The 72,089-nt window shown below is 36.5% G+C and overlaps 3 protein-coding genes and 1 pseudogene across 5 annotated transcripts in view; all 4 read right to left on the bottom strand.

Moving 5' to 3' along the window:
• The window catches only part of LOC139969063 (alpha-N-acetylneuraminide alpha-2,8-sialyltransferase-like), a 17,125-nt gene extending 1,074 nt beyond the window's left edge, over positions 1-16,051 (bottom strand). The window contains exons 1-9 of one of the 3 annotated variants that reach the window (XM_071973810.1): positions 15,312-16,051; positions 15,183-15,236; positions 14,102-14,215; positions 11,921-12,068; positions 11,686-11,769; positions 8,049-8,155; positions 7,642-7,731; positions 5,563-5,798; positions 1-4,239 (exon numbers count right to left, since the gene is read on the bottom strand). The exon at positions 1-4,239 is cut by the window's left edge and continues 1,074 nt beyond it. In XM_071973810.1, the coding sequence (XP_071829911.1) occupies positions 4,007-4,239; positions 5,563-5,798; positions 7,642-7,731; positions 8,049-8,155; positions 11,686-11,769; positions 11,921-12,068; positions 14,102-14,215; positions 15,183-15,236; positions 15,312-15,415 (1,170 nt within the window). In that variant the 5' untranslated portion in view covers positions 15,416-16,051 and the 3' untranslated portion in view covers positions 1-4,006. Of the gene's footprint in view, positions 4,240-5,562; positions 5,799-7,641; positions 7,732-8,048; positions 8,156-11,685; positions 11,770-11,920; positions 12,069-14,101; positions 14,216-15,182 lie in introns of all 3 variants that reach the window. The other 2 variants (XM_071973809.1, XM_071973811.1) reach the window with 2 other exon arrangements.
• Positions 16,052-29,390: 13,339 nt separating this feature from the next.
• LOC139969066 (alpha-N-acetylneuraminide alpha-2,8-sialyltransferase-like) lies at positions 29,391-58,556 on the bottom strand. The gene is made up of 7 exons (XM_071973818.1): positions 58,316-58,556; positions 56,132-56,245; positions 52,105-52,252; positions 50,388-50,494; positions 32,006-32,095; positions 30,806-31,041; positions 29,391-30,574 (listed from the first exon to the last, which is right to left on the bottom strand). The coding sequence occupies exons 1-7, from the start codon at positions 58,540-58,542 to the stop codon at positions 30,333-30,335; spliced, it is 1,164 nt and encodes a 387-aa protein (XP_071829919.1). The 5' UTR covers positions 58,543-58,556; the 3' UTR covers positions 29,391-30,332.
• A 6,303-nt stretch (positions 58,557-64,859) lies between these two features.
• Positions 64,860-67,191, bottom strand: LOC139969278 (uncharacterized; annotated as a pseudogene).
• A 33-nt stretch (positions 67,192-67,224) lies between these two features.
• On the bottom strand, positions 67,225-71,885 carry LOC139969069 (alpha-N-acetylneuraminate alpha-2,8-sialyltransferase ST8SIA3-like). Its single transcript, XM_071973826.1, has 5 exons — positions 71,597-71,885; positions 71,230-71,378; positions 70,453-70,600; positions 67,644-67,750; positions 67,225-67,314 (listed from the first exon to the last, which is right to left on the bottom strand). Exons 1-5 carry the CDS (start codon positions 71,747-71,749, stop codon positions 67,311-67,313), a joined length of 561 nt encoding a protein of 186 aa, XP_071829927.1. The 5' UTR covers positions 71,750-71,885; the 3' UTR covers positions 67,225-67,310.
• Between the last annotated feature and the right edge of the window lie 204 nt (positions 71,886-72,089).

Genomic DNA, 72,089 nt, shown 5'->3' with positions numbered 1-72,089 from the left:
CATCTTTCTTCCTTACTAACACAGTAGGAGCTGCCCATGGACTGTAGCTTTCTTGGATGACCCCCTTTTCTAGCATCTGTTTGATTTGATCTTTTACTTCCTGGTAAAGTTTGGGCGGAATCATTCTATATTTTTCCCTCACTGGTGGGCTGTCACCTGTTGGAATTTGATGTGTGATAGTATCTGTACACCCGTAGTCACCATCATCTTTAGCAAAAACTTCCTTATGGTCATTAAGAAATTTAGCAAGTATAGCCACCTCATCAGAACAAAGAGTTTCAGTGTTGACATTAACAGGTACTGGCAACTGGCTAGGTATTTGAGAGTTAGCACTTTCATTGACCACTGTAGCATGTTGCTCAGAGATAACAACTTCTACTGTTTGTTGATCAATATGCACTTAAGTTTACTTCTGGAGTCTGATTAGGTAATACCTCCACGTCATGTAATTGTGCCAAAACTGAACCTTTCCTGAGCAGGCTGTCACTGGTGCTGATGTTAAGAAGTCTAATGTGCACTTTATTGTTAGTAACTGTAGACAATGATTTGGCCACTAAAATATCCTTTGCTAAGTTGTTTTGGTCATCAGGTAGTGCTTCTATTATCCCCTGACCACAAGTTCTCCCTTTCCCTAAATCGCAGTAGCTCTCTATGATTATCTCATGTCTGGCAGGCAATAATACAGATTGGCCCCTGGGTATTGACACTTTACCTATAATTCTGGACAGATCCTCACTCTCCATTTCTTCCTCAGCCATCTGTATAAATTGCAGTAATTCTGCTGATTGTGTACAATGATCTCTGGATGGATTCAACTTCATGTCCTGACTATTGAAGAGCACCTCTTTGCAAAGCCTTATGGCATTCATTCCTAATAGTCAGGGAATGCCACTGGCAGCATTTTCAGGAACAAGGAGGACTATGATATTAATTTCAACATCGGAAATGACTGACGGAAATGACTTCCACACATCCTGAAAATGGGACAGGTAAATGGTTTGCACCTTTAAGTCTGAGCCAATGGAGAGAGCCAGATGGATGATGTCTGTCGACCAAGTGTTCTAGGAAGTATTTTTCTGATATGGTCGTCACTTGGGAGCCGGTGTCAATGATACATGGCATAGGGTGGCCCTCTTTAAGAAAGCTGGTTACCATGTGATCTCCAACGACCTTGTCTTTGATGTCCCTAATTGGTATAGATGAGCCTAACGAGGCAGAGCATTCCATAGTTTGGCCCACAACTGTGGATTGCTCTGCCTCGTTAGGGTGAATTGATGTTGTCTGGGGTTGGAAAGGGGTGGCATCTGCTGACAAGTGTGGTGGGGACCTTCGTGCCTTTCTACAGTTCCTGGCGACATGGCCTGGATGTTGCAGGTTCTGCAGATAGGTCGACCATCGTCTGTAAACTGGTCTGAAGCCGTTCTTCCACCGGTTGGTCGGTTTCTAGGTGTTGCCATGGCAACCATAGACTGCAAGTGCAGCATTTGTTGTTGCATATTGGAGAATGCTGCCTCCATTGTCTTCTGCCATTCTTTGAAGGCTGGGTCATTGTTGGGCGTTGTACTTTGGACCGGTGCAGTGGGGATCCCTACTTGATGATGTTCAGCTGTGATGACTTCAGCACTGTCCATCCTAGTGGCGCCTTCCAGCTCAAGGGCCTCATCTTTTATATCTTTGAAACTGATGTCACTATCCTTCCTGACTTCTCTCCGTAGCTCCATCTTGATGGAGTTGTCCGAAATTCCCTCAATGAACCTATCCCTTAGGGTTTTGTCCTTGTCAGGTATGGATGATGGGTACTTTATAATTCGCTGTAAAAGTTCTTCCAGGCAGAGGGAGTACTGCCTGATACTCTCGTGCCTATGCTGGTTTCTGGCGTAGAATCGACTCATCAGGGTTGTTAAGGGTGTATTGTCCCATAAATCTTTTCCAAGTGCCTAAGCACTGCATGAAGGGTTGGTCGCTGGTCATCCTCTAGAACAAGCACCTCCCTCCGTGCTACACCACCCAGATACCGAAGGGCCAACTCTACCTGTTGGTCCTGGGGGGTCCGCCATGCTCTGAATGCAGCTTTCATGCTAGACTTCCATTCCCCCCCCCCCCCCCAGCTAGGGTCGTTCTTACTAGTTGGCTTACCCACAAAGGTAGACATTTGATGATTTATGGGGATATAAATTGCAGGGAGAGGCTGGTTTCCCGAGCAGTCAGGTGTCACAGAATCAATGTTGTTATCATTCATAATTATTCTTAATGTTAAACAACTTGTGAGCAAAAATATATAGAAGTATTAAAGAAACCATTTAAGCAAAATACTGAAATGTTATTAAAATAAGTCTCCTATCAACCAGTCTTATTCAAGTACAACAACGTTTGAAATAAATACTATGTAATGACAATTGCCACTTGGGAAGCAATAATTGAATACCCCACTCGTACTAACAATGTAAGAGTTGCGGGATATGTGGTTCTTGTCAGCAGCTAGCTGTACAACAAGATTATTGGGAATCCCCCAAGTGGTCACGATGTGTGAAGACAGCTGACCACTGTATTACAAATACAACAGGCTAAAAAAAAGAATAAGACTGGCTGTTAGGTATACATAGAAAGTAGTTATATTTGCTCGGTCACACACATGAAACTATGCAACATAAGGTATCTTGGTAAAGTACTCTTTACTGTTACACAATTACACTTGTATCAACAATGAAAACTAGAGATATTGATATAAACAACTAGGGGTGTCAAGTGGCCACAAGACTAATACGTGTGCACATTAATAAAAAAAAAAAGAGATAGAGCTTATCTGGCGGGCGGGTCTGTATAGTCCAGCAGCACGGCACAGCAATGTAGTTGACTGGTAGGCACGGTAATGAAACGTTTTTAAGGATTGATGAATGTCCGATAACAGGAAATTACGAAAAGGACGGTGAGTGATGTGAGAGTTCCAGTAATACTCCAGTGTAAATAGATATGGGTGAGAGTTCCAGTAATACTCCAGTAAATAATATATGGGTGAGAGTTCCATGAATACTCCAGTGAAAATAGATATGGGTGAGAGTTCCAGGAATATATGCCAATAAATAATATATACTGTTTGTTCAAAGAAATGTTCTTCCCAAGGAGAGTAGGTATGAAGTCCAGGTACAAAATAGGTGAAAGAGTTGGTGAAGTCCAGGTATAAGATATGTAAATACAAAACGGCAACTAGCAGAACACAGCTCTCAGTTCCTTATAATCCATTAAATAAACGATGGAATAATGTTTACAAACGTACAGCAAATCAATAATTAACAATTAAATCCTCCAGTAAAGTTATATTTATGTGGATATATATGTATTCTTTAAGCACGAGATAGACAACTTCTCTAACTATTTTTTATATAAGTATACTGTAGTGTACAGACTACATGATGTCAAGGGTGGCTAATATACAAACATGCCCTGTTGACTGGCTGACAACTAAACTGCCTCTCTCTCCTAAAACACCTTGGAGGAAACACCTAAACCACAGGGTAACAACATGTGACCCTCTTAACACCTCTGATTGGCTATACACACCCTAGATACCAAGAGTAACACTCAGAACCAATCAGAGCTAATTACACAGACTAATCTGCATACAAATGTCTATCCTATAACTGAAACAAGTAAGACAAAGCATCCCTTATCTAAGAAAAGAAAGTAAGAAGAGAAGATGTTTACTGCAACCAGCAACTTTGGCAGAATAAAGAAAGTACTGTTGCCACTGGCTCACTACTAATTATACAAGGGAATATGAGCACAGGATGTGGAAGAGTATAGGCGTACCTATTACCTAACCACTAGGATGGGGGAGAAGAAGTAGAAGAAATAGAGCTATTTACATTTGTACATCGCTAAACTGCAGGGATACATGAGTTTTACTTAAACAGTAAACGTGAAGACCTAGCGACTCACGACTATACATTTGTAACTCAACTGGATGGACTTCTACACATTTCCCGTTGTGAATTTTTCTAGTCTTCCTTTATTCACATTTTCCAATGTGAATCTTTACAACACCAAGAAGATGAAGCTGCACGAGAATTGAAAACTCTATGTTCATCGCATGGGGTTCCTTCCATTCGTTTTCGAGCTTTTCAAAGTAATGATACGAAACATTGTAAGAAGAAATATCGTCAAATGCTCTTGGAAATGGCCAAAATCCATAAAGGTGCGTTTCATTACAGCGACTTAATGCATCACTGGTGTAGTAGAAACCTTTGAAAAAGGAAAATATGAATTTGATTAATTAAGAAAGATGTTTAAATTGCTACTGTGATTTAATTTCAAAACTAGTCGAGACAGTGATATGACTGTCTGAGCTGTGTAGATGGAATAAGCTACGATTACATGTTACCTAGTATGTATTTACATTTCAAAGAATGGAAAGAGCCCTTAGACTAGCCTATAGCCTATTTCTTCAATGTATTCCTACATTGCCTTTTCGTGTAATTGATCTAATGGTATAGTATTGTGATGTTAGAAGGCTACCAGATTATTAGTTGAGTTCTGCAACCAGTGGCTGTAAATAATACAAACAGTTAGCACGTTTCTACACATTTTTGATAAGTACCAGTTGGGATGGGGGTATCTGGGGAAAGTGTAATCGCTGGAAATCCTGTGCAATTCGAGATTAAGGGTAACGACGGGTGCAGCTACATACACGTCCCCGAAGAAATTCTCCACACTGGCAGACAAAATATTACAATAATTCCTAGTGTTAAGTACATAAATACACAACATGTCAAATATGTAGAACCTTAGTAGTCGAAAAATATTTTGCCGAACATAGCACTTTTTGCCTTTACTCCATTTCCCCCAAATTTCTTAAAGGGTAAGGATCATTCCTCCCTTTAGACCCCTCCCCTGTACTTTTTAACACCAAAGCCCCCCCCCCCCCCCACAGTACAATAGTGGTGGTCTAGATCGTTTATTATCGTTTGTTACTAAGGGAATCTTCCTCATCGCACGTAACTTGTTGATGCAAAGGTATATTTTACACGTTGGCTTTTCACAAACTTTGAAATAGCACATAACAGTAACAAGATTATATTATGCAAGTTATATGTCTAATGACATGGGCAATTAAGTACGTTCTCCATAGCTAAACTTTATCATTGCCACACACTAAACACATGATGACAAGTTCACTTTGGACAATCACATTTAATACTTTATATGCTTGTCAAATCATTTATAATTAAGGTGATGCGCCTAAATATCATTACATTAAATAATGGGTGCTTTATGTCTGCACACCTAAATGACTTTTTACATGATTTTTAACTTCATATATATACTGCTACTATTTACAATTCCACCTTAAACTCCGAGACGCTTAAAATTTGATCAAGGATCAAGTAGGTGTCTGGCAAATTAAAATAGAACAATCACTGTCTCAACATACAGAATATTAAAATTGTAAGCTTTCCTACTTTGAGAAAGGTCAATCTTAAATTGCTGATTTGCTAATACAAAAGTCAAGTGTTACGTTTTTAAGTTTTCAAAATTATTTAGTCTGTTCTTCTTGCGAAACCTTACCTGTGGAAAGGTAGTTATTCTTTCCACGTCGAATCCAATAGTCTTGAAAGTACTTAAAGTGTTTCGGATGAGCCAGCACAAATACGTTTTCTTTGATGTTATAGCCGCTGATTGCTTTCATACACATGTCTAAATGAGAACTGCGACTGAAACACGCTCCCCACAGATATCCGTGATACTGCTGCATATCCGACACAAACTTCTTCAGATAGGACTGTTTTGCAATTCCTTTGTATCTGAAAGAGATATAAAGCTAACGACTTAAAGCAAACGCAAATCTAACCAATATTATTATTAGTCTTTATTTTTTGTTTCATATATATATATATATATATATATATATATATATATATATATATATATATATATATATATATATATATATATATATATATATATATATAGGTCATTCCATATCAAATCACCAAATTTTGGAGTATGTTGTAGTTCGACATCTTTGAAAAATTCCCAAATTTATTTTATGGTTGGAACACCACAACATAACCATATTCTAAAAATTTCAGTTGATGAATTGTTCCTAAACCATTGCTTCAGTGTACTTGATTCTTTCAGAGAGTATTATGTCTAGTACAAACAATACAAAATAATGATTACAATACTTTCCTATATTATATTTGCAAGTTGTGCATTCAGCAGTACATACATGTACAGTGTGTACAGTATATACATTGTATTGGGTGTACATGTACAGTGTGTGTATTGGTGGGGATCCATTTGGATAAGGAAAATGAATGCCAGAAGACTATGTTTACACCTAACACTAATACACACTGTACATGTACACACAGCACATGTATGCGTGTACTGTTACACACTGTACATGTATGTACTGGTTGACAGTCATTTATATAGTTAAGTCTTTTAATTAAATGAATTAAACCAGAAACAGACAAGTACATGGCAAATAGTATTTGTTTATATGAAATTTAAAACTGCACAGTACTGAATTGAATGACCTTGAAGTACAATACCCAGGCTCAAAACATGTGGAACATCAAAACAGGCAAAAACGTTTTTTTGTAAAAATCCCAAACTTTGAGGATTTTTCAATTCAAAATAAGGCAAAACACCCTCCTGAAATTTGTTGTACAAACAGGGTGGTACTATCTCTTCCAGAAAAAATTATCAGAATTTTTCAACATGAAGCGTGTTGAGTTATTGGCTGTCAAAGACGACCCCTTTTGTATATCGGAGCAACTTTAATACTTCATAAATTAATATTGAGATAAGCTAGAACCCTGAAATTTGTTTAGGTGTAAGAACTTTATACTTATATTTAAAGTGGTTACTTTGGTAAAAAATTGGCATCAAAACCCCTACCTCATGTTGAATCGCAGCATGAAATAGCAACTTAAGAGTTGCACAACTTGCAAATATATTATAGGAAAGCATTGTAATCTTTATTTTTTTTTTGTACTAGACATAATAAATATAAAAAAAAATTAGTGAAAAGTACAAAAATCGAATATTTTGACACTTTTAAGATGACCCAACTCCACAAGACAATATTTTTGTAGCCTAATTTTGTATATTCCTGTTCTATGGAATAGACTCTATATACATCTGTAATAGAAAAAAGTCAAGAAAATGTCATGGTGGCGACAAATTGCGGATTTCAAAGTGTTATAAATGTACCAATTGTGAAGCAATGCAACTGGAATTTTCAGAATATGCTTATATTGTAGTGTGTCAATCATACTAAAAATTTGGGAATTTTTGGAGAGGGTGCAGCAACAGCCATCCGTGGTTTGACACGGAATGACCCATATATATATATATATATATATATATATATATATATATATATATATATATATATATATATTTATATGTATAAAATGATTATAATAAAGATCAACTACTTTACTATTTCAGTCTGCGCTCGTTGATCGATGATTCAACCCATTTTCCAACAGGATGTACACTGAGCATATTATCAGACATTATCTTGCTTCAACACATGCTCAACAATGTTGGCGTACCGTTAATGATGTACAAACCGGCATAATAACAGTGTTGTAACAGTGATAGATAACTGCACAACCAATGTGAACTAACCTTTTTCGAAAGATGCTTGGGTTAAAGGAGGTAAGGTTACTTTTAGTTCCTGCATCAGCTGCAAAAGGTTTCAAGGGTGCAGCGTTACACCTGCAGATTTTTAAAAAGAGAATATTTCAAATGCCGTTGAAATTCATGATGAGGCTATTATTTGACAATAAATTGGTGACAAAAGAAGAATTCGTAGTGATTACTGCTTTTGAATGTGAGATTCCACATATACATATTACTTAATCAATAAGCACAACGAGCGCAATTTCTAAATGTCCCTGCTTTCTATACCATGCATGCTCCGCCAAGAAAACAACACAGAGTAGCTGCTCCAATATGTCTCAAATTTATATTTTCCCCCTTTACTGCAGTACGATTTGTTATCCAAAAGATATATTACTTTCATGCCAACTGACCTATATACAAACTCAGCTTCGTCTATATGCTTTCCACAATTAGAGTGTAGGAGAGAACCACTGTTGCCCACCACACTGCACCGGTTTAGCCTATTAAACGTAGAGTTCTGAATGTAAAAAAAAAATAACAATAAGAAAATAATGTTGACGCATTAATTCTTAATAAGTGAATGTGAGTGGCACCGTCCCATTAATGTGTTGTGTCAATCTCAATGCCTAGTAAAATAGGTAATTGTTAAGAGAAGAACCGAGATTGAGACTGAACGTGATGAATGGAAGCAGTTCACTTCGCCCAACAACCATTTCGCCCAACTGCCATTTCGCCCAACCTTACCATTTCGCCCAAGCCGCCCTTATATCGCCCAACCAGCCTGGTCATTTCGCCCAACCAGCCTGGTCATTTCGCCCAACCAGCCTGGTCATTTCGCCCAACCTTGATTAAATATGATACTTCAAAAGGAAACGTTCGGGAATTGTTAACGTTACAGGATACGAACCGAATATTAAGGAAACTTGAAGATGGATCAGTGTACGTGTTAGGGGTTATGTTTGATAGGTTTGATAGTAAACGTTCGAATATTAAGGAATATTAAGGAAACTTGAAGTCCTTTACTTTGTATAACTTTAGTAAGAAAACATTCGGAATTGTTAACGTTACGGGATACGAACCGAACATTAAGGAAACTTGAGGATGGATCAGTGTGTTAGGGGTTAGGTTTGATAGGTTTGATAGTAAACGTTCGAATATTAAGGAATATTAAGGAAACTTGAAGTCCTTTACTTTGTATAACTTTAGAAAGGAAACGTTCGGGAATTGTTAACGTTACGGGATACGAACCGAATATTAAGGAAACTTGATGATGGATCAGTGTGTTAGGGGTTAGGTTTGATAGGTTTTTATGAAGACCGATTCCCCTTTGTTTGTATATTAATATAACTTCCATTGTACGCGTAACCGCCTAAAGTAGTGTAATCCTCCCATTATACCCGAAATAACTGCTCAGACTCCGATCGATATCGAGCGGACCTCACTTTATTTACTTACCACAATGTAACATAACCCAAAATAAATCAAATTGAACTAGTGAAATATAGAAAAAGTAATATTAATCTGACTGAATATTAGTAAAAAAAAGTTGGGCGAAATGACCATGCTGGTAAGGCGAAATGACCATGCTGGTTGGGCGAAATGACCAGGGTGGTTGGGAGAAATGGCAGTTGGGCGAAATGGTTGTTGGGCAAAGTGACCAGAAAGCTGATGAATTGTTAAATAAATATATAACATTTTTAATTGAATCATCAAACCAATACCGGCGGTCTATATATTGCGTGTTACACAACCTAGACCGTAAACATAGACAAGTGCAAAATATAACAACAGCTGCCCTTCATTTATTATGAAGTAAGAACTAATATCAAATTAAAATTGACGTGTATGGACGCTTGTTATATACATCAGTAAACTTATTTATCTATATTACTCGTAAAAATAGCGAAATGTCTATATGTATTTTACCGTTTCATCACGCCCACTCGGCTCCAGACGATTGAAGTTTGTATATGCCCGTAATATATCAACAAAGTATGTTTAAACTCTTCTCGAAAATCAGATTAATTGTATTAATTGCGTTAATATAGTGATTATAATAGTGCAATGTTGGGAGCTATAATGACGAGTTTGTATACATTGCTGGTTAGAAGTCTGAACAATCGATTTTACATTCCGTTAATATTGGTTTAGAGAAACACCTGGTAATGTTGGCTGCATTCCATTTACCTTTCTCAATCCCAGTAGACAAGTCTGATCTATTGTTTTTTCTTATCATGAGATATTCTCATCAATTGGTAGGCCTACGTATTTTAAACGTAGTATTAATCAATCCTGCAGTCTCAAAACAAGGCTTTCATTACATTACCAGTGGTTTTTGTGAGGGGGTGGGTGGGTGCTATGGCACCCATCTACAATCATCAGTCGAGGGAGAATGATTCGGTCACTGATAACTATGTAGTAAATAACACACATCAAGGGAAGGGGGAAAGTACAGACAAGAACTACTCAATTATGAGATATAAATGATGTTGGAAGGGAAGGTGGTCAAGTACGTTATACGATTTCCATATACGTCTTTTACGACGTGGAGGAGCATTTTGTCAAAGGAACTCAAAGAGTCATTCAACAACTGTCGGTTCAGCCGCTCGTGGCTGAGTCTTGCTAGATCCTCCAGATCTCTTTGCGGTTTCGCCTTTCTCTGATAAAAATTGATCTGACCGTGTAAGATTTGGATTTTACAATGAACGACTAGACTGACTACCAGTGATGTCTTCTTGAGATACAGAAGAACAGTACCACACTCAGAGTAGTGTACGTTGCCTGAAAAATTAAAGAACTACGGACACCTAGCCAATTTGTCCCATATTCGGTACATATGTTGTGTGTAATAATATCATTCAAAATCTGTTGAAAGTTTATGAAAAGCTCATTTCATTGACAGGATATACACTTTTGTGGTTTTTTATAAATCTGGGAAACTCATTAATTATGTGCAAACTATGATGTGGTGCTTTGCGCTCATTAAAATTTCATATTTTGGCCCTAATTAGCCTATAGTTAACCCCTCATTGCAAGCCCAAATATATCATTTGAATAATGTGGTGTTCCTCTTTTCAAAGAAGACAAATTACCACAAAACCGCCGAGGCCACGAAACTGTGTTCAGTGTCCTTGAAACGAAGGTTGTGAAAGCAATGTAATAACATAACAGATAATTAGGCAGTAATCCGATTTACATCATTAATGTGCACAATTAGCTAAATATTTAATTGTCAATAAAAATAAAAATTAAGAAAAGACTTGTAAAATGGTCAATCTTTGATGGATTTTGATGGGAGTTACAGCTTCTTTCAGGATTGCTAATGCCTGTTAGAGTGATTAGAACAATGTTGTTCATAGGTGTCCCTAGACCTTTACGCGTCCGGATTTAGTCCTAAACGGACCCACTGGAGGGAGTTTGTTAGCATGTTTTCAGTCACCATCAGTCTTTTTCATGTTTCAGGAAGAATTCGCATGGAGAGCTGGCAGATGGGTTGGGGTTGAATTGGGTTTTTCTGAGAATATCACACATATTCGTGAGCGTCTAGTGTCGTTTCATTATTTACCAATTCCAATACAGGCTGAGTCCACATTTGCCCATAAGATGTTAGTGAACTCTCTTTTTGTTCGTAACAACTGTATAGCAGAGGAGATTAGTTTCGGGAGATTTTATGTTTGTTCAAATAAGTATCCGACTCAAACACGAGCTCTCGTTTCCTTTTGTCAATTTGCTTTGGAACTAAACTTCGATCATAACTTTCTTGTTTCCTTTGCGTATCATCATTGGATTTGTTTCACATGGTATTTACATGCACGGAGCACAAGAGTCCATAGAGTATCTAGATCTATGTGCACATACAATCATACAAGTTGGTGACCCCAAGAGTCTTGCAGTGAATGATCCGCAAGTCTGGGCTGGTGAATGAGGTAAAACATAGGAAGTTGATGATTCCATGTTGTTTAATGAACCAAGGACAGCACTGACCAGGTACTGACAACCTTCCCTTAACAATTATGCCATATACTATAATGTTACAGTGGTAACTACCTGTAGATTCGACGTAACAGGCAAAACAAGAGCAAACCAAATATATTCCGCTTCAGCTGTGCCCAGATGTTTACAATTTTTTCTCTGAAAAATTGAAGAGGCGCGTGCTGTTTTTTAATTAGTTAGAAAACGAAAAATGCTAGGGTTGAAGAATTTTCGTTGTCCAGAAGAAAAAACCCATATCATCAGCACAATTATTTTTCGTTTCGTTTCGTTATGTTTATTGTTTTCCTACCTTTGGTAACGATTCATAAAATTTGGATGACACATTCCAGAAGCCTTTCTCACTGACAAAAGGTAATGTTGATCCGATCGGAGAATTTTCTTTAGTAACAAACAATAGATTAGTTATATTTGTTCCCAACTCCTGATGAATTTCTTCCCTATGCAAAAGGAAAAAAAATGCCTGTCGGTAAATCATTGTACTTTTCTTTCAATGGTGGTTAGTCAATATAAAGGACCACCCACAACAGCGTTGAATAATAACCTTGAGGCATATATAAGGTTAAGAGTTGAGGAGAATTATTCACGATCATGGTAAGGATCACGATCAGGTAACTGAATGAACACTATTCGAATATTCCAACTGGCAATATCACATAACCTACCTGCATTGAAAAAGGGTAATCCTCATCATTGATGTTGTTTAAATACACAAGCCACTAAACATGTCTTTGTCATATATTACACCATAACTGTGAGCCTCATTTTGACTGCATATGGCATGTCAGGGTTATACATATTCATTGAGAGAGTTGTGTGCTGGACAGTATTGCCAAGTTGAACACAGATAATTTCTAACACAGCAGATATACATCTTTGGTCTGCTCAATTATCTACCCAGAACGGTCATGTATGTGCATAGGTTGAAAAGGAATTTACATTTCGTGTGAATGTACAAGCTGTAACAAACAGATTGTAAACCTCAATCGTATTAAAACCATATCACAAAGGCACCCTACATTATATATTTGTTGTATTATGTATTCAGTTGTATCAATATACAGTGAACACCTTAATATTCTGCATAAAGTGGCAAAATACTAAACCTAGCCCAAAACATGTTGATATTTTTGTTAAAAAATACTGTTGCATCATATCCTGCAACTGTTTCGCTTTATTTTCAAGATGAATTTCTTTGGGAAATCTGAGACAAAGTAAAGACAAATCTCCCAAATAGAATAGTTGAATAATCACACCGAAATCCCAAATTGTGTTCAGTTAAGAGGTATCTTGACTTCTATGCATATAAAAAGATATCTAATGTATAACAAAAAAAAACTTGCTCTATGTCAGAATGAAGCAGTGTATCTAGTGCCGAGAATTCTATAATATTTTTTTTTTGCGTCTTACAAAGAGCTTACATCAGAAGATTATCTCAGGGAAATTTTCCTAACCAGAGTAAATAGTTATAAACGAACTATATTTACTCCAAGTATGATTCTATGCCTAGAAAAAAAGTGATATACATTTTCTTCATCTAGCACTTGTTCGTGAACTAAATGGGCGACAAAATTCAGTCACTTGGTTCGGGTGGAGGTAGGGGAGGGGTGTAGTTTATATAGCGAATCAAGTAGACAACCTGTGGTAACCACGGTGTGTTATATGACTATAATTGCACCATAAACGTAAATTACATGAAACGTGTGAATCACAGCAGCTTCCTATCAACCCTTGTTTAACAAATAACATTAGGGAAGATAATCAGTAAATGAAAAATATAATATGGGGAATATGCAGCAATAAATCTATAATATTGTTACACTCTTTACAAATCTTTAATCTATTTGCCAATCGGTCAAGTTGTTGAAATTTGTTACGCTTTGTACCCTGCGGAGCCCCGTTCCGGGTGGTGAAAGGCACATCCGCCCCTGTCTCAGCGCTACTATTCGCCGATTCACTCCTCTTCGCAGAGCGTAGCAGATCTACTGTTGTGATAGAATAGGTGAACTGAATGAAGAAAACCATCGGCAACTGTTCCACCACCATTGTCATCATTTACTTAGTGGGTCATTCCGCCTCAACCAATTTTCTGAAAAGTTCCCAGGTGACCCTCTGAGTGCAGATTCATAAATTTTGGCAAGAAGTAAGATAGAATACCAAATTTAAGCTCTCTACCTGGTACAAGGACTGAATTTTGAGCTTTCAAAGTTGGAAAATATCACAAAAGTCACTTTTCGCAAATCGCGCAAGCACAAAATGGCCGCCTCGGCCAAATTTCAACGGGCTATATCTTCAAAACGACATGGAGTATGATTTTAATTTTTTGTATGTGTTCATTTGGGACATACTCAATCATTCTGATGAAGTTTCATCAAAATCTGAGAGGGTCACCTGGGGACCACTGGTTGATTTGACACGGAATGACCCTAGTAACATATCATAGTTTGCACGCACATATATGTAGGTTACTTACCTCAGTCTTTCAATATTTATTCCGTTGAATTTGTGTTCACGTTGTAGCAATTTTCCGTACAGAAACAATTTCTCGTTCTGCTCATCAAAAATAGCAGTTTGGTTGGAGATATTACTGTGATGAAAATGATAGAAATGCTCAGTTTTGAGCTGCAACAGAAGGATTTTTGATATTGCGATCAAGATTTTGCGTATGCCTGCTAACTATTCAAAACTCTTCTTTGCAAGGTCTTAAGGCCTAGGCCTCTGCTCTAAACATGAACCCTCGACATGGTAGATTATACGATGTCGAAATACGGGCAAAACATGTTCAACAGTTATTCGAACGCTGGTCTTCGTATCAGGTAGCTAAAATAAAGACAAAAAGAAAAACCAACAAACTTCAGTTTCGTATGTTTGTTGGGCAAAACTAGACCGCCTTGATTGAGTAAATACATTGGGTATAAAGGGTGATTAGTAATATGAGTAACCATTATATGGTCAAAGATTACTCAATACTCTTACTCGAAGAAACTTGACCAACGAAATGGTTGCTCAACGTTTAGCAGTGTACGTATGTTCTACAGATGCGGTACATGATCCACTTTTCGTTGATTCAAGTCTGATTGTGTTCTGATAAGCAGTCTCCTTATATAACCTATAATGCTTGAAGGATGATCATGTGACCTTCATTACATATTTAACTGCCTTACGCAAACATACAGAGAACCAAACTTACAATATTTTAGATATTTTTAGATATTATTGCTCGACATCTTAGTATGGCACTAGCAATATAAAATAACATATCAACTACAACACACAGCCCAGTTTAGAAAAGACAAAGAGTCTTGCCACTTATAATGAAAACAGTTTTCCTATTTTGGCCGGCGACTTTCAAAAGCATTCCGTGTTATACCTAAAATGATGAGCTAACTTAGACACATCGTCATTCGAATATCACATTTTATGTCACTATTTTAAATATCAAGTATTTTTGGTGATGTAATTGTAGCATAATTATCATTAATGAATATATAACAGATTTCGTTCAAATCTAGCGTTTACACATAGACGGCGCTATCATATAATGATGGATTTACCTTATTGTAAAGATGTTCCTTTGGTATGTTGATGTTGCCTGTACACTCGTGTCCCTTGTGTTGACACTGTCTATTCGTTCTTTGCCTTGAATTGTCAATGTATATCTTCGCACATAGTACTCGGTATACCACCAACCAACGGTTACAGTACATACAAAGCACAGAATAATTCCTAGACGCTCAATGCGACAATGTCGTCCCATGTTGATGTAATTATGTTTAGAAATGGTCATACGAACTCAAACATGATCACGTTAAATGTGTGTGAATTTTTGTTGGTGCTCGATGACTCATAAAGTACGGAAGTTCGGAAGATCCACTGAAGAAAATTAATGTTCAGAATGCGAGGACTTGAGGTAATTGACACCAAAGTAATGTAGGCCTGTTGTTAAAAACAATACATTGATGATGTAGCTATATGATATGTGGTTCAATTGCATTCGACGACATAACAATACATGATTTAAGAATAAATATGCTAACAGTTTGGGATTTGACCTTGCGAAACTTGTTATGTTCAAGATCGGTATGGCTGTACGAAACGCAAACAGCACTTACAGTTGATTGAGTTACTGGTTGAAGTTACAAATGCACGATCGGGAGGAAAATACAAAGAATACAGATACATACGGTGAAATAGATTGTTAAAGAGAAACAGGCATGTACAGTATTATTCAGTCAACGAGAGTGTCGAAAAATGGCCAAAATCATAGTTCCATCCAGTGAACATGAAAAATAATTCCACAGAAGATTCTTGAATACCTAAAACACAATTCCAAGATGTTATTCTACGTTTTTCATACTCTAATACGGACACGTACAGATGTTTTCCGTTCGCATGAAATTGTGAGGGTATCAGGCAAGTGTATACCAAATGACGGCGATCAACTACATCGTAGAAAAATGTGCATATATGTCATCATATAAAATCATAATTAATTAATGAAATTTTGAGGGTATCAGGCAAGCGAACCAAATGGCGGCGATCAACTACGTCGTAGAAAAATATGCATATTCAACACATATGTCGTCATATAAGGCTATAATTAATAAATACGTATTACATAGAGATACTTGGCATCACTCATAGGTTCACGTTCTTGATCAGAGATGGGTTTTGCAGACTGCTTATATCATTATTTGGGCAATTAAGGCCTTGATGCAGGTTATATAAAGGCTTGGATACAGGTACATCTAAAGGATCTGCCTTCCTACAAATATGTAGACATGTTCAGGGACAGAGGCATGGGAGGTGAGGAGCGGTGGGTTGGGAGGGTTGGGGATAATGGGGATGAGACGTTGCACAAAACAGAAAACTTGTCTCTATCTATAGAGGAAATTGTCAATGATGATGGTTTTGGAAGTTTTGCAAGTTCCTTGATAAAGTGCTTGTCTAGCATTCAGTAGCCCCAATAAAGACTAAGCAGATCATTAAAGACAACAGAAATGCTTGAAAGTAATATTTCACTATACATTATCTATACATTATCTATTGAAACTGCTGCTAAGAAGAAAAACATAAAGATAATGATAGAAGCAATAACAATAATTTCATGAACATCAATATGATTTCATCTAATGAATGATAAATATGGTTACGTAAGAAAGCCCTAGTCAAAACACAGTAACATCAGGGCAAACAAACAACAATTTAAAACTATAATCATCTCAACAAGCAGACTGATGTGTTTTACTAAACACAGAGAGAAACATTTCAAGTGGAATAGCATCTTACCAATGGACCAAAATATCACTATTCAATCTTAATCAACAAAAGAAAACTATTGTCATATATTTTACAGAGAGAATTTGTAGGAATATGACTGTTTTGATTTTGTAACAAGAATATCAGCTGAAAGCAAGAGAATGATTAAATGAATGAATGCAAAATGATGTCATGCAGAAAGCATTTGCAGGTACGCCAAAATGAGATTTATAAGATATCAAAGCAACTCTAAAGAAACAATTGAAATTACAAAATAAATTTGTCTCGTGAAACTCCCTCTTAAGACTGGACCATATTCAGTGGCGAGTTAGATGGCAGCATGGTTTCTGAATATAAGATTTCACATAAACTAGTATGAAATTTACAGAACGACTTGAAGAACTGCATATCAGGAAATGGAAGGTGACATTGCTAGACGACTTGAAATGGTCCTGACAACATGGTTTCAATGAAAAGGAAGGACTAACTAAAAAGACAATTAGGAAATGAAAAACACATATAGAGAGTGGCAAGCTAAAATAACATATCAAACCTTATGTATCAGAAAAAAACAACATTTCAAGTAAGCAATGCACGCCAGAAAAAAATAGTATAAACTGCCAATAACAGCAACCCGTAGTGTCACATAATTCATTTAGTTTTTCATAATTCTGACTTTGTTTTTGTTTGTCTGACATTTTTGGGGGGACATTATTTTTTTGGAATCATTTCATTTTCTCTATTTTTTCTGACTCTCTTACCTATTTTCGATTTTTGTTTTTGTTTCTCCGACATTTGTGTATCGTGTTTTTGACTCTTTTTCGTTTTCCGACATTTTTGTATCGTGATTTTGACTCTTTTTCGATTTTCTGACCTTTTCTTTTCGTTTTTCTATAAAGTGTCACCTTCGTCCTTGCGTTCCACTCTAGTGACAGGAACTCCGTCTACTTTCGATCCCATGATTTACCCCACGATACAACTTTCAATCTCTATCTCACACTACACTAATTTAATAAATAGATAAATAAACAAACAAACAATGAATTTGACCAACACAGATATACAGACGAGAACACAACATAATTTACAAAATTTACCATAAATTAAAACCTTGTTCTATATAGTAAGCACCTGGCTCTCAACTTGCACATGAAAATCACTTTACATAGTAATTCATTACAACGATGAGTTTTCTTGCCAGGGATAAAATATTGATAAATTCCATAGCAATATTTTAAGGCTATTGATAAACTTTGTATGTAAAAATAACATTAACTGCCTAAATTTTGCATATACGGTTACTGTGCTTGAACTTTGCATTTAGAAAATTCATTCCCTCATTGGTTTGGAAAGTAAATTAAAAATATCAATAGTTTCATTATGCACAATTTGCAAGGTTAGAGCTGGACGTTAATGCCAAAGTTAGTTCAAAACAATCCGTAGAAACAAAATAACAAAGAGTTAGAAACATCTTAATGTCTTCAAAGTTGTTATTGGCATGCTTTACCTCTTGCATATTCATATGCTACATTTACTGATGACGTCATCTCTACGTCAGCGCCATCGTACCCCTCCACTCAAGTACTGCGTCCTGATACCAGTCCTGATACCAGAGGTTAATGCACCGTTGTTGGGGAACCATCGCCTCCCACCCGGTTCAAATAACATGGTTATTTATTGTTTTGCCGTAACATTGCGTAACCTGTTGTATTCCTATTGTTACTACGTTCTGTGTATCCATTCAAGTTTTGACTGAAATTGTTTAAGTCTTTAGTGACTTTCTTTTCATCTAATTATCTCATCACTTCTACTCCGGAATGGACTCACCTTTTTCCATACCATATCTGACATCCATCCAGTGAATTGAAGTGAAACCGAAGAGAAGAAGTTAGTGTTATTACAATATCCATAATCCGTCTCAAACTGATATGGCCTTTTCCAGTCTCCAATCCCGATTTAAGAAAGTTGTAAGGTCTTCCATCACTTCCCCTCCATGCTCCACAAACGAAACGAAGTTTGGTTCCAGCCAGAAACAAATCTTGAACCTGCTGACTCAATTTTCTTTTTTTCTTTTAAGACTGTTTTTGTCAGGTGATCCACGATATAGTACTCCTTGTTGGCGAGAGTTCTTCTTGCCTTCCTCAAAATATTAATTTTGTCTTGGTAAGAAGACACTTTTAGAAATATATCTTTTCTCTACCTTCCACGAGTCTGAAGTCTCTATGGACTCTCTCTATCTTACAAGCCTGGATTCCGGTCTCCTTGAAAACGTTTTGCGCAATTTAAATGCAATTCTCACCTTCTGCTGATTTAACGTTGACAATTGTTTTTCGGCGAGAAAATATTTCTTGCTGATTTAGCATCGTATCGTGGAGCGTTTTTTCTTCTTCTAGTTTAGCGACTTTTTTTTTTGTTGAGTTTAGTAGCTCTCTTTGAGAAATTTGTTCTCACTTCTCAATTCTCCAATAGATTTCGTCAGGCGGTCTATTGCTTCTCCAAACTCGTTTTTTATCTTCTAAAATTCCTTAGATATTTTCAACATAACTTAATCCATCATCCTTGTGAAGCTTTCGGACATGGTTCTAGTGTCGTAGTTCGTTTCAGAATCTGATACCAGGTCTAGATTGCGTTGTGTCGAGGAGGTTCCTGTTAGGCTGGAGGATAGGTTCGATTGGGATGCAAGCGTGATCCATTTTTCTTTCCAAAACTGCCAAGTGTCTGCCTCTTTTCTTCATGTTATTCGCAATAATGTTAGCAAGTATAATTGCTTTCTTTTGTAATTCTTTTTGTAACTTTGGTGGAAGATTTGTATCTTTAAAGCCGATATCTAGAGCCCCACGAGAAAAGACGTTCTTACTCCGTCATGTCAGGCTCGTCCAAAATATATAGAATAAATAAAATTAATGCCGGTCTTAAATACAATGAATACCGACATTAAATAGAATTAATACCGGGATTAAATAGATAGACCATCTTTGTTTAGTCCGCTATAGTGTAATATGCAATGTTATTGACAAGCTTCCTTGCGTTTTTCCAGCTCTTGTGCGAGGCGTGAAACTTCACCCCGTTATTTCATCCAGAGACACACTGATGCGACATTATAATCGTCTTCATTAAGGAGGTTTCCAAGTTTTGAATAATGTAATGCTCTTCAAAGATTAACAAAACGGTTCAAAGCATTACCAACTGGTAAAACTTGGGATTGGGAGTCAACATTTTTCAATAACCTACAAAGTATCGTTCGCTTCTCGACGAAAATCATGCAGAAATTGGTCTTTGTCTGTCATGCGTGCCATTGCGTTGCAGAAATATATGTTGCAAGAGGGGTTAAAGGAATTGTCTGGTGGAAGATTTTGATTGTAGTTGATCCTTGTAGTTCTTATTTTTTCTTTCTAACCATGTGAAAATTGTCCCCATTCGACGTTTTCTTCTTGTAGAAATCTGGTTTTCAAATTCACCAGTTTCTCATTAAAAGCACTGTTTGCTCGAACGCATCAATTTTATGATTGACGTAGTGAAGCAAATAGGCAAAACGAGCGACTTGAAGTTAGCACTCCTATTTCCGCACTCTCGTGTGTACATGCACAGGTGATTGCCTATTATATATTACGTACATATCGCGAACGTATACAGCCTAGCATACCCAGTTAGGATACGTTGCACATAATACACTCTCACACTCAAACCACCGTTCATAAACTGTTCTTCGAAATCGCTGAAACAAAATTCACGGAACAACTTTACAGTAAAATGAAACTTAAAAAGTATTCGGAACAACAAAAGATGAAAGTTGGCGGAATCGATGTCAGAGCAGAATGTAGTACCGAGAAGCGTAGGCTTCGCAGAACTGTCCGATTGTGTAGCCTACATGCAAACATTCTTCGCATTGGAGCTGAACATCGCAATGTAAACATGTCTGCTTTTCAAACTTATCTTGTGTTACACAAAGACCACGAAACCACCGATATACTACATATATTTATAAGAAATTTCACCGAAAATCAAGGAAGAAATTAATCTGTATACAAACGCGGTTTTTGTTATGATTACTGCAGGTACTGTGGGTTATGTCGCAATCTGCATTTGCGAAGATGACGTCACGTTCGTTACTGTTCAAATCATATTTGAAATGTCTATCCTTAACGATTAAAAAATCGTTTCTATGTCAAACGCAACATTAGCGTTCTCATACTTTGACAACATGTTTGGAAAGTTACAGTATTTATCGTTTTTGAAGGTAACTTCTTAGGGCTATCAGACAATCCTTTTAACACTTGCTCAGAGCATGACAACAGCTTCAAAATTCGCTAATGTCATTTGTCTATTTAATGCCGGTATTAATTCTATTTAATGCCGGTTTGTTAATTCTATATAATATAGGCATATAAAGCTACATGGTGATTGGCTGAGAAGTCATGCCGGTATTAAATTTTTAATTCGTACGGACATTAAATCAGCAATTATTTCCCATATGGACTAACATAGTCGTGCGAGAGAGAAACGTCAAAAGTTGGCTAAGTTTAAGGAAACTTGGGTTACCAGGAACAGGGTTCAAATTGATCGTATTTTAAAAGAGTAAAGCAGAGGTGCCATACTCCGGGCTAGAGCTAGGTTCGTTTTATAAACGAGAACACGCACGTGCAATGTACACAGCAATTGTAAGCACGGGAATCAAGGGGTAGAGTTTTCTATAATGAGGATATTTTAGCAGTTTTTCATGCGTTTTATAGCAACCTTTATAAAGAGGAGGTTAACGTAGACGGACAATGCCCAGATGAGTTCTTGGACTGCGTCAAAAACGCTTTATGAAAAGAAGAGGGTGAAAGGTTAGAAAGGCCCCTTAGGCTAACTAAGATTAAGAAAGTCCTAGTCTCTATGACCCATGGCAAGTCGATATCCCCAAGAAGCAATGGGCTCCCCGTGAATTTCATGTACTCTCTTTGACTTAGTTGGAAGCATTTGTTTGCAGTGATGTGTTCAAGAGGGGGTATCTCACTGGGTCGCAGAGATCTGCTGTTATAACTTTGTTTTAAAAACAGTGGTGATCCTTTAGTCCCATGGACCAATTAGTCTATTGAATACTGATTATAAGCTTTTAGCGAAGATTTTCTAAGCAAGAATGTCAACCGTTATGTCTAAAATTGTTAATGATTATTAAACGTGTTCTGTGCCTAGCCGTAGCATTCATACTAATTTGGCCACTGTTCGTTATCCATGTGCTCTAATATTGGTGGATCAACACAGGGCGTTTGAAAAAGTCAATTGGGAATGTTTGTTAAATTTTTATTTAAAATGAAATTTGGAAGTACTTTTCGTAAATGCGTCAAACTTATGTACACAATATCAAAAGTCTTGTCAATGTAACGGTCGTGTCACGGATGATATCATCATTCATCAGGGAGTTCGTCAAGGCTGCCCTTTGTCCCCAGCATTGTATGTTTCATGTGGTGAACCGTTAGCCAGATACATTGAGAAGCTAAGTGGTATCCGAGGTCTTTATCTACCCAGATGAAAAGGAAAGTCTGTACAAAAAAATTGCAGTACGCAGACGATGTGACGTGTATCGCAATAAGTCAGACTGATATAATTGAGAATTTTCGGGCGTTTTAGAGGTTCAAGAAGTCTACTGGAGCCTCATTAAATCTAAGTAAGACTGAATGGTTGAGAGGAGGGTGTTTGTAGTATTTGGGAGAAGCAGCTAGATAAACTGAAGTCTAAGATTGAAGCGTGGGACAAACGGTATCTTACTTTGCTTAGAAAGGTGGCGGTCATGAATACTTGTTAATTTCCTCTATTACATTGTTCCGGTTTTATATCCAAGTAGGGACATTGTTGCGAAGGTTAATCAATTATGCTTTAAGTTTTTATCGGGAGGAAGGACCGAATTAGTGGCACGGAAGGTCGTTTCGTTAAACTATAGTTCTGGAGGTTTGGGTTTTGGACCATTTCGAGTTTAAGATGAAAGCCCATGTGAAACCTTGGCTTCCGTTTCTCTGTCACATAGATTTCGACTGGTGTAATCATCTCTTTGCTAAGTACTTGTTGTCTGTTAAGCTTCGACGTTTGCACCCCCATCTGTGGTCCAATTCTGTTCCCAATAGTCATAACACAAAAACATCGTACAGTAGAGCGATTTCAATTGTCCAGTTCCATCACACGATAGACCCTTTGTTTACAGAGCTTTCTAGGAGCAATAAATTGGTTAGTATTGTGGACACTGGCCCGGTTATACCTAGGGTTCAAAGCAATGATCCATCTTGCGACTAGGCTAGTATTTGGAAAATGGTGTTTCTCCCGATTTTATGTAATAATTTAAAAGTTCTAAATTGGAGAATTACCCACGGGGCAATGTTCACGCAGGGAGTTCGACAGAGAAGCTGCACAGGTGGGGAATTGGAGATGGTCTCTCTTCCTATTGCAAGAACCCAGATAATATTCGGCACGTGTTTTGGGAATGTACACACATATCAAGAGCCATATCCTGGGTTCATAAAGTTTTTGAAAGGGTAGTTGTTAGGAATTTGATACTCACTTTTGATGCATTTTTACGTGGGGTTCCAAACACTATAATACATAGGTTAGGCTAACATGGGAAAGACTTGTCTATGTTTTTAGTATCGTTAAAAAGGAGTTTGAATAGAAGGTGTCCACTTTGTTTTGATAAGAGAATTATTGATGAAAAGGAGGTGGACAAAATTGTTAAAAGAGATATACAATAGCGCATTTTAGTACATGGTCAAAAGTTAAATTTATGAAAACCTGGCTTCAAGGTTCGTCGTTCTGGGAAGTACAACTTTATAACCGTATTGTTAGAATATAGATCAACTTATTATTAGCTTGTAAATATAAGTATTGTTTGCATAATCCTTTATTTATTGATTTCTGGTAAACCGAAAAGTCAATAAACCGGAAGAAATTTAACTACAATGTTGGTTAGGCCATAGTATAATATTATGAGAATGCAGCAAATAGGCTAACTATACATAACTTCTGAGTATAGGAAAAGCAAAGAGACGGTCTTCTGGAGGTGATGTTAGTCTCTTTTTCTGCTTGCCATGCGTGAAGATCCAAGCATTTATACCAGTTCAGCTTTATTCTAGATATCTCTGGCATACTCTCGTTAAACGATTTATGAAATTATTCATAAAACTAGCAACACACAGTCTGTATGTTTCTTGTATCTTCGCAGAAGTGATTCATTGATAAACAGTGTGATGACAGTTCTAGAAAATTCGCGCCCATTCTGGCGGGTTCTTGGGACGCAAGTTCATTCTGGGAATTTGCAGGGACCGCGAAGGAAAAAAATACACATTTTACTGTATCCTAACACTAATAGTGTAGACTACCTTTTATTCTCTGCACTGGGTTCTCGTGGGATAACACGCTCGTCATCAGCTCACGGTATACATTCCTCCAAGTCATCTTCATTTTTTTTTGGCTATCTTTCTTAACATTCATTTAGAGCTGTACTCTTAGTGGTTATTGAACATAAATTTAAATGTTAAGTAAATTGATCAAAATGTTTCAACATAATTGTGCTGTTTTGAATCATTTTTCAACTGTTACATCTTTCAAAACTCTTGAGGAGATCAACAATGATGCAGTTAGTATAAAATGTTCTGAATGGTTCAATATAAAAAAAAAAATTATATAAAAAACTTACAATTTCTTCATTAAATTTCTACAATATGCTTACTTTTTAGATATTTTTTCTTTCAAAGAACGAGTTTGATGATGTGGAAACCGTTTAACAAGTTGACAATCCTCCTGTCCCTCTTGTCTGTTAAATCCACCAAGTGACTGCACTCAGAAGTCATTAGTAGTTTCATGTTCAGTTTGGACCTTGCCATATTTCAACTTTCAATACGTTTGTGTCATTCGATAATGCGTCTTAACTGCTGATTAGTAACTGACTTTAGATGTCAAAGGTTCCGGGTGGATAACGTTTGATAACTCAGATGTTATTTATAGAAGTAGGGTCAGTAACTTATTGCAATAGCGACATCGTTTTCCCGAAATGCGGCGTGTCCATATGTGAACAACTGGCATCGAATGTGTACAGCGTATACAAGACATATTTCGTGTCAATACATCGGCAAACGACGGAAAATGAGTATTAACTGCTCGTTGCACTTTCCCAATCGACGAATTAGTCCTACAATAAATGTATATTAAATTTGATTACGGCATGTGGATGTATCAGTATGTTGGATACGGTATTTCACGGGTTCGTTTCGTTTGTTTATTTATCATACTTTTCAGTGAACGAAAGGACAAGAGTAACATAAAATAAGCTATAACTTTAGAACGAAAAGAGGATGTACAAAGAAGCCTATTTGGGCTTGTAGAATGGTATCCTACCTGTTTGCTAACAAGAAGTGGGAAAGAAACTAGATATAGAAAAAGTCAGACCTACCCGCCAGTGCAACACCCCTTTTCTGCCCTGCCCAGCCATGAACAAGACAGGAACACAATACATACCAATGTGCTATCAATTAAAACATAAATAGTATGGTGGCGGAATATTTAAAGCTGGGCTTGAAGAAATAGAGTCTCGACGAAGAGATGGCAATGAAGGAGATATCCAATTGCCTGTGGCACAGTGGTACCGTTTATTCAAAGCCCCATCTTTCTGCAGGATTAATAAAAATTGTGCTTGCAATATATAGTGCTTACAAGTATCCTTGCATTACGCATAACGGAAACCGTTAAAAAAACGTAATTACGGGATGCAACAACCCGGCATACTACATCTAATGCTACTTATTACGCACCGAATGAACTAGAGCTATTTAACGCAGAATACTGATCGATAGATAAAAGATAGATAAATAGTTTCACACAGTTCAGGTCGAATTAATTAATGTCAATAACGTGGCTTATCAAGGCTTATCAAGTTAGCGTAACCTTCCTTAGTACATAGTGCAGAGCTAGGAAGTCATATGACTCACGAATGAATATACAAATATTCTGAGCACCTACAATATCTACGAACAGTTGAAAAAGAAAGTTTGTTGATAAAAATAATACCACACATAGATTATGTTTTGCATGAGATTTCTTCAAATAGTATCGCGCTTAATGTTGCAATCAGCTACTTTGATACTAGCCTAAACTTTTTGCCTAAGATACCGTACTGCTCGTTATAATTTACTATTTCACAGAACTCTCCTCCGAGTTGCGGTCACCATTCTTCCGGAGGCCTGATAGTTCAGCTCAGCGAACAAAATGCCAGGTGCTCGAATGTCTACGTCATAGTATACAACTTGATGTAACGGGAATTTATGTACACCTACTAGGACGATTAAAACAGTTAACACTTATACGTCCTGGTTATTGTGCCAAGTAGTGAACACCTTAACTTAATGCATGGCGTCAGACCGAAAACTTAATACAGAAGATGACAAAGGAGAAGTATTGGAATACAAGTGATTTGACTATCAAGTGGAGTGAGGGTGGATTGCATTGTTTTTCTTGAAGAAATCATTGAAGTTATAAGGTTACCATATCAGGTGTTTTATTGACTGATATGTGAATATTGCAATACATGTATTGATGATATCTTGCATATTGAGGATTTTTAGTGATTTTAATAAGAATAGCAATGTGGTCACGGGGTCCTGAATCCAGTATTCCACTTCTTACAATTAAGCTCAAAAATATTTTGGGTAATGCAACGTTGAAAGTATTTCAATCCATTTTATGATGAATTGTAGTTAACATGGTGACACAAATTCCATTGAGCCGTTTGTGCTGTAAAGAGTCAAAACGGTGTACATTGTGCACCTAGCCTTGTTCGTAACGTAATATGATCTACATGTTAATAGGTAAACCAACCAATGAATTCAGTACTTAGGTAATGCGAAAACATGCCTATCACGTTTTTTTTCTATGCTTGTGAAATGCATAATGTACTATAGAATGAACCGCCACCCCGTGTTACCGTTGTTGGATCCCGTCCAACAAGTATATTTCCCTATTAAAATCGCAAAGCGGAATAATATCTTATATAAGGTCAAATACGGAATTTTTTTCAGTATTTCACAGCTGTAAGCTTAGTGATAATAGCCTTCCGATTGAATCTATTTTTTAGCCAGAATCACACTATATAAACTGGTGAAATGATTAATGATGTTTTCTTGGACGTATGGAATATCATACTGTGATGAAGTTTAAGTTTAAATACCGGATGTACCTGTCTTACGAAAAGAATTATCCATTCCGTAGGAAAATACGCGACAAACTGTCTTTTGTGTTTCATACTTAAAAGGTCAACATTATTCACTCCATATAGGCTAGTAAGTCAGACAATGCCCACCCATGCTCCACATTTAATTAAAACACATTTTTCTGCCACCCATTGGTATTCCTCTTATTCACTGAAACATTTAGCTGTGTAACAAAACAACACTACTTCAGTATTTGATTGATCTATGGGAGTAACCGTTTAAGGTCAGAATCTCCAAGAAAGTATTTGCCAGTGGCGTATTAAGCGGCGGAGGGTGGGGTTGGGGATGTGCCATGCCACAGCTCCTTCCCCCAAAATAAAATGAAATGAAAATAATTATTCCCTATTTTTATAAATCATTGTGTTGGTTTAAGCCAATTAAATTGTTCTTTAAAAATGAATATTTTGAACAAACAAAAGGATAACTTAATTAACATTTATGAAAGAATGAGAAATCCTTAACAAATAATCAGTTCAAAGTTTTGCCAAATCACCCCTTTGCCACCAAGCCACCTTACATTAACAAACAAATTCGCAAGGGGAGATGCGCCAGGACGACATTCCTTTTACGGGGCGACGGAAGGATCCACCGGGTGTCTTTTATTATATAGATACGCTACTGGTTCTCGTTGAAAACTTTTTAGTTATTTTAGCATGCGAATACTGATATTACCTTTAGCATTTATTAAAGCAGAACGGAAAGAAGCCATGGTGGTAATATTTCAGAAGTATGATATAAAATGCGTCAGCCGGCCGATAGAGGATATACGTCATATTGATTATAATAAACATTAATTTGTGAAACCTTTATCCCGCATAGTGTCCTTACTCACCCCAATGCTCATCACATTTTTAGGTTTTTTCCCACTCTGTCATTGAACGTGTTTACACTCCTGAACCACAATGTCAGATTTGATATGCCTGCGCATTGAGATGTTTTTGGTGTTATGTTACATCCCATCAACCCCTCAAACTTTGGAGATAAAAATATCATAGAAAACGTCATTCCACTGATAGAGAAGTCAACCTGTTGGTATTATCGAAAGAAAGATAAACAAAAACAGTGGAGACATTAATGCTATACCAAAACACATTAATTCAGTACAACCCTGATAGAACAATCTCTTTTCGGTGAGATGTGTAAAAAGTTGAGTAAGTGTCACGGGTAAGGTAAAACTATTCGCTGGACAACGTAAATACTCGAGGCGGATGGCGTGTGTCTTTTCTATGAGTTTTATTTACTCCTCGTAACCAGGGGCAAAAACCCTGAAACACAACGTAAAATGTACGCATTGTATAAACAAATATTTCACACAAATAAGACGTTACATTGGCAATATGAAACATATCAAACATGCATTGATCTCACTGTATGATCCCATGATTTTACACCTTATTAACACTTATCACCTATTTACAATATGCCCTCCCTATACAGACATTCGATACTAACAAACTTCTCATAAATATTTTATATGTGCTTTCCAATCTCTAACATATTCCGGCCTCGCTACACTCAAAGAAGACACAAGAATACGACTAACTAGTTGCGTTCCCTCTACTGCATAGTAAGGTTTGACTTAGTATACATAAGAAAATGAGACACTTACGGAATTCGGTCAGTTTCCGGCTTTTACACGTTTCGGTACGTCCTTTACGATATATGACAAGATATATATATATATTGCCACGAATTCACCAGCGGGGAACTGAAGTTGCCCCTACATATACTATATTAGAATAGTGAAGTACTGCGGGCTAGCGTCGCCCAACGGACATCGTGTCCAACTGCAACAAGTAACTGCTGTGGTGCACCCAGCACCCTTGCACCAAGTATACTATACCAAACACGAATACCACGCCCTGACCTGCTTACCCGGCCTATTCATACCAACCCTTTACCTGCATTTTATGCAAATTAATCTAAACAAAGACTTGCACAAATTCCATTGATGCCCGTCGAGCAATCAGTGAATTAAACAAAGCATATACTAGAATGTCGTATGTTACTAATTTGAACTTCGTGAGCAACACAGACAACAAATGAATATTCACCAGTAAATTTATACAGCTGCACGATAGTCGTTAGACTTGCGTCAAGCATACTCGTGACAGTAAGTACCGCTTGCAGATTTCGTAAATTACAAAGTAACCTATTATGTTACGTTTTTTTCAAAACCACCTTCACCCTCACTTTCATAAAGCAAGATATAGTCTGTGACGCCGCAGCCTCCCCCCCCCCCCCCCCACCAAAAATGCCAAATTTCATCAGTTCAATACCATACTTCTTAAGGGGCCTGTTGTGTAAGGCAATACCTAAATAATAACTAAAAAACCTATGAAGGATTCTTCGTACTCTAAATAATGAAGAGCGTACGAGTATATGTAAATTTTGTTCAGTGTTTATGGCATAATGTCAATGACATCACTCATTTGACAAAATGCAATCCCATCCGACAAGACCTTTATTCTTCATTGTGCAACTTCGCAAATTGGAACACGTTTTTGAAATTTAATATGTTTTTTTTTATATCTTATCTTATTTTTTCATTACTATCTTGATCGTTAGTGTTGTTGTAATGTTGGAAGTCCGTTTCCTCTTCAGGTCTGTGGAAATCATATAAGTACCTTTTGATGAATTAGAAAGCAACCAAGTTTTGGCACACCTACTACTTCCTCCATAAAGTCTCTGCGTAATTTGAATTAGCAGTACATACAGGAAATACGGGCAGTTACCGGTGACTTTCTTGTCAAAACATTTCAGGCACTCTATTATAATGTGTCTAACATATTCAGTGGTCAAAATCCTAGACCTAGACAACACTACCAAAGCATCTGCTTATAGCACCAAATACTTAGGCCACTCACCTGCATGAGTCTTTCAAAAAATCGATCATTATTGGTGATGCTACTTTGTCAGATGTTGAGTATGTTGAGTGATTTCGATGAAGTTATGAATGTGACATGAAATCTGCTTTTACTTCCTCAATTTATTCATCAAATTAATATTAAAAAGGAAAAAGTATGACAATTTGGCTTCATATTATCTTTCTTCGTAGGGAATTAGAGGAATTAATGTGAAGTGGCATGAGGACGCTGGAGAGGTTTGCGTTGCAAATGTTCTCGCTAGATGAATTGGTTCTCCGTTCCAAGTCGCTCAAGTTTCCAATCACGGTTGCAACTAGATAAACTGTATATTGGTTTAATTTCTCTTTTATTAGTCACATTTACCATAATGTAGCTTAATTATTCCAAAAGTATGAAGTTGCAAAAGGACAGAGAATTCCTTATTCATTGCATGAGGAGACTTTTTAGTTGTACCAGGAAAGGGGAGATTATCGAAGTAGTGGTAATTTATATTGCGAGGACCATCCTTCTGAAAGATCGACTTGAACGGCCAAAATCCATACAGATGTACTTCATTGCATCGACTAAGAGCATCACTAGTGTAAAAGAAACCTAAATATTGAATAAAAACGAAAAAAGAGAAGAGATATGAGGTTATTAACTGAGCAGTATAGTTATAGAAGCAGATTATAGTTTTAACATACATATGTTAAAATATACCGGCGGAAGGGTAATGGAAGGCGGAGGAATGAAGGAGGGGGAGATGGTGTTGAGGTGCTGATAATGTAGAGTTAATTCCTGGGTGGTGTGGGGCAAGTTCTCTATCATGGCAGAGCTGCTTACCTGTAGAAAGACGACCCTTGTATCCTCGTTTACTCCAGAAGCCATTAAAGTATTTGAAGTGGTCCGGATGTCCTAGGACGAAAGTGTTTTCTGTAATGTTGTAAGCGTCCATTGCTTTTTTACACACTTTTGTAAAACCCGCAAAACTTAAGCAGGCTCCCCACAAGTAACCGTGGTACTGTTTCATATCTTTTAAAAACTTCCCGATGTGTGTTTTGTTAGATATGCCGTGATATCTACAAGAGGTACAAAAAAGAGGAAAAGAACACGCAAGTAACGTTCCACCTAGCTCGTTAAAAGAAGTAACTGATAGGTTTTTATAACCTAAAACGCGCCAAGTAATGTTCCACCTAGCTCGTTAGAACAAATAATTGATAGGTTTGTTTAACCTAAAATCCAAGTAACGTTCTACCTAGCTAGTTAGAACAAGTAATTGATAGGTTTGTATCACCTAAAACGCAAGTACGTTCCACCTAGCTCGTTAGAACAAGTAATTGGTAGATTTTTATAACCTGAAACGCAATTAACGTTCCACCTAGCCCGTTAGAGCAAGTAATTGATGGGTTTTTATACCCTAAAACGCAAGTAACGTTCCACCTAACTCGTTAGAGCCAGTAATTGATAGGTTTTTATAACCTAAAACGCAAGTACGTTCCACCTAGCTCGTTAGAACAAGTAATTGGTAGGTTTTTATAACCTAAAACGCAAGTAACGTTCCACCTAGCTTGTTAGAACAAGTAATATTGATAGGTTTATAACTTCGTGGTGATCCCATAACATTTGTAGATTCGTATACGTTTTGAATAGCCGTGCAAGTTTCATATGCCTCTTTTGTCTTCTGCTAATTATAACACAGGCCTTTTCACGTTGTCAACTTTATTAAAATAAAGCGATGTATGTAAGTGTTACTTTTACAAGTTTCGATCGTTTTGGACAAAACTAGTTAACTGAGATATTATCTGTTTAGCATATTTTCGCTCGAAGAAGACTGAGGTTGGCGTATTATTCATTTAAAATTGACGAAAGTAACAAGCAATATTTTCTACAACAAGTTAGATGAAGTGAACAAATAATGATTGGAAAAATTTCGACTTCCTGGGGTAGGACGCGAAGGTACTGCCAAGAGTTGTAATCAGTGAATGCTCATACAAGTGAAACGTTATTGTACTTCCTTAACAGAGTGCTAAATAATTTACAAACCTTTGTTTAAATATGGATGGGTTAAATGAAGTGATATTGCTTTTACTTCCTGCGTCGGCGGCAAAAGGTTCCAATGGTGCTGCGTTACATCTGAAAAGCAGAAGAATCGAAAATATGGAATTGGTGGGTTATACTGCTAGAACATGTAATCATTGTTACGGAATGGCAATAGAAAAAGCCCTGTTCAATGCCATGTTCAGAGATCAGAGTCCATGAATGCCCTGTTTTAAGAAAGGATGTTGTTCATGCAACAATCGCTAGTCAAACTGTTCCACTTTTGTTTTCTCTGGTGGACAGCGTAAATCTCTTCTGGTTGGTTCCTGGAGACATTTCACTTTCATCAAGGTGAGCCATAAAGGTGTCACTTAAATATAAGTCACAGTCAGAAGATTTTTTCCCTCTAGACTTTCAGCAATAGCTCGATTGATAGCACAGGCTGGAAATAAACCTGGAATTTCTTGTACCATGAGCTCTGTTTCATTTTGTTCACTCGGCTTTTCCCAAAATCTAGTTCTTGGAATACTTTTGATACCCTTAGGTTATTGCCTAACAATAGTGCAACACTTTTAGCAGAGAGATAAGGCCTAACACCTATCTCAGGCCCAGTTTCAAGCTTGACTCTAAATACACTTTGTGAAAGGGAACATAATTGGCTTATATTCTTTAACCCGCAACTGAAATATAGGAACCTGTACAGCTTTCGGTAGAGGATGGTAGTGCACACTCCATAATTCATATGAAGCCTGCTCCTTTTCCCCCTTGAAAGTGTAATGGGTTGTGGTGTACCCTTGTCACCTAGTAGTGATACATAACCATTTGAAATGAAGGGCTAAAATTCCTCTCCCACTTGCTCATTTCTTTGCACTTTGGGTTTTGACACTTCGTCAGTAATATTTCCCTTCGGCAGTTGACGCACATGGGCTAGCGTGGTTGAACTCCGTTGCTGGGACTTTCCCTTCCCTTTCAGGGTCCAACAATCAGCCATAGTATGACCCACTTTCTTACAATAGCCACACTCAAGGCTTGTAGATTCGTCCATACTAGTCCATCGGGGCAGGCTCGATATCGTTCACTGTCGTTGCACATATTTAGTACGAAGGTTTGACCACATATTCTGGTGTGTTTTCATATGCTAATTACAATTCTCGATGTTGGATGGTTCGAGAAGTGTTATTTTAAGAGTAAACAGCAGTTTAAGACGGACTCATTTAGTCCGCTTTGCGTTGTTAGGACTTCTCCCGTCGCAGCGATATTTCAGTAAAGAGCTAATCAAAATCCTTATTGTGTATCATGTGATATGTCAGCTGATACAGAAACTGCTCGGCTCGGCGTGATGTATATCCACAGACTGTGTGTATGTAACGTGTTTACAATTCGTCTGCATAACGTACTGCATAACAAGAGAACGATGGGCTGAAAGTCTAACGAAATTTACAGCCAATAGTTGGCAAACCGACGTCAAATGTGCCGAGATATGAAGCAGTATTAAGGGTGCCAAATTTCCATGCCTAGAAGGTGCTTCCATAATTCAATACACGAACGATGAAGGTAATTCTAGGCCTGTTAGTAATACTCTTGTTAGAGCATTACTGTGACAAGAAAGTATACATAACTTCCTCATGTGATACGAATGCCAACTATGAAAATTTAGGAAAAGGCTCTTCAATACCATACTACTACTAGTTTCCCTTAGACTAGAAGTGATTTACGTAGCACCCATGAAGGATAGAACGATAGCTATTATATACTGGTATCTGTTATTTTATGATACCAATTTATTTCATGTTTTATTTGTCATGAAACAAAGAAATGAAATCAACACCAGTGTAGGTTCGATAGGCAGACTAACGTTAGGCCTATCAATATTCAATGTCGGCCTAGGCTTGTGGTCTATCCTCGAGTCTTGGATTAATTTGTCAAAACAGGACCTAACAAAGCCCAGAGCATGTCTCAATGGCTACTGGTAGTACTGGCACACACAAACAAATGTAGCGTGTAATGTAGCTTATATATGGGCCACTAAGTATATAGGCCTAGGCAATGCTACAGTTTTGCCTAGTCTCAGATTTTGCATTTTGTACACCTAACAAAGCGAGTTGGCATTTTTAAGTTTCCAGGTATTTAACATCAGCATGGCACTCGATTTAGTAGCACCTATAGTCTTATTATAGCTCTTTAAAAATTTGGAATAAAATATTTTATATCAAAGCATCTTGCTTGGTTTATTTTACTTTGATGCATGTATGGTGAGGCCTTCTTTTAGTATGAGAAATCCTGTCAAGTAGGGTTGCATGTGTTCTCAAACCTTTGTAGTGTGTGGGTTTGTACCTATGCCCTACCAAGCTCATGGCTCCAGACTTACACTGACATAAATGTAATATCAAATGGCTTATTAGTTCCAGTGTAGACAATTAATGTGAACCACAGTGTGATCGACAGGACAATTCAAAATACTGTATCAACCAAACAAATTTGGTTTTTATTTGTTGCAGATGTAAGTGCAGGCCCATTGGCTCCAAAGAAAAGAACATTTGAGGTGCTTCCTCTCCAGAGATTTCTCTGGCACAACAAAAACTTTCGAATTTTCGAAAGGAAGAAGATCTGGTAGCGAGCAGACAGAACAGCTGTCTCAGTGTCTGACACGAGATGCTGAAAAACGGCTCAAAGAAGCTGCTGAACAGAGATATGATGAAAGGATGAAAATGCTATTGCCAAAGACAATCTGTTTACACATAACAGAGGAACACTTCTTCTTCTTAAGCAAGTGGCTTTGGGCGTTGGTCATGTTGACAGTGACGAGGAAGTCATATAACTCAGAAAGGATTCTTTGTGTAACCAAAGCATAACCTGGTTAATGTTTTGTTGTTGTTTATGTTGATCATTTTCTCTCATTTTCCAATTTTTTTCATTCATTTGATCTTTTCCTTTCTTTTTCTCATTTTGTTTTATTCATTTGACAATGAATAACTTACTTTGGTAGATTGAGGAGTTCCCTAAAGTGTCACTTTTTGCTACTACTACAGAGCAACAGTTTGTGGTCAGGTGGCCCTGTGTGACCTTTGTCTTTGTTAAACATAGTAATTGTTTTGTGTGGTCCTTGTTTTCTAGGAATACATGTACTGGCTCCCAAGCCTCTATCACTTTTGAGAACTATGGGAGAAATAGAGTTTAATAGCTATTTTGTTTTGGTAGGAATATTCTTGGTGACGGATGTGTATCTACAAATTTATTTAAGGACACTGATGAGACCCATTTATAAATTTAGATTCGGGTTAAGTAATGTTTCTGGCAATTATTTAGTAACTTAATTGACAGCTGATAGGTCAATAGTGAAGAGCAACCTACCCCAGAGATGTCCCCCAACAGAGTGAACCTGCCCCGGAAGTAACCCGAGGAAGCAATTATATTTTGTACTTGGATGACCCGCGCCGCGATTGTGTTCTTATTTGGTTAGGACTTTTAAGCATTTAATTTTCCAATAAGTTCAGTGGATTTCTTGTGAGACGTAACAGCTCTGATAAGATCTGTTCATTTAAGTTTAAGTGACCCCATTGTTTTTAATACAACATTCATGTGCATGGTAAACCTACTATTTTTCCTAATGTTTATTTCTGTGTGAGCGTTACGCCTTTTCAAGTTGTTCCCACGATCTCAGAGTCATCTGGTCCTACTCTCATGGAAAGGTGCTTCTTGTAATTTTCCCAAACCTAAAATTATATATTTTTGCCTGGTCACTGCATTTTTGACCAGCTACATTTGCGTTAAAGGTGAGTGTCGAGGCAGACTTCAGGAGACGGACAGTGCATTTATTCAAATTGTGTTTCACACAACATAAATTTGTTGTTTTCGAAAAATAACACTGCTTTAAGAATCCAACAACTCTTAAAATATTCTTCGGACATTCCTCTATTACTTCAGCCAACACATCCTGGTTCTTAATACTGTATTTAATTATGTTATCATTTTGCTGTGACAAGGAACTGCTCTGTTTAATTGTCGTACAGTACAACGTATAAGAACGACGTTATTTGTTAATTGTTTACTCTTTACATAACACCTCTCTTAGCACCCAACAACTGTTAAAATGTTCATCAGACGTTCCTATATAGCTTTCAACCAACATTACCTGGTCCAAAATACTGTTAGTGCAAGAACATTTAAATTATGTTATCATCTTGCTGTGACATGAAAGTGCTCTTTCATTTCCAGTTTTCATTATCTTACAACGTATATAAGAGTGACGTCATATGTATATTGTTTACTCGTAAAATAACACCTCTCCTAGCACCCAACAACTCTTTAAATATTATTTTTATATCCCTCCATTACTTTCAACCAACACATCCTGTTTCTAAATAAGTGCAAGAACATTTAAATTATGTCGTTTCCATCCTGCTGTTTCAAGGAACTCCTGAGTTTTAATTGTCGTTCAACCTATAACAGTGACGTCATATGTTTATTGTTTACTCGTAAAGTATTACCTCTTTTAGCATCCAACAACTCTTCAAGTATTCTTAGGACATTTCTTTACAACATCCAACCAACAAACATTGGTTCTAAAAAGGTTTAGTAACATTGAAAAACTATTTAATCATGTTGCTGTGAATAGTCGTTGCTGATTTTTAATTTAGCCCACACTTGTTGTTTACACGCAAGATAACATCTCTCCAAGCTTCCAAAAACTCCTAAGATAATCTCAGGACATCCCTATAAAGCTGTCAACAAAACCATCCAAGTTCAAATAAGTGCAAGACCATTTAATGCCATTTTCATGTTGCTGTGACAAGGAACTGCTTGGTTGTAATTGTCGTACACCGTATAAAAGTGACGTCACTTGTTTGTTGTTTACTCGAAAAATAACACCTCTCCTAATATCCAACATTGCGAAAAATGATCCCAGGACATCCCTCTACAACTTCTTACCAACAAACCTTGGTACTAAATATGTGCAACGAAACTCGCTTTTTAAGCACTTTTTGAAGCCTGCCCTGATGGATTATGACGTCATATGTTTATTCGTAAAGTATTACCTCTTTTAGCATCCAACAACTCTTCAAGTATTCTTAGGACATTTCTTTACAACATCCAACCAACAAACCTTGGTTCTAAATAGGTTAAGTAACATTTAAAACTATTATCATGTTGCTTTGAATAGTCGTTGCTGATTTTTAATTAAGCCCACACTTCATAGTGAGGTAATTTGTTGTTTACCCGCAAAATAACATCTCTCCAAGCATCCAAAAACTCCTAAAATAATCTCAGGACATCCCTCTATACCTGTTAACACAAACATCTTGATTTTAATAAGTTCAAATGCATTTAAATGCCATTTTCATGTTGCTGTCACAATGAACTGCTTTGTTGTAATTGTCGTACACCGTATAAGAGTGATGTCATTTGTTTGTTGTTTACTCGAAAAATAACACCTCTCCAATCATCCAACATCGCGAAAAATGTTCCCAGGACATCCCTCTACAACTTCCAACCAACAACCTTGGTACTAAATATGTTCAACGAAAGTCGTTTTTTAAGCACATTTTGAAGCCTGCCCCGATGGACTATACGTTTTCTTTCGCTGGGACTCGTAGTGAAGTGTTTCCTGGTTTCCACGGTCCCTATTGTTATATTTACTTGCTTTGTCTTGAAATATTGGAGTAAATGTGTTTAATTTCGGGGGGTTCACACTTTTTAAATTCTTCGACATGCTCTTGTTGCCTTAACTAATGAAATTCGTTACCAATATCCTTTCAAGTAAACCTCCTATCAAAGAGTATCTTTCTCTCTTGCTAATTCAGAAGATGTTTGGTGGTCTTGTTTCTTACTCTGCCTGAAATTTTGCCTAATATAGGCTTCAGGAACTAGCTGAAATTTTTTACAACAGCATTGATAGAAGACTGTTCTATTGACAAGGGAACATAAATTTCTTGAGCCTTTTCAGTCAATGAATTCTGCAGAAACAGGGCCCATTGATCTTCAGGCCACTTTAGGCAATCGGCTAACTTTTCAAATTGGCAAATGCCGATCTTGGGGAGGATTGTCCCCTTAAATCTAGTTCTTTGGAATTAAATTTCACGTTCTAGGCATACCTCAAGTTGCCTCTCCATTGCTTTCTTTGGAAATTCCAACTTAAGTAGATTTAACTGATGTCTTGGTCGGCATTAACCCGAGCAAGACAAGGAGGTTGAGCACTTTCTTAAAGAATGTGTTTGTCAATCAGAGTTTCGATCAACACTCTCCTTACATTAATTTTGTAGTATTCTCACAGTTGTACAAGCTCAGACCGTTTTAAAGGTTTAAGAGACTTCACAGGTGACTGAACGAAACTGTCTACCTCCAATTCCATTGTAGCATTTGAGTATACAACACAGTAGTTTGTTAATAAAATAGAGCTAATCATTATCCTTGTATATAATCTCGGATAAATTTACAGATTGTTGTCTGTGAGAGGTAATTTCTCTTTTTCAAATAATTTTAAAAATGAGCCTGAGATGTTCTTTCCGGGGTAGGCTCCCAATTTTCCTTCAACGGAATGGCAACAGCAAAATTATGAGAATAACTTACGTACCCAGGTAGACGATAAATGAAAAAATCAGCGTCGTTTCATGTTTAGGCCAAATATAAATTTGTTCAATCACCTACTTTCAAACCATTCTGTACAGTTTTCATTGTTTGGGTAAAATCAATTAATGTAATTACTGTGATATTTAACTCAAGCTTATATACAGGACACGTTAATTAAAAGTATCTTAATAAGTACCAGGGAGTGAATTGGCCTAAAGATCATCTGCTAATCCAAGGTATTACAATTAGTGATCGAACTTTAAAGATTATTGATTACGTTGATGATACTGTTATGATTACTGATGGTTTCAAAAACTCGATACATGAAGTTATCGCAGTACTCAATAGGTTTTCAAAAGTGTCAATTCTGACAGTTAATCTAGATAAGTGTTATGATTTCCCACAAGGTCATCTTTTAAGAATAAGTGATGGTCCTAATACGTACCTAGGAATATCATTTACGCATCATCAAGAAGACTTTTTAAGGTTCAATTACTTAGCGAAACTTACACGTATTACAAAAAAACTGAATCCCTTATCTTCCTAGAGATCTGACACCGATCGATAAAGTTTCTCAGCTAGTCTATTTATTGTCCTTTTTTGCCTGACCATCATTTTTTTTTTCGATAGTTAGATACTCTTTTCAACAAATTTGTTTGGTCAATTAAGTCCCACAAAATTTAAAGATCGGTGTAATTGAACCAAAATTGCAATGAAGGACTTAATATGGTTGACATAGGGTTATTATTTTCAAAAAGTCTAAAATGTAAATGGGTAAAACTTTATTTAGTTCAGAAGTGTTGAGAAGTGAATGTGTTCATGCTTCCTTTTGCTGTTAGCGATACGAAAGCCATTTAATATTTATTCATAAAACTAATGGTACCAACTCTTGTTTACATAAAATTAAACTAAAAGACTCCCCGTGTGTACATTTTGTTATTCTGAGGATGAGGCCCTCTAACATCTTTTGATCCTGTCCAGTTACTCAGATATTTTGGCAAGCAATTTCTGCAACATGTTTTAGAAACAACATTGACCTTAATTTGTAATATGTTAAGTTTGATTTTTATATGAAATTAAGAACTAGATAAACTATTTTATACTGTATGCAAACTATTTTATTTTCAACTAGAAACTAAGTAATAAAAGTACTGACGCATCCATGTTTCAATATAAGTTCCACTTTCTGTTGCAAGAAGAGCGTCATATTCTATGTAAACGAAACAATGACTTCCGTAGTCGACCTTTTCTGGAAATTTTCATTAACTGTTCAAGTTAATATGCTTTAGTTTAGAAACTTTGAATTTTCATTTGTGAAGGTGTTGAGGTTTCAGATTTTGATATTATGTATCATTGTCAATTCAGACAACTGATTGATATCTCGAGGTAAAAACCCCAAAGATAAAGCAATAAATGAGATGGAAAATGAACCAAATATATTTTATGTATATATATATATACGTATATACGGTATGTGTATATATCGTCCCCGTTTTCGCGTAGTGGCGAATGTGCACTTTTGGCGAAATTGAGTTAAATATTGTTCTTACCTATTTCGAGGGTGAAGAATCGGTTGAGCCGGGTTAGAAGTTTTAAAACTGTCTATTTTTTCGTTTTTTCTGACTCAGTTTTGACGAATGTCCACCTAAGACCCACTCTCGTTTTTACATACTGACGAATACTTTAGTCATCATTACAACCACTCAGTAACACTATTTGTCTAAGGTCCATGCATTTTTGCATATCGACGAATATTACCCTTTGGAACAAGCCGAACATAACAACCATGTCATACTGACTTGAGAACCAACTAACTGCCATTTGAAAACAACCAGGATTATGGCAAGCCGGTAATATCTTTATTATATCCACCTCGTCATTTAATTGATTAATACAGCATTTCATACACGATAGCATAACTCGTGAAAACAGAATGAGGTGTGGTTTAACAATAATATACCTGAATAGTAGCCTAGTGTTAGGATTGCAGTACATTCTATGCTTGTATCTGTTGCGCGAGTAGCTATATACAGTAGACTATTTATCTCTACTGAATCGGTGTAACAGTGTGACCTTCGGTACATTTAATTAGAGTTGTGTGTAAATGAGGAAACAGGTGGTGTAAGTCACTGACGGACATGAATGACAATGGGTGTAACTCGTATAAAAATGATGGATAAATCACTCAAATTTTAACTGTGACCGCGAAGACTACAATACCTAGACCAAGGTTAATTAATTTAAGCCATTCTTATAGTTAGCCTAACCATACCTAAGGGTTGAAGGGAAGGAATCCCAAACCATCATAATGAACTTATATCAACAAGATCCTTGTGATGAACTTATCCCTAAAATATCTAAGTCCATTATCTTGCACGGTACGGGAGTAAATTGGTTTTTAAAAGTCGTGGCATGGAGCTATTTTTTGCCAATGTGTAATGTCATAGTGCCACTTGGGATGTTGGGGGGGGGATACCCGGCGATATAATGTAATCTTTTGGTGTCCTGTCTCCTTTTCAATGTGAATGTAAACAGTTCAATAAACAAATACCAGTATAATGACAAATTAAAACATGCAAACGCCAGCTCATTTCCACTTAAGACTTCCTCCAGTCTTCAATTTCATATATAAATAAACGTTAAAATGTAACATCTCCCTAAAGAAGTACGGTTTCTCTTAGCTGTTGGCGGCTTTGCTCATCACGAGCATTACTCTAGCCTAACTTAAAATTACCATTTTCTGGCTAAGTAATACCTAGTTACATAGTTGAAGGTCACATACTTTTATATGAAACTTTGGAAGGTACTAGCATAGTTTATACTTAAGTAGTTACTTTGCTACAAAGGACGAGGAGGGGGGGGGGGGCGTTTAGACCGAATTACTAGAAAATCTGTATAGCAACCTTCAGATGTGACTGAACCTTGGATGTTTTCTTCCACAGGCTAAGAATTTCAGGATCATAGGGGAAGTTATACCAGACCTTTTGGAAAAATAAACCAAGTCAGAACATGGACATACAAACCAAATGAACATCACCAAACTGATACACCCTCAGCCCTGGTTTCCATACATTGGGATTATTAACCCATAAAGGTTGCTTGACATAAGAAAGAAGAAGGCACTTGCTGTTCCAGAACGGAAGTTGCAAGCCACTCGAAGAATCCATATCCATATCAAACGTTTGATTAAGCCATGATTTTGTGTCTCATTAAGATTGTAAGGAAAGAATTATAACAAAGGGTCTTTTCTTGACTTTTCAAGTGCGTTTAATACTGTCTTGCCAAATCAATTAATGAAGGTTCTTTACGATTTATCAAAGAAACATGGCTTATTCATTGGCTGACACAATTTCTTCAAGGATGGCCCAGACAAGTAAGGTTGGATAAAGGGTTATCGGAAATATTGGAAATAAAAGTTGGTGTGCCTTGGGGTGGGTCCATTATATGCTATATTATTTACTATATATACTGATGAAGTTAGGTCAAACTCACACATTTCTATAACAAAATATGCCGATGATACTGCTGTATCATGCACAATTCATAAGAGCTCTGTTGAAACTGACCAATGAAATTTTCAGTGTTCTGTAAATGACATAGTTCCAACATGTGACCGCAGGACTTCATTGCGTAACCCCCCCCCCAAAAAAAAAATTAAGGAAATTCGTTTTTGAAAATAAACCATAAAACATGAAGGTCTCATTCTATCAAGGACGCAACGTATTATTACTATTGATGGATCTGATGCGGCTAGAACCTCCAAAACTGAGTACTGGGAGTATACAGCGACGACAGTTTGACCTTTTCTTGAAAAGCATCAAGGTATTATAAAAGTATATTATATAGTATCTAGTGTGGCTTACGATGTGTCTTTCTTTAGCCAAAATGCTAAGAAAAATGTTTTCAATACTATTATACAACCTGGCACATATGATCTATACAGTGCTTGTCTGGTACCATTTTATATTGCAAAACAAAGCAAAGAAAAGAAGAATGTAGTTTCTTAAATACACATCAGCTATATTAATTTAGAATACAATATACTTTTAGAAAAAGTAAATGCTGCTGCAAGACCTGAGTTTACAAGAATGGCTAATAAGATTTACAGTGATCAGAATAACCTTTTGTATACTGTACTAAAAAGTCTCCTGCACAAATCGAGCAGAAATCTAAGAAATCCCCACAAAATACCGAACGTAAGTTTACAGCAACTCATTTATTTACCGTGCTGCTTTATACATTCAATTCGAGCACGTAGAATGTTTGTTGTAGTCTGTTTGTTATATCGTTTTATGTATTAACTTTTGTATTAGTATATGTATTTTATATGATATCCTATCATCTTGACATTTTCTCCCCTTTTATATTAGTCATTCTTGGACTGTTTGGCAGCGACGTAGCCAGGAATTGGAAAGGGGGGGAGCACTTTTTGCGATTGATATGGATTTTCAAAGTTGTAGGCACGACTATCTGAGCGGAGCGCCACCATCGGTTGGCGCGGAGCGTACAAGTAAAATTTTTGTTTTACAAACCCCCCAGATGGCCGGAAACGGCCCTTCCCTAGTGTTCATTCTGGTTCCCTGGCCTCTTGCTAACTTGAGACACCTCATTCAATATCACTTTTAAACCCCAAAAACAAACGAGTTAAAATAGTACGTAATTCAATAATACATAATGTATTAAAATTAGCAAGTTACATAAGGGTGGCGGAAGCACTTTTATTCTGGGGGGGGGGGGGGGCACCGACCTCAAAGGGCACTTTGCAGAAATTCGATTGGACTGAAGCAGCCTGATATTTAGTACCCTTTATAAATCTTATTGTATTATCTTATTTGCATATACACATCACTCCATCAACGCCCCCCCCCCCCCCCCGTCTTAGTAGTCTTACTTTTCAACTTCTGATACTTGTAGATACAAAGATAGGCCAGAAATGTCTTTGATACAACCATAGCCAGTATTTGTCTTTGATACAACTGTAGCTGGTAAATGTTTATCGAAAAGGCTGTTTTGGAACTTGGAACGCCGATCGTGACAACAACAGGCAACAAAGTGCTGCAGCTCTATACATATAAAGTCTGTTAATCAACGATAGGCTTATTTGACTGTGGAATGTTCTCAACTGAAATTTTATCTGCGTAAACGGGTTCTTAAGTAGATGTTAAAAAGCTGACAAGATCGTATCCTAGTCTTTTTCGGCGGGTAGAGAATTGAATGAAACGGCACGCGATATGAATAACAGCCTAGATGACAGAAGAATAGGTCACCTAATTTAGCCATAATCTTGCTACGTTCATTTCAATAGTTTTTCCTGTCTAGACTCTTAAACTCGTCCAGCAAGCTTATGGATTTGAATTATGGGTGTTTTAATAAAAAAAAGATAACTTGGCCAAAAAAAGTGTAGGCCCGGGTCTACAGTGCTACATACTGGCTACGCCCCTGATAGTTCTAAATTAGGATTAGATCTCTTACTGAAATATCGCTGACCTAATAAGGTGATCAAGAGTACAAGTTTTATGTAGAAAAAGGGCACATTTTTAACCTGAGGAAAAGTGGGGGGTACTTGCCCCCTGTGCCCCCCCCCCCCCCGGTTCCGCCGCCCTTGAAGGTACATGTACAGAGTAGTCTTACTTTTCAACTTCTGATACTTGTAGATACAAAGATAGTCCAGAAATGTCTTTGACACAACTGTAGCTAGTAAATGTTTAAGTTAGCCTAATAAGAGAAGGCGAGAGCTATCCGACGATTGCCATCTGATGCAAATTTCTCAAGTGTTTTCTCAACTGAAATATTATCTGCGTAAACGGGTTCTTAACTACATGTTAAAAAAACTGACAAGATCGGATCCTATAGTCTTTTTCGGTGGGTAGAGTGTTGAATGAAACTATCGTGCTACATACTGGCTACGCCCTGATCATATGATATCAGTATCAGCAGATTTTTTTTCCTGTTTAAATTCTTTTACATGTTCTTTTACATAATATATCAGAAAGATAAACATAGTGCTCTTTTACAAGTTTTCCAGTAGGATGATTCTTGTTTATTGTCCAATGTCTGGACTTTAATACATTTGACGAACTTAACTGATGGACAATATAAACTTTCATATTTTGTAATACAGCCAGATATGCAGTGGCCTAAAAACAAATATCGTTATCGCAGTGTATTAGCAGTGTAATAATTATTTATAGGAAGTGCGTATCACGTACGATTGCTAGCTTAGCTTCATAACATGCTGTTCGTGCAACAACTTAGGACGACTCATTGAACGAACGTTGCTGTGCATACAGTTCGTGACATTCCATAGAGTGCGGTTAGGTAGGCAATATGTATTTTATAACGCAGTGGCCAACTGTAGGCTTGTAATTGGCTATAAGCTTAATTTAGCTAATTGCATCTGCCAAACTAAGTAAGTAGTTGAATCAGTAGGCGTGAATGTTAATACGATTACAATCGAGTTAACGGAGCTGACGAGTATTCAAGATCAAAAGAGCACTGAAAAAATACCATGCTAAAAAAAACGACAGTTTAAAAAAAAAATCGACACTGAAAGGGGGAGCGGTCGCTCCCCCTGCTCCCCCCCCCCCTGGCTACGTCCCTGCTGTTTGGTATCCTATCATCTCAAAAAAACAACTTTTATATGATTTATTCTTCTTGTTGAGGTATTATATGACTCCTCTCTATAAATTTTATATGTATACTGGAAGGAAATACAAAGAAGGAACAACATACTACATTACAACTTGGAAACACTTGAACAATGGCACAGTTGTTTCCTTCTTTAAATCTGAGGATTCACACGAGGTTGGGTTGGATATTATGAATGTGCCTGTGAGCGTAAGAAAATTTTTATATGTATACTGGAAGGAAATAAAAAGAAGGAACAACATACTATAGTACAACTTGGAAACACTTAAACAATGGCACAGTTGTTGGATTGGTTATTATGAATGTGCCTGTGAGCGTAAGAAAATTTCACATTCCGTTTAAGGCCGGGATAGTATAGTGGAAAAGCTTCCCAGAGCGTTTGAAGGATACTTAGAAACTATTGTCAGAGACATTTCACGTAATACACTAACTTGAAAATGAAGAATTGCACACAATTTTCCGTAGTCTGTGTGCTTTATAAGAGTTCCGACTTAACAGATTACGCCACTGGAAGTATTATTTTTGCAACTGCATGTGTTCACATTTCATCATATACCTTGTCTATTTTATACATTGTAGAAAATGTTGGGGGTTCTTTTAAAATTAATAGGACCAATATATCACCCTTTCAGCAGCCGCCTCTCCTTGCCCTCCCTACCTCAACATCTCTCTATCCGACACCCTCCATTTCACCCAAGAAAAACATACTAAAACACTTACATCCGCCCATGACCTATACAAATTACTTGTCTATTTGATACATTGCAACAAAACGTGGGCGTTCTTTTTAAAATTAATAAGACCAATATACCACCCTTTCAATAGCCGGCTCTCCTTGCCCTATATACCATCTCCCCTCGTCATATCCGACTCCATCCATGCCACTCAAGAAAAACATACTAAAACACGTATGTTGATACCTGCGTATAACCCATTCCTTGTCTATTTTATACATTAAAGTAAACCGTGGACGTTCTTTTTAAAATGAATAAGAACAATGTACCACCCCTTCGATTATTTTCTTCTATCGTGAGGTTATTCCACCTACCCCCCTTCCTCTCCCCATGTGACAGTGAACATCCACGGTGTACCCTATGGCTACTACACACAAAAGTGACGAATACAAGTTTGTGACAGGACGAAACTTCAAAATTTAGTTCTAGCATAGTGACGAATGTGTGACGAATGTCTAAAAGTAACTGAAAATGACATGACATTACGACGAATATGTTTACACTAAAATTACTACTTTGTAAGAAATTTTTCGATCAGCAACAAACATGAGAACTCAAAGTTCTATTTGTTATATTTAAAATATTGACAACTTTCGGTACAAAAGATCCTTTTTCAATTACGCTATACTAAAGTCAAAATGTGAAAATCTTTAGAGCGCGTTTTCTCAAAACTCACATTTTGAACATTTGTCACTACGCCAGAACGGGGACGATATATGTATATATATATATATATATATGTTTGTGTGTGTGTGTGTGTATATCATCATTTTATAAATGTTATCAACATGTGATAGGGAAGAAAACAATGTATTACTTGTTACTGCTTTTGATTGTTCGGTAATATGGTCATATGTTACACGTAAAACAGTATGTATGATCGATGATAGTCAGTATATGTGCAAAATATAACCAGCATATTAAAGCTATTTCAGCATGTCACGAATAACGTTGACGTCGCTGTAGATCCCAATAGAATAAGTATCTACAGTAATATATTTAGCGTAATGTGGGTGAGGTCCGTTTCACGAAGTAAAATATTACAGTTGGAAATTAAGATATTTTACAAAATCTTCAGAAGACAGACGAACTTATTTGCAACCAAGCAGGCAGCACTACGGTAGTAACTTAACGGAGCTGAAGAGATATTTCAAATAAAGTAACACATCAAGTTCTTTAAATTGTTCATAATCTGAAACAATTGGATAATTAAATTATTTAGCAATTTCCACTTTATGACAGTATCATCAGTATGTACTTTGAGAAAGGAACGTGTTCGTTTGATCTTAAATCATCATTCATCTGAATATATTGAAATTGGAGAAGTTAAAGCAGTTTGCTACAGACAGGGTATCACACTTGGAACGTTCTTGGAACAATGATCGTGTAAATGGGTGCTAAATCAATAGAAGAATATATAAAATGCCCAACAAGGAATTTTATCGGATCCACAGTCAACTTCCTTTCTAACTATTTTGAAATGCTTCTTAAAGCACTGGCGTCTCATTCGGGTATAGTCGCATTAACGTCAGGCAAGACAAAACAAATATCACTACGTCTCACATCATTAAAACGTTAACAGTGCTTATTTGTGCTAATTCCTTTCTCAAATTTGTATCAATCAAACTTCATTGTGTCATATTGATTGCTGTGATGTTTTAATTACCCCCACCCCTTCTACAAAAGAGGAACGGGAATTTCCCTTTAATTTTACACTTTCACTTTTGTGTGTGGCCATACTTCCTTATTGTTCTTTTTATCTTGTTTCTCTGACATGTAGATTACCCCATCAATACCTCGTTGTTACGTTTTGGAAAAGGAACGTATAAATTTAATGGGTCTATTTGTCCAATTTTCCTGTTGGTCTTACGTTAACGAAATCTCTCGGTTTCCACTTTACTTGCTCATCTTTATTTAAAGCCGATGTTTCATCTTGTTATTTTGCACTTTGCTGCCTTGATTAAGTAAATCAGTCAGTTTCGCCTAACCAGCCTGGTCATTTCGCCCAACCAGCATGGTCATTTCGCCCAACCAGCATGGTCATTTCGCCCAACCAGCATGGTCATTTCGCCTTACCAGCATGGTCATTTCGCCCAACCATTTCTTTACTAATATTCAGCCAGAATAATATTCCTTTTTCTATTTCACTAGTTCCATTTGATTTATTTTGGGTTATGTTACTTCGTGGTAGGTAAATAAAGTGAGGTCCGCTCGATATCGATCGGAGTCTGAGCAGTTATTTCGGGTATAATGGGAGGATAACACTACTTTAGGCGGTTACGCATACAATGGAAGTTATATTATCATACAAACAAAGGGAATCGGTCTTCATAAAAACCTATCAAACCTAACCCCTAAAGCACTGATCCATCCTACTGACTAACAATTCCCGAACGTTTCCTTATTAAATAAAAAAAAAATAAAATATGAAACCAGTCCGTAATATTGAAGTACTATATGTAATCAATGTAACCACTGTATCAATGTAACCACATATGTAATCACATATGTAATCAATTTAACCACGACTTCAAGTTTCCTTAGTATCCCGTAACGTTAACGATTCCCGAACGTTTACTATCAAACCTAACCCCTAAAACACTGATCCATCCTCAAGTTTCCTAAATATTCAGTTCGTATCCCGTAAGTATATGGAAAGGATGTACTTAAGCAGCGTCATCATAAAACGCGCTCATTTAATCGTTGGAAGATGTGTACAGACTTGTTAGGCCATTTCTGAAATGAGGTGTCCCGGGCGTCCTCAGGAAAATTTAAGCACAGTCTCCCTACTTTACTTGCTCACCCTACTTAAAGTCGACGTTTCGTCTTATTATTTTGCGCTTTCAATTTTTTTTCCTCTTAAAGTGTCGACTATCTTGTCGAAATTTCAAATCGTTAACATTTATTGTTTTTTTTTTTTTCTTGAACGTATCGATAAAAAATACTAACATTTCCAAATGTTGGCTATCTTTACCTTAAAATTTAGACTAGTAATTAAAATGGAAAATAAGTGCAGAATTTTCCATTTTGATCTGGAAAAAAATCTTAAAGTTTTAACTATTATATCTGTCAAAAATTAAAGTCTTGTTCTCTGAAAGTTTCAGAATATTGTATTTTCACACCAAATTGGTCTAACGTAAGTATCATATCGAAAGTTATTGGAGGATTCGGATAAACAAAAGAAGCAATGTTCAAATGTCCTAAGAGCAGCGATCCAAAGGACGAAAGGCAGCTGCACACAACAGTTGGCTAGCCAAATGTCAGAACACCGTCGATACTAATACTTACGTAACGTCTAACTGATAGGATTAGACATGACGTCACTCATCGGGAATACGGCAGGAAGATGTATTAAGAAATGCAAGTTTCAAGGAACAGTAGACGTATTTTTCCAATCAAAGGAAATGTTCCATGTCCTGGTGTACACCTCTTTCCATCTGATCAAATGTTAAAGTAATTGTACTGCAAAATTCAACTGTTTGTTTAAGAATTTTCTTGATGGAATTGTTCACATGTGTTTACGAGCGTAACTATATAGCTTAGCACAGTATACAGTGTACTATACCAATTAGTACGCATTCGTAGTACACTGTACAATGACTGTTAGGTCAGTTCGCTTTACCGCTGAACACGTCGGTTCGTGTGGCTAGGCCCACTGGACGCAGGTGCAGAACGCCTTTGCGTCAGAACAACGAACTGTTATTCTTTTTTATGTTATATTTCTTTAACTAAAAGAAAAGTAAAGATCAACGGGGTACCTTTTCGAGACAAACGTTGGCTATGTTTTATTTAAAGTTTGTTATGAAATTGTAATATTCTGATGTGAAAATTAATGTTTATTTAGTGCTTTGTATGAATGAACGGGGTATAGCCCTATAGTTGGATGAACTCGCCCCTCGCGCATTGCTTGAGTCAAACTGCCGTTCGTGCATTATCCTGTGATAAAACGCATAATTAATATCGAGTTAGGCAAATTGATTTTAGTTCTAACATACATATACGGAACGGCATATCATATTTATGTTTTAAATCGACATAATGCTATTAAATTGTAACATACTGATATGTATGTCACACAATACTGATTTTTTTCTTTTGCTATTCTAAAGGAGATGATACTCTGTATTTACCATGATAACTCAATAAAGTGTTTTTCTGCCAGGGGTATGGTGTTACTGACATGTTTGTCCGTGCACTTCCTACGGCATTATAATATTATCTAACATAATAATAAATATTTAAGTGGGTATCTGTCTAAGCTTTACTTATCTCAATGAATGAACGACACCTATTGGAAATAACATTTATGCATCTTTAGATCAGCTGAGCCAAAGCGCCGATGTCAGCAAGGTGAATAATAGCTAAAATGTCACAGAATAGTCACCACATTTGAGTACTACTGACAATTAGCTTATACATATATATACCAACTACCTTACCTGTATACGAAATCAGCATCATCGATTTGTTTGCCACAATTAGAATGTAGGAGAGAACCACTGTTTCCTATCACGTGACACCGGTTTAGTCTATCAAATGTAGAGTTCTAAACATGAAAAAAGATAATATGAATACAGATATGGAAGCAATAAACAAAACCAGTATAAAATATTGACTTACTGAAGTAAGAATATATGAAAGCTTTCTAAGGTGATCTAATTATGCAAAAATGGGAAGGTGTTTGGAACAAGAATTAGGTGATAAATATTTTTTGCAGTTAAGATGGCCTACCTAAATTGAAGATCGATGAAGGTGTTTAATTAAACGTCAAATTAAAATGCATCACATGACATTGTATATATATAATATGCAGTTGTTATTTATTCATTTTGTTTATCTCAACGGGCATATGACAAGTTCTGGTTTCGAACCCGTACAAGCCGTATTTATATAACGACCTGTATTTAAATCGATTTCAAAGTGCTCCAAACTATACTTGAGTCATTACTTTGGTGACAAGAAAACTGTCAAAAGTCTTGCTTAAGAGTTCTTTACTTCTGTCAATTAATGTTATCTGAAAATCAGATCTGAAAAAGATCGTATAAGCATCTTTGAAAGGCACACGAACATATACAATGGATTTCAATGAACCTTAACATCCAAGAGCTAAATTTGCTAATTGCTATTTTACCTCAAATATGGGTCTAAGAAGGTGATGTTTTCACTCTGTACGTTGAAATGTTGACTTTTGCGCATTTAACCGCATTGATTGCGTTGCAGGACACATGAGTACACCGTCCTGAAAATTACATCCAGCTGTATTGATTTCTTCTGGATGGCAAAAACTCTTCACAAATTTTAATCAATGTTGCCTAAGTGCAGCATACTCTATGCATGATCTTCGTTTTAACCGATTGTCGATATTTTGATATATACTTAGACTACCCCTTAAATATTTCTGTTACCTTTGGTAGTTTCGTATACACTGACCATGTTTAAACACAAAACCTCTTCGAAGTTTCCTACAAACGACTCGAGTACCCGGATCGAGAACAACAGAAGTCAAGCAATAATTTACATATAAGTTACTTTCCAAGCACATAATTAAAGATATATTACAAGGGTAGATAATATGACACTTATATTTACAAGAAAGTTGATAGTCAAACGAACAGACTAGTGTGTTACTTCTTCATCATAGCTAGTACATTGCAAGTACAGAAGCTTAATTGTGCTTCAATTCTGAAAGTGGCCAGAACCCACATCTACCAATATCTACAAAATATTGTACGTTATAGGCCTACTACCCTGCACTGTTAAATTTAGAGGATATATTTTATGGTCTGTCGATCCTTTGTACCCAGGCCCGACTTAAGGGTACTGCAGAAGAAGAAATATTTATCAGGCGATGAAGTCATCAGTTAGAGACATTGCTTATCTATAGATTGATATTCTAAGGATCACTATTGGTCAAGAAATATTTGATATATGGTCTAGCATACTACCACACCTCTTAAATTGTGAACAATTTCCAGGTCATAGCAGCTCCCGTGTTTAATATCCTGTTGCAGAAATCATTAATACCACAATTTGCGACTACTAACTACCTGTTGATGATGTATGGGTATATGGTTATTATTTATGGTATCAAACGTTGGTTAGAGAAGGGGTTGATCATATTTTCCCAGGTCTTTTCTCTCAGTCTATTTCTCTTACCTTTGGTAGTTTATCGTACACTGACGATGTATCAAATGATCCATTCGTAGATACGTAATATCTCAATTTACGACCTTTTGGAGAATTTTCTTTGGTCACATACAATAATTTGGTTACATTTGTGCCCAACTCCTTGTAGATTTCGGTTCTGTTAAAGATAATCATAAAAAATAGTTGAATTAGATCTCAAACCGAAACATGAGAAACTGTAAAACAATAAAATGCTTCCTTTCACAGGCATGTGACTTTATTATGTCACTATTGTACGACTCAAAGCGGCGCAACGAAAGGAAGTTGAGAGTGGGAGACCTCACGTGCCCCAACAGGCCTATAACCATAAACGGTGCACATATCAAATTACGTTAAAAAAAAGACAGGTTTTATACAATCAACATGTGCATGGAATCGAATCTCATTGTGCTTCTGTGGTTATGCTAAGAAAATACATTTACTATATTAGAACAGAACTTCTTGTACAGCAGGCATATGGTTATTTTTAAGGTGGAAGAGGTAAGTAATTGACTAGGAATAACACTAGATTAATTACACTATCCTGAGGCTCATTCAAAACGGTTCTATGGTAGAAAAAGCCCTGGCCCTCAGCAAATGGTTTCTCCCGGTGATAGCATTAACTCGATTCGCTTGGCCCCCTGGACGAACAGTAATTATGCCGTACCTTATGCAATCGATTAACTTTTTAACTTCCCAAAACTGCATGTGAAATATTTCATACGGATTTGTTTACCATTCCAGAGAAAAGGGCTGGACCAGAAACGCCCTATAGCTATATGTATGTTCACAGCTGACGTTTGGACCGTGCAATGTATATTATAATCTACAACGTACATTACATTACATACTACAAAGTAGTGACACGTAAGAGTCCCGTTGGTCGAAGTACAAGTTCTTGGCACGGTTGAGTTTGTGTCCATTATATTGAACTAGAAAGTCCCTTCGTTTACAGTTATGCTAAAGACCAAGTGTTCAGGGAATTATACCTTACAATAGCCCGATCTCAAAGCGGAAAAATAATATGAAAAAGTTTCTAAAATATTTTCATATAGATAAATTAGTGACAAACAACAATCACCTATATGCAAATGGATATCTGAGAGTATTAGCATATATGTTATGGAGGAGAATGTATAGTTTTGAAAATGTATTTTACTTTTTGGTTGCTTAAGTTAATGTGTGACTTTATCTCGTAAAAAATGATCAATGTCTTTCAAATTATAACGTTAGAGTCCTGCTGGTCGAAGTCCGAGAAAGTTCTTGGCACGGTTGAGTTCTTGTCCATTATATTGGACTAGCACATATCTTCGTGTACAGTTATATGAAAGACCAAGTGTTCAGGGAATTATACCTTACAATAGCTGGATCTCAAAACGGAAAAATAATCTCAACATTTTCTAAAATATTTCATTTAGAAATTTTAGTGACGTACAACAATCACCTATGCAAATGAATATCTGAGCATATTCTTAGCATATATGTTATGGAGAAGAATGTATAGGTTTGAAAGTATATTGTCCTTTTGAGTGACTTAAGTTAACGTGTGACTTTATCTCGTCAAAAATTATCAATGTGTCTTTCAAATTATTTATATTTTTCATTGATGATTAGAATTGTAATCAATTTTGTAACACTGAAAGTGTATCTGAGTTTCTTGACGCATGCCAGTTCGAGTCCAGTCTCCTCATGCGCAGTTATATGACTATGTCACGACGCATTATTTCAATTTTTCAATTTCAAATTTATTTCTCATATGTTTGTCCAAAAAAACAAACATTACACATAAGATCAACATATTAAGGACTATAGCAAAACATCTCAGCTGGTGACCAAGTAGAAATAAAACAACAAAGAAGCACTTAAATTTAGTTGAGAGGGGAAAGAAAATTAGAGTGTGGTGTTTAAAGAACAAAGTTTAAAGTCAACATGCTTACATGTACTTGTTGATAAGATCATCCTTGATTTTACATGGACACGACAGAAAATTAGCAGATTTAACAGATTGAGACAGAGACTGTCATAGATTGTAAATGTTTTTGTTAAGAAGCAATTTGCCGTGCTGATTGTGATGATACGCTACTTTAAATAAATTCCTATAGCGAGTTATGATGGAGTAATTAGAAGCACTATAATGGCTCACAACGGCTGAAATAACATTTGGTAACTTGTTATTGCAATGATTATCAACAAACCAATCCATACAATAGTAATGGATTTCCTTGATCCTACGCAAATGATTTTCTCTGTTTAAGAGGTGAGTCGGATAATGCCGAGGCTTCTTCACATGAAGCTTAATTTTAAGCGGTTTGAAATACCAAACATTAATATACATCTTTGAGTGAAACAAGTTAACAATGAAGCCAAGGTCTTGCCTTCTCAATATTTCCTTCTTTCGTTATTGAAGATGGATCCGAATATATTTTGGAAATATCATACAAAATAAACACATCTTGTGAAAACAAGGAAGTACATCTATCAAAATTGAACTTTCGCACTAATCTATCTTTTCAACTTTGAACGCATATATGTTAGATCCTCCTCCCCCACGAAACCGAAACAAAACAATGGAATAGAAAGAGAGGGAGGTGAAGCCAGGGAGGTGGATGGAGAGAGAGGCGGATAGATAGAGAAAGAGAAACCAGAGTTATCAGTGATCATGGATCCTTTTCTTAAAATAGCAACATATTTTTAATGAAAAAGTTACCAGCATAAACACAAGCACATGAACAGTAATTTGCATCAGTTTCTTTCTATAGCTTATAGAATAGAAGCTAATTGATAATGCGTAGCATTACATTATGTCAGACAACAGCTTGAATATTGTAGGTGAAATGAGGTTGTTATTTGTCAGTTCTTACAAACGTGTCACGGTGTCAGTAATAACATGTTTGCCTAATTGTGTAACATAGTAGTGTTTCTTGATGTAGGAATTACATTGAACACTTCTTGACACGGCTGTTCAAACTAACTTAATTGTTAGTAACATGAAGACACATAAAAGCATGAATTTCCATTTTTGTATTGGTTTGAAAATGTTACATGAAGCTTTTTAAAATCTGTTGGTAACAGATTTGTTACAAAAAAAAGTTTGTCATTTTTAAAGTTTCACATATAGAAAAAATTAGAACAAAGAGGCCAACGGTTGCCAATGTGTTTAACTATTTGTTAAAATATGACCAAACCAACATATTATTATATTTGGTAATATCAATATGCATCAGTTCTATGATTGCGTTCAATATTCTTCAATTCAAGTGTGACCATCTCTTCTTAATATTTAGCCCCTTTTGTGAAACTGCTTAACTCCCGTCTTATAGAGTGCATGGTTAAACCACATGGTTGACCACATATTGCAATGGCGGATGAACAAACTTCCTACTGATACTGAGTGCTGTACTTGTTGAACAAAACCCAGTCCTTCAAACTTAAGCAATTTCTTACAGAATATACTTGAAAAGATATATATATATATATATATGTGTGTTTATATATATATATATATATATATATATATATATATAGCTTCACCGGGATTCGAACCTTCGAGCCTTCACCGGGATTCGAACCGGCCCCTCCCCCGCCCTATATGCGGACACCCTAACCACTAGGCTATGGACGCTGACCGTACGTCCAGAGACCCGAAACCGACAAAGAAGGCCACAACTCCACCGCAGGCGCCCGTCACCTGTATCGAACAATACTAGTTAAGTTTTGGTGCCATATTTGCCTTATTCTAGAGATCAAATATGATGCTAATCAACTCGAAATCATTTGTGATTCCTAAAACCGGATCCAGTAAGAGATACTTTGAGCAGACTTTGTTAATGAAATGGAGGTAAACGTCAAAGGCAAATGAATAAATATATTATTGAAATCGTAGAGAGTTGGAAAATCCAGAACAGTGAGACAACTTCCAGCCTGATCGCCATTTTCTTCGCCTTTGGTGACGTTATTATACGGTATAATTCCCCTTACTTGACGTATTATTTCTATATATAAGTTATGTTTAACTGACCTGAATGATTCCACATTTGTTGCGTTGAAAGAGTGTTCAAGTTGCAAAAGCTTTCCGTAGAGCAACAGACTTTCGTTCAGGTCACTCGAGACCGCGAGTCTTCTGTAGATATTGCTTCAATAAAAACATAAATTTAAAAACACACACACAAGCATATATATGTATATATATATATATATATATATAAATATATATATATATATAAATATATTTATATATATATATATATATGTAAATATATATATATATATATATATATATATATATATTATAACGAAAATCCACGTTTACTCCAAAAGAAAATATTAATAGAAAATACCAGGGAAATAAGATATGACTCATAATTGACAAATAAGGAGTATTTTCTAAATAAATTACTCCATATTTCTATTAATATATATATATATATATATATATATATATTTATATTTATACATTTATATATTATACACTCAGGAAAATCTGTGGTTAGGCTCACTTATTAACTTCAAGGCAACTAAGTTGTGGTGTTGAGAGGGTTCAAAGTTTCACCTGACTAATTTAGGTACGAGCATGAACCCTTATGACTAAGACCATAGGCAAATGTAACATTTTTTTACTAGAGGAGAGAGCCCGGATTAGGGATCGTTGTAGCATAGGTTGGTCGCTAGAACAAAAATGAAAATCAACACGTCAATGATGGTGCATTCTGGAGCATGTTTAGACTATAAACTAGGTCTGTAATTAGGTTTAAAGGTAAAGTTTTGCTAATAAATACTGTGCCGTTTAACTTTTCACCCATAAAAAAAGGTCAACTGCACTTTTGAGAAATCTCTAACACATCTTAATATATAAGCCAAACAGTGATCAGTTTTTCCTGTTGTTGTGTTTGCTGGAAGAACGTGATGAAATATACCTTGGAACGATGTTAAAATAAACATATTTATTACATAAAACATGCCAAATATCTTCCTGATCTTAGGATTGGACCAATAAGTTCCCTTTACACATTGTTTGAAAAAAGATTGTCAAATATCATATAATTGCCCTGATCATGATATGACATCAGAGGGCGAGAAAAGACAAATAAAGCACAAAGCATTTTGAGATTTAGTTCATTTAATTCTGACAGAAATAATTATATGTTACATGTTGTAGGTAAATTGCGTACGAAGTATGTGTCATTATCACGTACAAACAGGGATGCAACGACAGTGTTTGTTATCAACATTAATGTAAGTTAATGTAATGTAAATAATAGATTGTGAAGATCATTGTTGCAAGATCCTTTCTTTTGATATCTGAAAATGTTTACTGTGGTAAGTACCAACTATCTTCACACATTAGCGTGTGCAAAGGGAGAGGGTGGAGATGGAAGCAAGAGGAGCTGCGTTGGGCATCTAGAACCATGGTCCCCACCCCCGTCGCCCTTTTCGGCCCGGAAAACATTCAGTCTTGTGCACACCCTCTTCTTCAACCTCACACAAAGCTTCTAGTGTATTTATTAGCAAAAACGAGTATAAAAACGTATTATAAATTTAATTAATAGTCTACATTTGCTTCAAAATGCCACAATTTTACCATCCCGACAGGGCTTAAGCCCTCCTGTTAAAATCCTTGATCTGCATTTGGCCACTTATATAGGACCCTAAAGGTTCATGCTGTTACCTACCTCAGTAGGGGAAAGTTAGAATCCCCCTCCCCCTCGACAAGGCTTTCAGATCCTGCGCACGCCACTGCTTTCATATTGTCTAACTTGTCAGTTGATGAATATGCATTAATGAGCCAACGACACCTGACAATTACAGTTGTGTCCTTTAAAAGTGATTTGTTACTGATGGTAACAAAGGCCGTGCTCTTCTATCAAGTAGCCGTGTTTATAATCAAACTAAATCAGGGCTAAACTATTTTCCGACACTAGAGTAATAAGTGCGATAGATACGGCTTTCAACCAGTAATGGAAAACGAAAAGATGTTCTTGTTTGCTTCTTTTTTACGAACACCAATATAATTAATCTTTCTGTTTTATTTCATTTCTGTACGTTTCAACCTTCACTATAGAAAGAAAAAAGAAACCTTCATGCCAATTTCTTTTCAAATTCCCTTGGGACCCTTTGGAAATATATATATAAGCAGAAAGCCAAAGAATAAGGAAAAAGAAAAGAAAACAGAAATAACTACTGCATCGTTATGATTCTTTCTTACCTTTCCTCGCCTACATGTTGGCGTTGAAAGTTGCTTTCTTCTATGAAGTTCAGGATGTGTATATCGTCAGAATAAATTCTACTTACACGAGGTCGTACGTAAAGTTTGACGGACAACCAACCGATGGCTACAACCGAAATAAGAGATACTGTCAGATAAAATCTCATACCTCTCATTCGAAAATACCGTCCCATGTTTGCTATGCTTCCAATGACGTAGTGTTCCATATGCACGACTTTGCTTGATCAACATACATGAAGTTATCTGTTATTCGACTTACTTACTCTCGACATAGTGGTCATGTAAATATATTACGGTAGCTCATTAGAGCCATGAAGCAGAAGGTAGTCGCCATTCAGAACCAAATATGTCTGTCTGATGTAGCCTACTAATGGTTCGTATAGAATGATATACCCTACTACTTATAACTCAGTCTCACAAATTGTATTATTGAAAGCCAGGACGGCCATTGTTTATGTTTAACTGTGTGTTTCACTTATCTAATATAAACGAAACAAATATAAAAAACATAAGTGTCGCACCACAACCGTTGACTTAAAGTTTTAACTTTCCAAGTTCACTAAAGTATCTTAACGGTATTGGAAGAAAAGTTTTCAACGGGCAGGAGTGGATTGAGGGGGTATGAGGGATTGAGGGGATATCACATCTCCCTTTTGAAACTCGGATAATGTGTTAGTATGATGTTAAGACCAAATTTATAATCTATCATTAGGGACCATTTGACTTTTGGGTCATTCCATATCAAATCATCAAATTTTAGAGTATGTTGTAGTTCGACATCTTTAAAAAATACCCAATTTATTGTATAATTGGAACACCATGCAATAAGCATATTCTGAAAATTTCAGTTGCATTGCTTCACAATTGGCCGATTTATCACACTTTGAAATTCCGCAATTTGTCGCCACCGTGGCATATTGGCATTTTCTTGACTTTTGAGGTCTCATTTATCAGCAATTAAACATCCTACTACCTTTCTTTTACAGATATATATAGAGTCTATCCCATAGAACATGAATATAAAAAATTAGGCTACAAAAACATTGTCTTGTGGAGTTAGGTCAACTTAAAAGTGTCAAAATAATTTTTGTACTTTTCACTAAAAAATGTGCTATTTTAAGTGATTAACTGCTCCTAAACCATTGCTTCAGGGTACTTGAGTCTTTCAGAGGTTAATATGTCTAGTACAAACAATACAAAATAGTGATCATTATTTTGATGATGATAACTAGAAACAATCCAAAATGCTCTTCCATGAAGTTTCATTTAGAGACTGAATGAATTTTAGTCAATAGCTATCATATCTGAGTATCAAACATATACCCAAGTAGACTATGTCATTAAAACAAAAGGATGACACAAGGCGTAACTTCATTCCTGATATGTCAAATCTCAAGGAGTAAGGGAAAACTTATTACATTTCAATCATATATAGCTATTCGGTCCTTCAGGATATTCAGCTGTAAACTATGTTATATATTTAGAAGGCTCCTTTAAGGCTCAATTGACGATGACGTCAGCTCCTCGGTGCAGGTCCACCTGAATCGTATATGACAAGTAAAAATACCAATGTATAAATATGTTCTGTAATTTTTTGGAGGCAAGACCAACTTTCTCCATTTTAGACAAATTTGGGATTTACAAATTGAATGTAAATAATCACAACTAACGTGTGCATTTAAGTGTAGCGGATTTAATTCCATAGAACCTTTATCAATTTTGTTCAAAAGAAAATTCCGAACGACTAGACCCACCTTCAGCTCAACCCTCAGTCCCCTACCATCTAGGCTGTAACTGTATTATCATAAGGGTTTACGTCAATTGAGTATCATGAATCCCTTGGAAATGGGAAAGACACTACACATGGTCGGGTGTAAGGTTGTCGAGCGATCTATATAGTGTACATGATCACATGATGTTATCCAACAGAGCGAGAAGCAGTTCAATAATTTGGTACTGGTATATCACCTTGACAGTTGTAACAAGAGGGTATCACGAGTATCTGTGTGGCCATGTTTGTATGGCCAGTTAACGACAAGAATAAAAGTAAACAGAGAGGATTTGACTGAGTATCTGCATTTATTTCATGATTAAAATCGGTACACAAAAAAAAAGGAAAGAAAAAGAAATCTACTTCGATGAACAAATACATATATACATACATATGACCAGACGATATTTACTTCGCAATGCAAATCCATATTTTGTTTTTGTAAATTTCTTATCGATTGATATTTTAGGCAGTCTCATAAGTTTGAAGTCGATACGTCTGCAATATTCCTATTCACAATCGTTAAAAAGGAAGAGATGCATACATATATATGCATGCATATATATATATATATATATATATATATATATATATATATATATATATATATATATACAATCATTGCAAAAGGAAGACATGCAAATAGGTTTTTATGTAAACACGATTTTTGAAGGTATAGACACTTCAATAGAGTTAAATTATTTATCAGTCACATCCTTTTCAGTCAAGTTTTGAAACTGGGTCCAGTCTATTTGATAAAGTATAAAAAATATAGCCCCCCCCCAAAAAAATTTCCTTTGATCTTATTGGATAGGGAAAGTATGTAAGAATCAACTTTTTTCCCTAGAAAGTATATATACATATCTATCGCGTTATATAGGGATCATCAACAACTAAGGACTGGATACAACTCAGTTGGTAGAGTTGTACAGTTTTGGTCATAAGATATAGCATGATATATTATAACATAATATGATTTATTATAAATCTTAAATGTGATAGTTGATAACTGACCAAATCGTATACCTTACAGAATTTGAGTCGGAGCGCCTACTACCAATTTGATTATTCTGCTTTGTTCGAAGTGAAGTAATGGTTGCTTTTGCACTTTTAAATGTTTATATAATATACATCCCGTTGTATTGATATCTTAAACAACTAAGGATTGGATATAACTCAGGTGGTAGAGGGAAGGACTTGTTATTCTACGAGGTCGTTGGTTCAAATCACGTTCTAGTCTAACCTTTACTGTTTAAAGATGAAAAAAATCTTGTTAAATAAAAAGACATGTTATAAATCTGAAATGTGATAGTTCATAACTGACCAAATCAAACCCTATGAGTTTTGCGTTATAGCACATAGCTTTACTTTATTAATTTTTCTGTTTTGCTCAAAGTGAATCAATGTTTGTTAAATACTTTGAAGAGTTTGTACATCGCTATACTACAGGGTCACAAGAGTTTTACTTAAACAGTAAACGTGAAGACCTAGCGACCCACGAAAGTACAATCTATCTTAATTGGATGGACTTCTACACATTTCCCGTTGTGAATTTTTCTAGTCTTCCTTTATTCACATTTTCCATTGTGAATTTTTATAACACCAAGAAGATGTAGCTGCACGAGAATTGAAAACTCTATGTTCATCGCATGGGGTTCCTTCCATGCGTTTTCGAGCTTTTCAAAGTAATGATACGAAACATTGTAAGGAGAAATATCGTCAAATGCTCTTGGAAATGGCCAAAATCCATAAAGGTGCGTTTCATTACAGCGACTTAATGCATCACTGGTGTAGTAGAAACCTTTGAAAAAGGAAAATATTAAATTCATTAATAAAGATGTTAAACTTGCTTCTGTGAATTAATTTCAAAACAAGTCGAGACAGTGACTGTATGAGCTGTGTAGATAGAATACGCTACGATAACATGTTACCTAGTGTGTATTTATAATTCAAAGAATGGAAAGAGCACTTAGGCTAGCCTATATCAGTAGGCAGAAGTAAAACAGACACAAATAAGAGAGAGAGGGAGCGAGAGAACGTGAAGGGTATCGCTACGTGAAACAACATCCTAAACAGTGGCGTTCAAGGGGGAGGGGTGGGGGAAGGCTACACCTCCGATCATAAGCCGTTGTTAAATGGTTCAGTCGGGGGACGTTTGCATTCAGCATTAAGAATTCACCCTCACACAGAGTATTGATTATCAACAACCATAAAAGCCTAATAAGGTTTTCAGTATTTTTAGCTAGGAGAACATGATTCAATATGTGTTGGAAAGATTTAAAAATTATAAATATTTGTAACATAAAAAAAAAACATATATATATTTTCAGTTTCTGGTCTTAGGATTTCACCAATAGGTTTACTGAACAATTCCTTTTTCTTCAATGTTTTCCTTTCATTGCCTTTTCATCTAATTGATCTAATGGTATAGTATTGTGATGTCGTGAGGCTCCCAGATTATTAGTTGAGTTTTGCAACCAGTGGCTGTATATAATACAAACAGTTAGCACGTTTCTACACATTTTTGATAAGTACCAGTTGGGATGGGGCAACTGGGGAAAGGGTAGACCTTGGGGGGGGGGGGTGGCAATCGCTGAAAATCCTGTGCAATTCAAGATTAAGGGTAACCACGGGCGCAGCCACATGCACGTCCCCGAAATAATTCTCCTACACACTGGCAGACAAAATATTACAATAATTCCTGGTGTTAAGTACATAAATACACAACATATAAAATATGTAGAACCTTATTAGTCGAAACACATTTTGCCGAACATAGCACTTTTTGCCTTTACTCCATTTCCCCCAAATTTCTTAAAGGGTAAGGATAATTCCTCCCTTTAGACCCCTTCCCTGTACTTTTTAACACCAAAGCCCCCCCCCCCCCCCCAGTACAATAGTGGTGGTCTATAGTCTGATCGTTTATTATCGTTTGTTACTAAGGGAATCTTCCTCATCGCACCTAACTTGTTGATGCAAAGGCATATTTCACACGTTGGCTTTTCACAAACGAAATAGCACATAACAGTAACAAGATTATATTATGCAAGTTATATTTCCACTGACATGGGCAATTAAGTACGTTCTCCATAGCTAAACTTTATCATTGCCAAGCACTAAACACATGATGACAAGTTGACTTTGGACAATCACATTTAATACTTTATATGCTTGTCAAATCATTTATAATTTAGGTGATGCGCCAAAATATCATTAAATTAAGTAATGGGTGCTTTATGTCTGCACACCTAAATGACTTTTTACATGATTTTTAACTTCATATATTTACTGCTGCTATTTACAATTCCACCTTAAACTCCGAGAACAATCACTGTCTCAACATATAGAATATGAAATTGTAAGCTTTCCTACTTTGCGAAATGTCAATCTTAAATTGCTTATTTGCTAATACAAAAGTCGAGTGTAACGTTTTTAAGTTTTCAAAAGTATTTAGTCTGTTCTTCTTGTGAAACCTTACCTGTGGAAAGGTAATTGTTCTTTCCACGTCGAATCCAATAGTCTTGAAAGTACTTAAAGTGATTCGGATGAGCTAGCACAAATACGCTTTCTTTGATGTTATAGCCGCTGATTGCTTTCATACACATGTCTAAGGTAGAACTGCGACTGAAACACGCTCCCCACAGATATCCGTGATACTGCTGCATATCCGATACAAACTTCTTCAGATAGGACTGTTTTGCAATTCCTTTGTATCTGAAAGAGATATAAAGCTAACGACTTAAAGCAGACGCAAATCTAACCATTATTAGTCTTTATTTTTGTTTCACATATATATATATATATGTATATATATATATATATATATATATATATATATATTTATATATATATATATATATATATATATATATATATATATATATATATATATATATATATATATATATATATATATATATATATATATATATATATATATATATATATATATATATATATATATATATATATGGTCAATTCCACGGTTACACACGTTACATTTTTGAAGACTTTGGCTCACAAATGGTATGTTAGCTCCACCATTCATTAATTTGAATGACTGCTCTCTATGCATTGATAGGTTAACAAATGTACCTGAACATTGGCGAAAACACAATTTGATTATCTTGTTTCTTGTAGGATATAGGTACATGAAAGTGTCGGTTACGTTTCATTTGAAAATCACCCCAACGCCAAATATAAACTTCATTCAAAAAGTGTCCTCATACTGGATATATTTGAAGAAAGTGAATACATGTTTTTGGAGCTTAGGTGGTGATACAAATACTGAACACAATCAAAATCACATCTGGTTTCCCGTCTCGGTGAAAATGAGGCATTCACCGGTTACTCACGTTACGGTTACTCACATTACAGTTTGTCCACCTATACAATACATAGAGAATCAGAGTCCGTGAGGAACTTGCTGCTGAATAATGACTAGGAAACACCCATATATCAGTGAAATTGACATTTTAAACCAGTGCAATTCAATGATATTACAATCTAAAAGAGATATATACCATGTCCTTTTGAGATAATGCAAGAATCATATCTTCACAAATCGGCAGCAAATTTACCCAGATCTAATACTCAGGGAACTTAATGTCTCTGGGGGAAGTAACAGGCCAACTGAACAACAACCATGAAACAATAAGACATTGGTGACATATGTTCAACATATACAACTCGATTGAACATTGAGTAACGTTTGGAAGATGCTTTCTCTTCGAGAGTTGATTCATTCAGTCTTCAAAAGGCGACAGAAAATTTGAAGTGCCCACGGTTATTGGCCAAGGTTGGTGCATCAAGTTTGGTGATGAGTTTCTCCCTGAGATAGAATATCTTGTCTCTTGGGTTTGGCCATTTCCATTTGGCCCCAGCTGGCTGGATCACTGACACTTGTACGTCGTTCTGGTCCCCCTTTGCTTCTATTACACCGGCGTACAATACCCCTTCGTATTCAACGGCATACCAGTCACCGAGTTCTATACCAGCATTGCCACTCCCTGAGCAGGTTGCATTTTCTGTGGCCTCCCCATCTCCATGGGGGCTTTTCCTTTCAGCAGAACTGTTGCCATCATCTGTAATGTTGAAGAAGATGACATCTTTGTTCTGTACCTGCAAGTGATGTTATCTGGCCATTCCAACGATTTGCTTGGCATTCTCAAAAACAGATTTCAGACCGAGGTCGCTATTTCTCGCCTCAATTTCAGCTTGTGGCATCAGTAGGGCTTCCACCTTGGGCATCCCAGTGGCTGCTCTCACAAAGCTTTCCGCATTAGTAACGAGTGCCTTCTGAGATTTGACTTGGCTCCATACATGACGCTTCACTGCTCCAGCAATCCCATCCACAGGACCCTTCCCATGAGAAGTACTGAAGAAGTTCCACCGAATCTCAAGATTGTGCTTTTCTTGAAGGCGGATAATAGCAGCAGCGAATCTGCTCTTAAATTGTGAAGCCGGATCATCCGACCAGACGGATACAGACTTCAAGGCTTGGGGTAGGCCATCAAGAACTTTGTCCACATATGCCACAACTGTATCCTTGGAGTGGACCCGGCTGTCTGATGCAACAACACTGGAATGGAGGGAACCGGAGTGCCACACTGCTACTGTGAACAGGCTCACCTGTCGTTGGTTCCAGTGGGCACTCTGGATTTCATCTTGAGATACACATGTGTAGTTCTCAGAGAAGTCTATTTGGATAAGGGCCTCGGTAGGATTGAAGGAAGTGGATCCAGCCTTTTCCCGTTCCAGGTTGTAGGATGCAGCCTGGTGTCTCTTGATGAAGCAGTGCTGGACAAACTGGGGAATCAGACTGCAGATGTACCCTGCTAATTCAACAGTGGTGCCTTCCTCAACAATTTTTGTGAGCCTGTTGTCTTCTCCACTCTTTCACACATACCATGTCGCAGCTCCCTGATCAATATCGAAGTTCTTCATGAACCCGGCGCCATTCTTACAGTGGTCACACCCGTTGAACCAACATTCCCTTGTTGGATTTTGGCAGAGAAGCTTGGCAGGTAGGTCATGGGAGTATGCAGGAAATTCTGGAGAAGCATCGTGTTAACTATTTACAGCATACATAAAGTTCTCATGATATCTGCACATGCATACGTTATGTGGTAGCTTGTTGCTTAACAGGACATGTTTTGGACGCAATTCGGCAAATTTGCTCTTGCCGACCTTGTTCTTGGGATAGGCCTCCCGGAATAGGGCGAACGTTCCATGATGGATGACGTCAAATGTCTCATTTGCTTCTTTATTTTGCCCCCTTCTTTTGGCCAGATGTTGTTCACATCCTGCCGACTGATGTCATCTCGCTGATAAAACTGCTGGATAACTTCAACAGTTTCATCGCTGAGACCTCTCGGGTTAGTGGTTGTTGGCGTAGCAGCAGTTGTTGTAGTCGATGGGTGAATGTCGTCGCCTAGCTCAGACCTTCAGAGATTACGACAAACAGCTTTCCGGCAATGTGGTGTTTCGGGCAAATTATGGTTATCAGATTTCCACTTGTTAAAAAAAGTTGTTTTTTTTCGGTTACTCACGTTACATCAGTGATTGAGGCCTGAAAAATTTCTGTTCTGAAGTTGACATGAAGGAATATTGAAATGTTTTTTTTCTGTCATAACACAGTCAACAGGAGTATCTATCATAACACATAATAAAACTACTCAATACTATCTGATGAGTATTATATAGGATGGAATGGAATGTATGATGCATTTTCAGGATTATTTTGAGTTCTCATCCTCCTTGATTATCTGAGCCATGTATTCCAAATTTGAGTGTTCGAATAAAATTGCTTACCTATTCCACAAACTTAGATATATATACTACAACATTAGAATGATTGCAGGTTGAAAATTGACACTTCTTATTTTTAGGCCATGTCCCCTCCATCACGGAATTGCCCACATGTATATATATATATATATATATATATATATATATATATATATATATATATATAATGATAATAATAAAAGCATATTATCAGACATTCTCTTTACACATGCTTCAACAATGGTGGCTTACCGTTAATGATGTACACACCGGCATAATATAAATGTTGTAACATTGATAGATAACTGCACAATCGATATGAACTAACCTTTTTCGAAAGATGCTTGGGTTAAAAGAGGTAAGGTTACTTTTAGTTCCTGCATCAGCTGCAAAAGGTTTCAAGGGTGCAGCGTTTCACCTGCAGAATTTTAAAAAGAGAATATTTCAAATGCCGTTGAAATTCATGATGAGGCTATTATTTGACAATTAAGTGGTGACAGAAGAAGAATTCGTAGTGATTTACAGCTTTTGAATGTGAGATTCCACATATACATGTGAATTTACGTAAGTCAATTCAATAAGCACAATCAGCGCACTTTCTAAATGTCCCTGCTTTCTTTACCATGCATGCTCCGCCAAGAAAACAACACAGAGTAGTTGCTCCAATATGTCTCAAATTTATCTTTCCCCTCTTTACTGCAATACGATTTGTTATCCAAAATAAATATTACTCTCATGTCAACTGACCTATAAACAAACTCAGCTTCGTCTATATGCCTTCCGCAATTAGAGTGTAGGAGAGAACCACTGTTGCCCACCACACTGCACCGGTTTAGCCTATTAAACGTAGAGTTCTGTATATAAAAAGAAATGAACAATAAGAACATAATGTTGACACATTAAATGCTTAATACGTGAATGGGAGATGCACTGTCCCTTTAATGTGTTGTGTCAATCTCAATGCCAAGTAAAATAGGTAATTGTTAAGAGAAAAACCGAGATTGAGACTGAACGTGATGAATTGTTAAATAAATATAAAGCAGTTTTGATTGAATCATCAAACCAATACCGGCGGTCTATATATTGTATGTTACACACCTACCGTAAACATAGACAAGTGCAAAATATAACAACAGCTGCCCTTCATTTACTATGAAGTAAGAACTAATATCAAATTTAAATTGATGTGTATGGACGCTTGTTATATACATCAGTAAACTTATTTATATATATTACTCGTACAAATAGCGAAATATCTATATATATTTTACCGTTTCATCACGCCCACTCGACTCCAGACGATTCTTGTTTGTATATGCCCGTAAAATATCAACAAAGTATGTTTAAACTCTTCTCAAAAATCAAATTAAATGTATTAATTGCGTTAATATCATTATAATAGTGCAATGTTGTTGCAGCTATGATAACGAGTTTGTACACATTGCTAGTTAGAAGTCTGAACAATCGATTTTACATTCCGTTAATAGTGGTTTAGAGAACACCTGGAAAATTTTGGCTGCATTCCATTTACCTTCCTCAATCCCAATAGACAAGTCTGATCTATTGTTTTTCTTATCGTGAGATATTCTCATCAATTGGTAGGCCTACGTATTTTAAACGTAGTATTAATCAATCCTGCAGTCTCAAAACAAGGCTTTCATTACATTACCAGTGGTTTTTGTGAGGGGGTGGGTGGGTGCTATGGCACCCATCTACAATCATCAGTCGAGGGAGAATGATTCGGTCACTGATAACTATGTAGTAAATAACACACATCAAGGGAAGGGGGAAAATACAGACAGGAACTACTCAATTATGAGATATAAATGATGTTGGAACGGAAGGTGATCAAGTACGTTATGCGATTTCCATATACGTCTTTTACGACGTGGAGGAGCATTTTGTCAAAGGAACTCAAAGAGTCATTCAACAACTGTCGGTTCAGCCGCTCGTGGCTCAGTCTTGCTAGATCCTCCAGATCTCTTTGCGGTTTCGCCTTTCTCTGATAAAAATTGATCTGACAGTGTGAGATTTGGATTTTACAATGAACGACTAGACTGACTACCAGTGATGTCTTCTTGAGATACAAAAGAACAGTACCACACTCAGAGTAGTATACGTTGCCTGAAAAATTAAAGTACTACGGACACCTAGCCAATTTGTCCCATATTCGGTACATATGTTGTGTGTAATAATATCATTCAAAATTTGTTGAAAGTTTATGAAAAGCTCATTTCATTGACAAGATATACACTTTTGTAGTTTTTATAAATCTGGGAAACTCATTATGTGCAATCTATGACGTGGTGCTTTGCGCTCATTAAAATTTCATATTTTGGCCCTAATTAGCCTATAGTTAACCCCTCATTGCAAGCCCAAATATATCATTTGAATAATGTGGTGTTCCTCTTTTCAAAGAAGACAAATTATCACAAAACCGGCCGAGGCCACGAAACTGTGTTCAGTGTCCTTGAAACGAAGGTTGTGAAATCAATGTAATAACATAACAGATAATTAGGCAGTAATCCGATTTACATCATTAATGTGCATAATTAGCTAAATATTTCATTGTAAATAAAACTAAAAATTAAGAAAAGACTTGTAAAATGGTCAATCTTTGATGGGTTTTGATGGGAGTTACAGCTCCTTTCAGGATTTCTAATGCCTGTTAGAGTGATTAGAACAATGTTGTTCATAGGTGTCCCTAGACCTTTACGCGTCCGGATTTAGTCAAAACGGACCCACTGGAGGGAGTTTGTTAGCATGTTTTCAGTCACCATCAGTCTTTTGCATGTTTCAGGAAGATTTCGCATGGAGAGCTGGCAGATGAGTTGGAGTTGAACTGGGTTTTTCTGAGAATATCACACATGTTCGTGAGCGTCTAGTGTTGTTTTCATTATTTACCAATTCCAATACAGGCTGAGTCCATATTTGCCCATAAGATGTTAGTGAACTCTCTTTTTGTTCGTAACAACAGTATAGCAGTAGAGAATAGTTTCGGGAGATTTTATGTTTGTCCATATAAGTATCCGACTTAAACACGAGCTCTCGTTTCCTTTTGTCAATTTGCTTTAGAACTAAACTTCGATCATAAATTTCTTGTTTCCTTCGCTTTACATCATCGTATCTGTTTCACATGGTATTTACATGCACAGAGCAAAAGTTGTCCATAGAGTATCTACACCTATGTTCACATACAATCATACAAGTTGGTGAGTCTTGAAGTGAATGATCCGCAAGCCTGGGCTGGTGAATGAGGTCAAACATAGGAAGATGATGATTCCATGTTGTTAAATGAACCAAGGACAGCACCGACCATGTAGATGCTGACACACGTCCCTGAAAAATTATGTCATATACTCTAATGTTACAGTGGTACCTACCTGTAGATTCGACGTGACAGGCAAAGCAGGAGCAAACCAAAAAATTGAAGAGGCGCGTGCTGATTTATAATTAGTTAGAAAACGAAAATGCTAGGGTTGAGGATTTTCGTTTTCCAGAAATAAAAACCCATATCATCAGAACAGTTGTTTCGTTGTATTTATTGTTTTCCTACCTTTGGTAACAATTCATAAAATTTGGATGACACATTCCAGAGGCCTTTCCAACTGACATAAGGTAATTTTGATCCGATCGAAGAATTTTCTTTAGTAACAAACAATAGATTAGTTATATTTGTTCCCAACTCCTGGTGAATTTCTTCCCTATATGCAAAAAGGAAAACAAAATGTTTCCTGTCTGTAAAACATTATAATTTGTATCATTGTATTTTTCTTCAATGGTGTTTAATAAATATAAAGGACCACCCACAACAGCGTTGAATAATCATTGAGGCATATATAAGGTTAAGAGTTGAGGAGAATTATTCACGATCATGCTATAGAATTACAGGTAACTGAATGAAAACTTTTCGAATATTCCACCTGGCAATATCACATTACCCACCTGCTTGTCTAAGAGGAACTATGGATCATTGAAAAAAGGTCATGTTAATCATTGATGCTGGTTAAATGCACAAGCCACTAAACATATCTTTGTCCTTTATTACACCATAACTGTGAGCCTCATTTTGACTTCATATGTCTGCATATGTCAGTTGAACAGCAGATAGACAGATCCGGTCTGCATAATGATTTACCCAGAACGAAATGGGCATATAATATGTGCATAGGTTGAAACAGGAAAAGCTTATCGTGTGAATGTACAAGTCTACTGTTGTGATGGAATATGTGAACTGAATGAAGAAAACCATCGGCAAATGTTCCGCCACCATTTACATCATTCACTTAGTAACATATCATAGTTTGCACGCTTATATATGTAGGCTACTTACCTCAGTCTTTCAATGCTTTTTACGTTGAATTTGTGTTCACGTTGTAACAATTTTCCATACAGAAACAATTTCTCGTTCTGCTCATCAAAAATAGCAGTTTGGTTGGAGATATTACTGTGATGAAATTGATAGAAATGCTCAGTTTTGAGCTGCAACAAAAGGATTGTTGATATTGTGATTACGTTTTTGCGTGTGCCTACTAACTATTCAAAACTCTTCTTCACAGGGCCTTGAGGCCTAGGCCTCTGCTCTAAACATGAATCGGTGATGTAATTGTAGCATAATTATCATTAATGAATATATAACAGATTTCGTTCAAATCTAGCGTTTACACATAGACGGCGCTATCATATAATGATGGATTTACCATATTGTAAAGATGTTCCTTTGGTATGTTGATGTTGCCTGTACACTCGTGTTCCTTGTGTTGACACTGTCTATTCGTTATTCGCCTTGAATTGTCAATGTATATCGTCGCACATAGTACTCGGTGTACCACCAACCAACGGTTACAGTACATACAAAGCACAGAATAATTCCTAGACGTTCAATGCGACAATGTCGTCCCATGTTGATGTAATTCTGTTTAGAAATGGTCATACGAACTCAAACATGATCACGATAAATGTGTGTGAATTTTGTTGGTGCTCGATGACTCATAAAGTACGGAAGTTCGGAAGATCCACTGAAGAAAATTAATGTTCAGAATGCGAGGACTTGAGGTAATTGACACCAAAGTATTGTAGGCCTGTTGTTAAAAACAATATATTGATGATGTAGCTATATGATATGTGGTTCAATTGCATTCGACGACATAACAATACATGATTTAAGAATAAATATGCTAACAGTTTGGGATT

The sequence above is a fragment of the Apostichopus japonicus genome, chromosome 6 (genome assembly GCF_037975245.1).
Source record: "Apostichopus japonicus isolate 1M-3 chromosome 6, ASM3797524v1, whole genome shotgun sequence".
In the NCBI taxonomy this organism is placed as follows: domain Eukaryota; kingdom Metazoa; phylum Echinodermata; class Holothuroidea; order Aspidochirotida; family Stichopodidae; genus Apostichopus; species Apostichopus japonicus.
Note: the sequence above shows the minus strand (reverse complement) of the source record. Positions and strands in the feature narration are given on the sequence as shown.

What these genes read in the sequence shown, in the direction of transcription:
- LOC139969066 (XM_071973818.1), bottom strand. Translation starts at nt 58,542, where the DNA reads ATGGAACACTACGTCATTGGAAGCATAGCAAACATGGGACGGTATTTT. An exon ending in CCATCCATATTTAAACAAAG is followed by an intron (nt 31,042 to 32,005) that starts GTTTGTAAATTA and finishes TACCTCTTGTAG; the next exon opens with ATATCACGGCATATCTAACA. An exon ending in CAAGGGTCGTCTTTCTACAG is followed by an intron (nt 30,575 to 30,805) that starts GTAAGCAGCTCT and finishes TTCAATATTTAG; the next exon opens with GTTTCTTTTACACTAGTGAT.
- LOC139969069 (XM_071973826.1), bottom strand. Translation starts at nt 71,749, where the DNA reads ATGTACTGTAACCGTTGGTTGGTGGTACACCGAGTACTATGTGCGACG. An exon ending in AGGAACATCTTTACAATATG is followed by an intron (nt 71,379 to 71,596) that starts GTAAATCCATCA and finishes CTTTTGTTGCAG; the next exon opens with CTCAAAACTGAGCATTTCTA. An exon ending in AAAAGCATTGAAAGACTGAG is followed by an intron (nt 70,601 to 71,229) that starts GTAAGTAGCCTA and finishes TTTTGCATATAG; the next exon opens with GGAAGAAATTCACCAGGAGT.